Genomic DNA, 72,089 nt, shown 5'->3' on the forward strand with positions numbered 1-72,089 from the left:
GTCTGCCCTCAGGTCTCCCCAGGCTGAACAGCCCCATCTCTCTCAGCCTGTCCTTGTAAGGAAGGTGTTCCATCCCTTGGATCATTTTGTGGCCCTCATCTGGATGCACTCAAGTAGATCCATCTCTCTTCTGCTGAATATGATAACATCTCTTCCTCAGCCTGTAATTTCACCCCTTCTCTTCCTGCACTGACAGCTCCCTCTCCTGTGGTGGCAACACTTGTAAATCCATGTCCGGGTTAGGCAGCTGTGCCTGGGACTCTGAGAGAGGGGGCAGCTTGAACCAGGAGGAGGCTGGTGGGGAAGGTAACTGTGGAATACAAGGAATGCTGATTATGCACTGGTGGGCCAAAGAGGAAATGTCCATGAATTACGAGTACTGAGAACTATGATTTCATTGTTGTTTGTGCTAGCTGAAAAATGATGGGTGTTTCTCAGGCTTTTCATGGCAGTGTAAGAATGGAACTGACAGTGAGTACAGGAGGTCAATACAGGCAAGTGCCGGGAGATGTTGGAAGTGGCTACCTTGGGACAGGCCTACAGGAAAGAATTAAACGCCTCTGCAACTGTGCTTTCAACTGGCAAATTAATTTGTTCTCACTAATTGAGGAAACCAGTTCTTTAAATAAATGTTCAGCAGATGGTAGATGAAACAACTGCAAGACATTTCACGTAGGTTTCAGAACTCTCTGGTGATGGGCACTGTATAGGATATATAAATTAAATGAGGGAGAAAAACACCATAAGTTCTGCCTTTCATTTCACAGTGGAATCCACAACTGACACGTGTTATTATTACACTGCCAAACAACAATAGCAATTTAGCATCATTTTTGTTTCTTCCACTCTACTGCAGTATTTTATCCACCTGGAGAACTACTGCTTCCTGCATCCCTGCTTCCCTTCATTCAGACACCCCTTCTTAATACAATTTCCATTTTAACGCTTAAAGCTTCGTTTAATTACTGCAAAACGCAAGTGAATAGATGGCCGCTTCACCCAACACAATAAAAAAGGACTTTTGCTTTAATGCAATTACTAGAGTTTCCCTGATGTTGTTTCACAGCTGTACATCGCTGATTCTATATGCAGTAAAAAACAGAATTAACATTTTATTCACGCTGAGAAACAAGAATTCCGGGGAAAAGAATAAGAAAGTAACTCATTAGTTTATTATTTATTCCTCAAAATTAAATCTCGGTGTTCAAATATGTACAGCCAACCTAAATCTTATAAATCCAATCTAACTGCATGCGCGATCCAATACGTAACTGCCATATGCAATCTGCATTTCCAATTAAGGCAGCTGCATTACCCAGGGAATGCTACGTGGAAGAAATATGTCAAACAAAAACAAACAAAAATCAATTCTTTTCCTAGGGCTTGATTAATGAAAAAGCAGCAACGAGCCCCAAACCCCATACCCTCTTTCTGGAAATGGTTCGTTGGCATGGAAACGAGAGCATGCATCACCATTCGGGGTTGCTAACAGTATCCACATCCAACACGAGATTTCAACTTAGGAAGGAGAGGAGAAAAGAGCAACATTTTTATAATGCAGTTATCAAGCTGTTCCCAGTCTCCCTCTAATTAAAACAAACAAACGCCAAAACAAAACTAGGAAGAATCTACATGGAAGTGATAGATTAAGCTCTTAAATGGATCCAGCTCTGTGGTCTGTGCTTTTACACTCATAAGGATCTCATTTTGATCAAGCAAGACTCCTCCTTGTGAATTTAATTACTCTCTGAGAGAGCTTTACATCCAGCTGTGTTCTCACTGTTGGGGTCTCCAAGCACTGCAGTACAAAGAAAGTAACAATAGGATTTAATATTAAGTTTAGGAGAATTGGTAATAGATTGCTTTGTGAAAAGCAAAAATCACCCTCCCCAAAGAAAGAAAGAAAACTAGGATTCTTCCTGTCCTTTACCACCAGCAATTAAAAAAACCCAAAACATAGCAATAAACAAACAACGAAAACCAGAAAGCTGTAGCAATTGTGTGTTTCCAGAGAGCACTTCATGTAAGATTGCTGCTTCACCAGTTTCTGGCCAGTTCTTGCTCGTATTTTCAACAAGCAATAGTTTTCAATACAGAGAAAAGCTACTAAATTTCAAGCTGCTAAGACTTTCATATTGGCTTTTGTTTGACAGGTGTTCATAGCCTCAAACATCACTCTTGCAAACACTCTTCTCCTCCTATGGAAAGTTCATTTACTGCTCACTCAAAACACGTCTTGCATCTGTAATACCCATGGGGTCAACATTACACAAACAGAAACAGCTCAGATTTGAGCTTACACTACAGATTTCTCAGCAGAAGTCAGGGAAAGCAAGAGGGGAAAAAAAAACATGCATGTGACTGCATTTTCTTATAGCCTGTTGGTTTAGTGGTTGGCAACCCTGCCTGTGGCAGGGAGGTTGGAGCTGGGTGTTCTTTGAGGTCCCTTACAACCCAAGACATTCTATGACTTTGAAGCCAAGCATGCAAGAGCACAAGCACATCTGTCTGCTTAAACTCCTTTTGATATACAGAGACATACAACAGCAGCTCCAGTTCTGAGCTGCCAGACAGCTGGGGAACATGCTGACCCCTCTGCACTCTAAACATTTTCCTCAGAACATAAGAAGCAGCAGCAGCAGCAACTGTATAGTTAGATTTTCTTTTAAGCCCATAAGCCAGGACTGAGCTTTCTTCCTGACTCAAAATCAGATGAAGGACAAAGCATTAAAAAAACTGTGTTCCTATGGCTTACGTGCTCTAGAAGTTGTCCTTAATGATAATCTACCTCAAAAGCAGAACAACTCTCCTCACCTTGCTTGTATCAAAATATAATCTTACAAAATACAATCCATAGAAGGGTATTAGGATGACTTAAATGTAGATGCTGTACTTCTAATTACTACACAGACAAGAGCAGAAATACAACCTAATTCTTGCAGAGCACCTCACTATCTAATGAACTGAATTTTCTCATCAGACTAATCAGATAGCTTGGGACTTGTAGATGCAGTCTGCTATAGACTGAATGATGATCATCTTCATGGATGTAAGTAACGACGACATTTCTCCTCTCACCTTATATTATGCACTAGAGTAGGCTCTTTAAACACCAGAATAGGCTCCCCAGGGAGGTAGTTGAGTCACCACCCCCAGATGTGTTTAAAAACTGTCTGGATGTGGTGCTCAGGGACATGATTTATTGGAGGGTTGTTAGAGTTAGGGTACTATGGTTAGGTTGTGGTTGGATTTGATCATCTTTAAGGTCTTTTCCAACCTGAGCAATTCTGTCCTCCTGTGATTTGCAGTTACTTTCATGTTGGATTAATCTCCATACTTATATCTATTAATACATCTTCTGACAGCCAAAATCAGGGATTACCTACCACATGTTCACTTAGAAACTCACTTTTACTTGCAAGCAATATGACACTATCATTATTTCCTCTTCCTAAACATCACAAAATACCCAGAGACAAATGAGCTCAAGTCCTGGTTCTTGCATACTCTCAGAGTGCCTTTTCACAACTGCATTCTGATAAACAAACAAACATCTGTTCCACGTGGTTCAGATGTCAGGCAGGGCGATGAAAAAGCTGAACTTAAAGCTAATTTGCAGTTTTACTTTAAAACCAAATCTAAATCTTTCCTCTTGTTAGTCATCCTGTATAACTTCCACTTTTCACTTGAAGTGATTAAACACAAGAGCACACAGATGAACTTTAAGAGAGAATAAAGCTTCTCCCACCACCCCTTACTTTTCCAGCGCAAACCTGTCGCTTTCAGTTATGAAACGTAGCTGTAGAATGCAGATCTACAGTTGTTTCAATAAACAGTAACTAGAAGTTTTCAGTATGACTGACCAATACAAGTCCTACAATAAGCAGACCATTCTGTTTCACAGTGCGCCATTCCTGGTGTTCCCATTCTGAAATACACACATCACAGATACAAATTCATTGGAAAAACAAACAAACAAACAAACATCACGAGAGTAATGCGGTATTACAAATTTATTTCGTTTCTCGAAGTCATCTTTTTCAGCATTGAAAATCTCACACATACAAAACAACTTCTATGCATTAAATCCTAAGTACAGATTGTATTACCAAGTGCTGTGCTTTTCCATTTTTCTTTTCTTCAGACATCTCAGGAAGCAAATTTGTCAGTAATAAACTCGATAAAAATAGGTGATGCACCACCACTTTATTATTATTTAAAGAAGTGAAATTCATCTCTTTGGGAAATAATGTTTGGGTTTGCTTCTTTTTTTTCCCCCTCTTAAACATCGTATCATGAAAGATACAGACCTGAAAAGGGATAAACAATCGTACACAAGGCGTAAACTTTACACAGAGTAGTTCAGACATTTTTATAAAGAGATTTGGAAAAGTATCTAAAATAGCATTTAGTACAAAACGTCAATAATAAAATATTGCTCGTAATAAATAAGACATGAGTTTCATTAATACTGTTCTCCTGTTAAAGCTCTATTTGATGTAACGTGATCAAATCTGATCAAAACTCATTTTTTTTATTCCTCCTCTGTATGAAGTAGGCAGATTTACTTCTGTATGGAATAGGCAGGTTCAGGTCGTTCTTTGTTAGAAACAATTTCATTATCAACAGAACACAAAAATTTGGTTCAAGGTTCATGCATCATTATGGGCAACCCCAGTATGGGAATATAAACCCCATTACAAGAGGTTTAAATACCTACAGTATTTGCCTGTTTTCTTAAAACCAAAGTGGAATAAGACTTTATATGGATTAGGAATGCAAAGAGTAAGCTGCCTGAGTTTCCTCAAAAGCTTCTAAGTATCTGTGCAGCTGTATTTAATGGTTATCAAAGACACCAGGGAAAGTCAGCTCCATGGGGGATATGAGCTGTATCCCCATCATATGGGGACATTTGATTTCATTCCCGCACGTCCCATTTGTAGACATGGCAATTTAGAACAGTTCTTCAGCAGCTGCTCAATAGCAATATGACGGACATTCAGTTCTGAAGCCAGAGAATCCTTTTCTTGGACTTGCTGCGTCAGTTCCTCAAACACATCTGCAAGAGCATTGATTATTAGGTTAATGCATCTGGTCACCGTACTTTATAGATTTAAAAAGCAATGGTGAAAAAAAATGTCTCTGCCTTTTTAATAATCAAGCGGGCTCACACACGAGAACATTATTTAGCTCCAGCTCAGCCTGGTATATACACTGTATATTAAACAGAATCACCAGTTGTTACAGGGGACCTGAGCCAAGGTTTGTAACTTGCAATGAAGCTGAATCCAGTTAAAAAAATTCAATATGCACAGTATGTGCAGGTTTGTGTCACTCAAAAAGGTTACATAATAAAAGCACTCAAGTTCCTCGCATGCGCAACAAGGTGTAGAGAGATTTCAGCTCAGAACTTAGCCCTGACAGTAAAGCCATCACTTTTTTATTTCTAAATAGAAGATTCTTTATTACAAAGCAGTACAAAACCAAACCGAAGAGTACTGAAATTTTCTCACCCTGGATTTGCTTGAGCAGTTTTTCAGTAAGCTGCTTTAACTCTCCAGGAGTCATCGCATTCACTGCAACAATAAAAATCAGTTATCACTTCTACAAAAGTAATATGAACACTTCTAAACACAGATTGCCTTTTTGCCTCCTTTTAAATTTGCATCCTAACAATCAGTCATTGTATGACAACAGATCAGAGGCAGCACTGCTCATTAATAAGTGTTAGAAAACATGCAAAGTGTCTCTTAACACTGATGAAGATTTCCATTCCATAGGAAAGTCCTCACAAGAGAAATACCCAGAATCAGAATTGCTTGCAGACTGCTTACCCCCCTTTAACACTTCTGTGAAGACTTCTGACAGCATAATGTCTTTTCCACGCTCTGACCCCTGCAAGTGCATCTGTTCAGCTGATGGCAAACAGCCAACACTGAAGCAAGCCCTGCTACACTTTTAGGTCCATAGGAAATCACTCCAGGACGGAATTCTCAGTGCACAACTACATTTGTTGCCTAGAAAGTTCTTTTCTTCTGGCATACAGAAATAATGCCTCCGTAATATAGAAATCCGTAAATTAGAAATAATGTTTCCACAGAGTAACTCAATGACAACTGATGAAGGAAAACCTGAGTCTGATGCGAGAGGACCAACATTATAAAAGGCTTAGCTCTCATTTTCCTGCATTACATATGTAGTAAGAACTAAAAGACTTTCTACACCACTCATAAGCCCTCCTTACAATTCAGTTTACAAGCACGCTGCTCATCCTCAAAGAAAATGCGTATTAAACCTCAATGGAGAGAATTCTGGAAGTACTCTACACAGATCTGAATCAACAGTAGTGAGTAGGGAAGCACTGTCCTCAATCCAGATAAGGTGGGAAGCGGTTGGTGCCACTTCTGTTGGGTGATGACTTGGACAGAATGGCAGAAAACTGATGGTACTGATTACCGGGACACTGGTTACAGGATGCTGAAACAAACCTTAATACCTTGTATACCATCCAGCCTCCCACCCCAAACAGTACATCCTGGCAAAACTATCTCACGTAGAGACCAAGGAAAAAGAAACATGCTGCAGTCACACAACTTTTGCTCGGGGATTTCTGAATGCAAGAAGTTTTTATGTTGTTAAACTTCGTCCCGATGAGGCTAATTTTTACTTACCCCCAAGACTATTTTATTTCCCTAAGGTTTCTCTTCCAGCCTTTCTCACATCTTGCAGTTATGGGGCATTAACTTTATGTTGCTATTGCCAAATTAAAGAAGTCGGCAGCAGCTACAACAGCCAATCTGTTGTTACTCAAGACATAAGGCCACCTCACTGGGAAACAGATCCACTTGCCCCCTCTGACAGCCAACTACAAGCAGTAGTCCTTTCAGCTACCAGCAGAACTGAAAATTCTCACATCTTACTACCCTTTATAAGTTAAGGCTTATTAAACTCCATGAAAACCCTGATCAGATTGTAATCAATAACTCAATAAATCTTCCCCTCTTTCTACACACAGCCATAAGAAGTTACTTTCTACTTTATTGTTTTCATTAACATTTCATCAGCTGTAGCAGGTAGGTAGGCTCACACATCACCCTTGTGTGTACATCAGGATACATCGGCCCTGGTCACTGTGTTTATGAGGCCATATCAGTTAGGTTGCCTAATTTTGGTATAGAAAGCCTGACTTGATTTTTCCCTTCAGATAAGCACCAAGTCTTCAAATGAGCATCATTCAAGGCAGAAGAGCCTAATACTGCAAAAAGATAACTTATATTACGAAGCAAAAATGCCTTAAAAATGCATTATGCAGTCACAATAAATAGGGAAAAGAAAAATAAATGCTACCATGCTTAAAAGAGCTTTATATTCCCATCTTTAAATCAGAGATAAATTCCAAGTGACTAACTGCAGTTAGATAACTCCATAAACCAGGTCAAGCTTTCATAATTCCTCTGTTAACTTCTGCCCTGATGTATTTAATCCCAATTTATGACTCCAGAGGACAGGTGGACAAACAGCACAGTACATCTGTTTTGACTTACAGCTTTAAGACTACTAATTTATTACAAATGCAGTAAGAAACACCACACAGAACTTAAGATCCCCTTGTAAATATTGAAGAATAACCAAACTTCGCAAGGATGAGTTCTGCTAGTATATTAAAAGTAGGATTCTAAAGAAGCTGATCCCAATTTTTATTTATTTCTTTTATTTCCTTTTTCTCACTTTTCTGATATTCTGAATTCTACTGCTGCCTCCTTCTCCCGTTATCTATGTTTTCCAATGAACATTTCATGAGCTTCTTCCAACTTTCTCACGTCTTTTGCAATTCAGAAGCACTTCCCAATTACTTTCTAAAGACTTTCCTAGAGATCAAGTTCTAAAATAACGGGAATATTTATTTTCTGCTGCTTTCAACATCACCACAGTTATCACAAGAATCACCAGGTCTAGTCTACAGTGTTTGAGCTGACATGGTGGCACGAGGGCCTTCATACAAAGGCCCATACATACATATGTTGAGCCATATGCTCAACAAAGAGAAGAAAAAAAATCTAGTGAAGTGTGAACAGAGTCTGCTGCTACTGACAACAATTAACTCTGTATACTGCTTCACAGGTTTGCTTTGCTACTTTACCTTTAATTCTTTCTACTGTTTAATTCCTTCAACTGTTTAGAGTGGCTTTGTGCAAAAGGTAACCCAAGACGCCTGACACACTGGTTTCAGGCGTTCAGTAATTGATGACAGTTACTTTCAGGAGTTTAGTAATTGGCACAAGCAGAACTATTTGACTGACATAATAAAGATTCACTGCAATGAACTGTAACAGTAACTTTTTTTGCAAGAACTAAACATGCCCTGTATCACTTTGGAGCGTAACTAACAGAAAAGTTAAAAAACAAACAAAAATATCAAAACCAACAGACAGCTTTCCCCCCCCCTCTGCTTAGCTGTGCAGTCACCTTATTCACAGATTTTACAGAGACTCCAAACTGTTAAAAGCTGCATTTCAGGCTGTGAATTAATACCCTGTGGGAACACTAAGTGATCAACAGATATTTCAGAGGATGCCCCTTGCTTGATACGTTGCATTTAAATAGAAATACACTTACATTCTTCCCTGCTGTAATGAGGATGCCTTCTGTGAACACTGGTGAGTGAATCACTTTCAGCTTTTTCAGTTTTCTGGGCTTGGCTGCGATTAGACCACAAGACACTGCTGCAACAGAACGTAGCACCTGTTTCTTGTAACATACCAAGCCTGAAATCAGTGGGTTCGCTTTGTTCTAACAGACTTTGTGAGCAGTTTGAGATGTTTCCAGAATTTCCATCTACCCATTTTGCAGAGTATCTAGGTACCGGAGAGTCAAACTGTGGGAGCAATTTTCTATCAGTCTGATGTCTCAAGTTAAAAAGAGGGTGTGGGGATGCTTTCGAGCTTTCAGTATCAGAGTCTATATCCTTGTTTTGTGCATACTGTATGATCCAGTTAATTTTTTTGCTCAAGATACTTTTTACTTCTGCATACGGGCTTCTCGAGAGCTTTGAACGTGGGCAGTCCTGATTTGCAATTAAGTGGAATTTTTCAAAGCAGTCTCTGTGTCCCCTTAAAGATCTCGTATGTAGAAGATCCGACTTTGGTACTCCTGCAAAGATACAACAACAAAAAAGAAAAGCTCAATTACTGTATATTCAGAATTTTTTTTTTCCAAGTCTCCAATCATAATGAACCAAGAAAATAAACCATTAACTGATGCTGTCACGTTAATGGTCTAATCACTGAAGTAGAGCAGGTTACGTGATAGTCTGAAATGATCTCAAATTCCACTCATCTCAAATCCTTCACACATAAAGTATTTTGCACACAGCCACCCCTAGTGCAGGAATTACAGACTACTTTTACATGCCTCTCATGCAATAACCGAGGTGAAGCAAGCTACCAACTTTGTATACATATTACATGAAAGCTATACAGACATATCATCTGTCCTAAGTGATTCCAACTACACATCAGACATTTCTTTGCAACAATACTGAAGAACATTCTGATAACAGCCACTAGTGCCTCCATCTTCTACACATAATATTTTAAGACACATGCTTGGATATTGCAGCGTACAGGCCTGTATCATTCAAGGGGTCAAACATAATGCAGACTTCAGTCAGTTTGTTATTTCACATTACTACAAGCCTGTAGCTGAGTTAGAGAAATGAGTTCTAACACTGCCAACCCTCACCAACATTAAATCATCCTGAAATTAATTTTGTCTAAGACGGTTACTCATTCTCTGTGACTCAAATAGCCACAGCAGGTAACCTACTCAAACATCAAAGAAATTAATAGTGATTAACATGTTAAAAGGAACACAGTCTGTGAAGATTGACAGTAAGGTAAGACAGATGGCATGAGAAATAACTATTTCATTAAGTGAATAGCATTCCAGTACCAAATTACTTTTTGCAGCTTTAGCAGAGATCTTTTTAGTCAGACTCACACCTACGCAGTAGATTCAAAACCCAAGTCTAGAATTCGAGCAGTTATTTTATCTCCATCAAATACGCTACTTGGAAGATTCCCAACAGTAACAAAAAATATAGAATCTGTAACACAAGTCCCTGATTACAGACAATCAAAAGGTTGCCTGTGAACCACTGGCTGAAAATACTCACTGAAGTCAAAATATTTACAGTCAACATGAAAATATCATTTCATCTTCTAAACTAGGTGAGCTGCCACCATTTTACTCCTTAACACATCAAAAAAAAGACAGGCAGAAGTGATGCAGTTAGAGGGAAAACCATGAAATGCAACAAGATGTGATAAGTGACTTTAGGGAGAAGTTACTGAAAGGCTACCCAATACAACTCTCAATGGTATTCAACATCATCTCGAATTCTTGTGGTAAACTAAGCCCATCCCATCCCAAACAATTAAGAAATGATAACTCCTGTTAAGTTTGTATGAGCGCACATACAATTTATGGAGCAAAATGAGAAAACTGAAAAATGATGCTCCATCCTCAGCAGCAGAGCATAAAGGTGAAGTCATGAGAACAGACACTCCTGCCGTCCAGGAACTAAGTATTAAAACAAACCCTAACCAGAGGCAGCTTTCAAGAAAGAAGCTCCCCAGTCAAACACAAAAACAGATGTCCCCTTCACAGGAATTAAATCAAGATTCTTCTCCACCACGTCAAAATATCTTTCAATCTCTTCTGGCAAATAAAAGTCCACTTACTTACGGTCTACATAGTCTATCTGCTTGTAATGGCTATTTTCCCTTCTCTGTCTCTACAGAGACACTAAAAGCAAACAAAAATGAGCACAAGGCATTCATTTCTAGTGCAAACAAGGAAAGGCAAGACGCTTGTCTTCATGGCTTACTAACATAATTCAAACATAACAAATCTGCTTAACTCACCCAATGTAATGTAAACTCTGAAATCTTCAGTCCATGAAGGAACAACACTGTTAATTAAAGCTGTACCTTCACAACATTTCCCAGCCTATGAAAACTAAGACCAATCCTTTTCAATGCTATTTGTTTTACTGATTTTTTTCCCCTTGTAAATTTCTTCCTCTTTTTAAACCTAGAGAAAACTTCTATAGACTGGCAGGAAAAAAAAAAGTCTTGTGCAATTTTCCATACAATAGCTCTGAGTTCACCTAACAGTTTAATTTGAGTTGAATAAACGAAGTCAAGATCTTCTGATGACAGGACAAAGCAACTCTGTCTAAGGCAAATACTTAAGATTTGGGAAAAAGGAGGAGAGTGAACTCAGGAAAGCACAGTTAGCAAGGTTTGGGATAAAGTTTTGCACTGTCTTCTGGCTTTTCACAGGTACTGCCATATGCAATACTTCTGGGATACCAATCTTCCCCCCACTCAAAGCTAGCAATAAAGTACACAACTACCAACTTTATTTCTTTCCACTCTTCCCTACACCTTTGTCAGCCCTGCAAAACCAGGGTAAGAAGTGCCAGTTTCTATTAAACACAGAACCATGGAAATTTAATACACGATTTCCAAAGCTAGCTCAACAGAAACAGCCTCCTGCAGTCAGGTGTCCTTTCTAACATGTTTGAAGAAGCAGGTTAGACTACACTGCTTCATCTATACATTCTATCACTTCCAAGGCAATCACAACACAAACCACCTGCGCAAGTGACAAAATGCTGCAGCTTTACTAAAAAATAATGCCAATTAAAAACGCTCCTGTTTGCTAAAATTCAACTCAGCTGTTCTAGCTTTTGTCTGGTCTTTCAGGCCAGCAAACACAGAACCGTCAATGTTTTTGGGTGTTTTTTCCTTTTCCTTTTGCCACATTTGTAGGGATGTGTACATCTGTCCTCCTGTCTTGCTTTCCAAGAATAGGATTAGAAACTATGTTCAAGTATGTTCTCTCGTTCAGACTTGTTTTATCAGAGAATGAAAAAAATATACTCAAAAACCCAGCAATTCCAAAGCAGGGAAGTTCTACCTGAGGCCAGAGTGTGTGTGTTGGGGATGGGGGTTACATCTAGAAGATCACATGTACGTGATTCAAAACAGATGCCATCAGGAAACAAGATCATGCAATAGATGACTATTCTAGTGAACAAGCTTCAGAGGAAGATGCCAAACCTCAGGACAAATAATAAAAGAATGTGTTTACCATCAATTTTTGACTCCAATAACCTACGAAATATGAGTAGTATATATCCCCTTTTTCAGCAGTATTCTTTGTATGCTCAGCACCTCCAAGAACAGAAGTGACTATGTAAGAACTTAAGATATCAGCGCTTATGCCAAAGATTGAGTATTTTGCTTTGCAAGCTAAGCAAGAAAGGAGCTCTTCCCCCATGCCACTACAATTCTCAACACCGAGTTCTAATCCAATCCTGCAAAATAGTTTAGTAAATGAATTTGTAATCATACAATATGTGAAATAGCATACATTCTTTTAACCTCCAGTCATTCTTAATAGTAAACTACCAGAGAGGACGGAAAACATCTACTGTAAAACTAGGTGTGTAATTTAGAATTGATAGTTTGATTATTTGTACTAGATCAGTTTGCATCGAATTGAAGTATCTTTTTGAAGGGATGAAGTCTACAAACACTTAGTTCTGTCCTCGCAACCAGCGCATCTAGAACAACTATGTGACCAACTATGCATAACTCGTCTTCATAATAAGATACATGAAATTGAAATGTTTGCTCACACTTATAAATGAGGCTGGCTAGAACAATAGTTTTATTTGGAGATAACTATAATAAACAAGTTCAATTCAAGATGAATGCTCTTGAACAGCAAGACTACTTCACATTCCTTCACAAACGTTTCCATTAAAAAAGACCATTAGCCTGCTTGTTTATCTTCCTGTGTTTGTTGCTGTTGTTTGTAAATACTCCTTAGTCAGTCTTGCAGCTCCATATTAAAGAAAAGCCTGAATTCCATTCTTAGCAATTTATAATATGATGCTGGAAACAAATTGATTTTGCAGCAGTGAATAGCCTTAGCCCAAGCAGTTGAAGAGGAAAAACAAACAAAAAACCCCACAGAACTAAAGATGGAATTAATTAAAATAAACATGGATAGTTCTAGACAAAGTTAATTGTTTCAAGTTTGTTCTTGAACACTCCTTAATTAAAGTCACATTAAAATCTCTTTTAAGAATTTACAAATAAGTTTGGGTAAGATTTATACCTGACCATAGGGAAAGGAAAACTGCAAAATGCTACTGCCCGTCATACATATGAATTCCATAATTTCATGAAGTACATATGGTTATTAAGGGTAGCAAAATAAAAAGAAATGTACTTCACAATGCAGATTTGTACAGTCCTGGCAAAGTCAATGAAATGGATGACTGAATAATAACACCCTTAGTTTTTATTGATTGGAGACTGCCTTCACAGCCACTGAAAAAATGTATTCCAGGAACAATCCAGTTCATCCTAAGTAGTTACCTCTAGAAATATCTGTGCTGAGCACATACACCTCTTCCTGTAATCCTGTAAGTAAGAAAGAGCTTGAGGTGAGTGAATAAAGAAGAGAAAAGGCTGAGGGGTGACCTAACTGCAGCCTGTCAGTACCTAAAAGGAACCTATAAACAGGAGAGGAACCAACTCTTTAAAGGGTAAATAACAGCAGGACAAAGGAAAATGGTTTTAAGTTGAGGAAGGGAAGATTTAGCTTGGATGTCAGGGGGAAATTCTTTACTATGAGTGGTGAGGTGCTGGAACAGGCTGCCCAGAGAGGTTGTGGATGCCCCATCCTTGGAGGTGTTCAAGACCAGGTTGGGTGGGGCCCTGGGCAGCCTGGTCTAGTATTAAAAAGGGAGGTTGGTGGCCCTGCCTGTGGAGAGGAATTGAAGATTCATGATCCTTGAGGTCCCTTCCAACCCAGGCCATTCTGCAACTCTATAAAACAATAATGCTTCAGCAGCCTCTAAACAACTACATCTCCATTCCAAACACTAAGATCAGACAAGCTCAGTTTTGATTTGTTGTATGAGCAGGGCTAGGACCTGAAGCACAGAAGGAAATGCTTCTAGACATTACATGTCCATGTCTATCCACTAGTCAGATTATTCAGACTGCTAAAAGAAGAGGGTTCTTACCCCAAGACCTCTTCAAAATACATTAAATGAAACCAGCCCTTGACTACCTATGACAGCATGTCACCCTCACATCTGAATGACTAGGGGTGGAGGAAAAACTGTTATTCTTAGTTGCACAACTCCACCAACACTGAGAAATGTGATCATAAGAGACTTATCTCCAACGTATCTGTGTGACAAGATTTAAAGCCAAGTGCTGCTTTATAACTGTATTCATGCAATTTCACTGCAGACTTAAATTTTCTGCTTTACTAGATTAGCTGGAAGGAAAAATGCCAGTGCTATTTACTCATTAGCTTCTAAAATGAAACAAATGGTAGATATTATCTTGTTTGCAAATTAAAATTCTCTTTTCACTTTCATTTCATAAAGGCAGTGCATTCCATACATCAGGTGGAGACACAAAGCCCCCCACCAGATTTCTATCAGCTTGCTTATATTCTACCATATAGCAAACATCTCCCATATAAGATAGGACACAGATCCAATTGAGTCTTTCAACAAATCTCCAAAATGCATGTTCCCTAGGAAAGATTTTAGTACTGTATTCTGTTGTGTATCGTCTCACGTCTAGAAAGACTAAAGAAAGACTAAGTTAGACCACCTAGAAGAGAATAGAAGCCATGAAACAGCACTTCTATATTCTAGATAACACCAGGTAAGTAGCATTAATTGTCTGAGTTACTTGCTTACAAACTTCCCTAGCTTACTTGTACAAACTTCCCAAGCTTAAAAACTTCAAAAATACAGTTTGAGAACTAGCCACATAGCTCAACTTATTCAGCAATATCTATGTGGCACTTCATGGATTAAGAAATACCATCTCCAAATGTGTTTGGACTTGAATTCATAATTAAGAGGTTTACTGGAAGCTGCAGCTGGTTCTACAAGTCCATTCAAGTTTGCAGAAATGAGTCATGCCCCTGGACTGCAAGTACTACCTTAACACAAGATTTCATCTGTCTGCCCCAAAGGACAACGATGAAAGTTTGTAGCTTTTGTTGCCGTTTCAGTTCCTGTTATTTTATTATTATTGAGGGGGGAAGGGAAAGAAAAAAAGATGCGTAGTATTTTGGAACAGAATGAAAGTAGAACAGTTTCCAATCTTTTCAGCTACGCCTTACAATCTATTTCATTTCAGTGAGATACTCTTCTGAAAAGAGTAAAAGAAGTGAAACTTTTAAGAATGAATTCCCATTTTTCAAAGATGAATGCAGAGAACACAGAATAAGGATATTATACAAGATCTTATAGACCTTAGCAGGAAAACAAAAGATAAGATATTAGTTTATAGCATCTTTGTCTCAACCTTGAGTCTAGGATGCACTAAATCTAATGCTGAAATTGCCTGAAATACTGAGTCTATCTGTATTTTAAAGGACCACAGATATGTAAGTAGGCTTAAAATTAATCAATGTGGTTACTGGGTTATCTATCCCACACTCCCCTTCTCACATTAGAAGGCCTGCAGTACAGATTTAGGTTTCAACTCACAATTTACCATTCAGCCACTGTCCAATTCTAAACAGAAACAAGGTAGCAGTTAACAGCACCAGACAAGCAAATCTATAAGAAAAAAAGAATAAAATCAGAGCTTTCCACCAGCTACACACTCTTCAATTTCAGAAAACTAACACACTTTAAAACAATCCTACATTAAGATATGCCAGCATAAAAACCGTGGTAAGATAAACATGCCATCTATGACAATAAAAACTAAACTGTGATTATGAAAAGGTACCTGAGAAGAAACTAGTCTCCAACTAACACACACTGTCTTGTTCCCTGACTTACGCAATTGTTACATGTGAATTTAAAACACTTCCTGTTTCAATCACAGATTACTAACATTGCACCTACTCAAAACCAAAACAGTACACAACAATCTCTCATGTCCACTTTGCCTACAGGCCTACAAAAGGCCAACATCAAATCCCAGCAGAACCACAGCACCTATATACTCTAAATTCTACCTAGAACTTTAAAACTGCTCTAAAGGACCAGTTTAGTTTCCCAAAGCATGGTTACTGCAGCTTTGTATTTCATATTTAAGTACTTTAAAACTTAAGCATCACTAACACGTTAAATCACCTAATAATGATCCTTAAGGCAAAAGCTGGTTTGGGAATAAACAAAGTATTTACAGTTAGTTTAGTCTGCTCAGCTTCCCCAGAAGGAATACTCAAGCCAGCAAAGCAGACAGGGAAAGCATGACAGACAAGAATACTGTCTTTTTGTCCACCCACATTTAGACTGAAGATCAGCAAAAGCACAGGTAATCTCTCCCCTACATTAATTTCTCCTTGTTCAAGAAAAGTTGACAACATAATAGGAGAAAGTTTAAACCCGCATCTTGGCTTTTTTGTTTATTCTGTATACCCATTTGCCCTTTTCTCCTTGTTTTGTGACCAAAAAAATTCCCTTCCAGGAAACTATCAGAGAAATTGACCCTATTATCCATATACACCACTCCTGAACACATTCAGTGATAGGCACCAGAGCTAAACTCCAAGCTGCACTCAAACCAGTTGTTTCTGTGACTGAACAAACACACTGAGGAGAAGCCACTTTCCCTCCCCCTCAATTTAAGCATTAAAAACCTAGTATTCAATATGAAAGACAATATTTCTGATTAAAAACAAAGGTTTTATGACAGCATAAATAATGTTTTCCTTGTTCAGAAACTCAGCAATTACCTAGCTAAGGCAGATGAAGCTTTACATACAGATGAAGCTTTATGTACAAGAGTCTTCCAAATAAATGACTGAAAAAAGAACTTGAATATTTATTTCAGTCATGCATCATTCTTCCATCCAAACAAAGCTATATGAAGACAAACAAGCATCAGTGTGAGACCCATAACAATACTGAGGCAGGAAGATGTGTGTTGAGTCATTAAAGATTTGGGGCGTTCCCAGTTTTACTTGGTTCTAATTATTCATCCTCCTTATCTGTGACGATCAAGAACATTACCATCTACACAGACTTTACAGCTGCTGAATTCACAGATGTGAAGACGCACAGATTCACCAATACTCACCTATAATGTGCAGCTAGTTGTGACTTTCGTACAATAGTTTTCCTGCAATTTTCTATACAATACTATTTATTTGAGAAAGTCTGCTCTGGGCAGTTTAAATTTTAGGCTAGGTCATTTTCATGTGTCTGGATTTACAACTGACAGCTTTGAGGAAAGTGATGCTGGCAGGGATGAAATCAGTGAGACAATTATGTTTCCATTAAAGCATTAGAATACTATACCATTTTAAACAAGGAAATTGGGAAAACCACTTCCAGAATTTATACATGAAAGTTGCCATGGGCTGCTGCAAACAGTGGAATATGTAAGCATTCCTGCAAGATGCTTAGCTGTGACTGTCACTGAGGGAGAAGTTACATGTGCACATCAATGCTAAAATGGAACAACCCTTAAGCGCTGCCCTAGCTACTGCATGAACAGCCTATTTCACTTAAAATTATAACCATATGAGACTTCTCCGTGTGTTTTAACTGCTTTGATTTTTAAATATGATTTTAAATTAGAATTTTAAACTATCAGCAAAAACAATCTGTACTTGTACATGTGGGATAGTACTTCTACAGAGTTTACAGAACTTTGAATTGATTCTACGCAAGTAGCTATGTGAAGTCTGTTAAAAATTAAATGACAAGTAGATAAGAAAACAGCCAGTATAATATCCCTACCCAGAACTGTTAGAAAATTGCAGTTATATATATACATATATACACACACACACATATATATATAAAATACACAAACACACACACATATATATAATCATAGTCTTTGTCATAGGGAAATACAGGAGACAAAAGCAACAGATATGCCAGAGGTAGAAGGAATATGGTATAGAATATAGTAAAGAATCAGCTTATATATTGTGTCAGCTAAAAATTCTGATGAGACACTTTTGAAAGTTATTTACAGAGGCACTGCTCCACTCCTTACAGAAGTAACATGTTATGAACTAGGGCACAGAAGATAGAATTATCAGAAAATTAGGTACTTTTTATACTGCAGTGATCAAGACATTAACACTTTTATGTTGCTATGCAAAAGGAAAAAAAAAAAACAATTAGAAATATAATGGCTCTATGCTCCTGAGATTCAGAATAAGCAACAAGATCACTGGGCACAGTGCTCACAGATCACAGTATCAGAGTTGGGTGTAAAAAGTTTCAGTGTACTCACATATCTGACAAACTGAATCTTACTCTCAGCAAAAAAAAAGGAACATTCACACAACAGCTTTAAAGATTTCACAGTCAATTGCCCTCAGCAGTTCAGATTAGCCAAGGTGGTCACATGTTTGTGGCACTACTTTCTGTAAGTGGAATACCCCAAAAAATCAAGGAATAGTGCTTATGTTTAAGAAAACAAACAAACAAACAAACCATAGTTTACTTGATTTAAAAAAGGAAAAGCTCTAATCTACCAAAAATATCAAGATAAATTAATTCAATAAACACAGCTTCAAGTTTTAAAACTGGATAGAAAAACATTTTACTGAACCGATGTAGTTTTGGAGGACAGAAACAATGCTTACAAGGCCAGCCTTGTAAAAATGGCCAAAGGTTGAAACTTCAAAGGTGGTGTGTTGGTGAATCTGATTTTGTCACGTTTTAGACATCATCTTATGAAAGCACGCATCAAAACTCTGATAATTCCTGTCAAACACCGATCTGCCTCCAAGAAAATCATGCAATGAGACTCAGAGCTGAACTGAGTTCTGCCTGAAGTCCCTCTATCACTGACTGAAGCGCCGAGCGAAGGCCGAACACAAGCACCATGTGTTCCACCTGAACTGACGCCAGAGGTTTGCAGAAGCTGCTGAAACCTGATCACCTCTTCGCAAGTGTTATTTTAGAAAGCCTCAAAAACCGACTGTTACCAAAAAGGAACCTAATTTGGTCAGCAAGAAAACTTCTAGCACTCAACTTTCCCAAGCCCTCTGGGAGCTTTTCAACGAGCTGCTCCCAGCTCCACACAGGGAGTCCCGCCAGCGCAGCAGTGCAATAGGAGCCCCTTTAACACCATACCTTCGATGTTCAGCTCGAAGCAGATGTGGCAGAACGAGAGCGTCTCCTTCTCGGTGCCCAGCTTGCAGACGCTGCACACGTTGTCATCGTCCAGATCGATGTTGACGAACTGCTCCTCGTTCATCGTGCCCTGAAAAGAGGAGGAAACAAGGCACAAGACTGTTACTCCAAGCACACCGCAACATCCCCGGCCGCGTGTGGGGCAGGACCGTTCCATCCCGGCCAAGTTTCCTTCGGCGGCAGGGCGGACAGAACACAAGGTGCTCCTAGAACCCTGGCAGAACGAGCCCCCTCGCCGCCCTCCCGCACGCACCCCTCCCTCTTTCCCCATAGCCCCGTCCCGTCCCTTTGCTCCCAGCTCGGCCTCCTCGCACCCCCCGTGCCCAGCACATCACCACCGAGCCCCGAGCCGCCATCTCCGCCACGCCATCCCCCCCCGCGCACCCCTCGTCGCGCCGCCGACCGCCCCGCTCCGCGCTCCACTATTGTTCGCCAGAGAGCGCAGCCGGAGCTCGGCGCCAGCACCGCCCTCCGCTTCCGGCCGAGACCACGGCCCCGGCGGGACGGGGGAGGAGAGAAATGGGGCCTCGCCGGGCGAGGCAAACTGCTTCTCTCCGCTGCGTCCCGGTGCCAGCACCGCCTCAGGATTGAGCCGGAGGGGTGAAGGGGCGGGGCGAGACTGCGGCCGCTACGATCCGTGCGAGCAGCGGGCACCCCCTTTTCGGCGTCGCTTGGGCTCTTCCATAGCCCGGCTGCGGTGCCTCCCCCGCGGCGACTGAGGGCGGCTGAGGGGAAGCCTGGGCGGTGTCACGGCTGACCTGCCCCGCTCAATGCTTCCTCCTCTCCGTGGGGCGCTGCGCTGGGGTCTGCGGGCGTGCTTCACGCTCAGTGTCCTCCTAGCGCACCCCGAGTGCTGATGTGCTTGTAATGTGAGTCATTGGGTCTTGTGAGAAATGCAGAAGTCCTCCGTGTATAGGAATTGAAACTGGGGAGATTAGCGTAAGGCAGGGAGAAAACAAAGTCAGGATCGCCTCCTCCGCTCTGTGTTGGCGTGGCTTTGAGGATTGTGCGTAGCTTTGAGCTCCGAAGTACAAAGAAGACATAAAATGATTAGAGAGTGTCCAAAAGGGGGCTGTAAAGATAATGAAGAGTCTAGACAAAAAAGACACGTAAGGAACAGCTGAGATCCCTTGGTTGGTTCAACCCACAGAAGAGTTCCTGAGAAGGAGACACTCTAGTTCTGCCACATCTGCTTCAAGCTGAACGTCATTTATGACTTGACCTTAAAGAGTCCCTTCCAACTCAAGCGATTCTATGATCTGATACCACATGAATATACAAAGCCGGCAAATCTATGCTGAATTTTAGCAGTGTCCTTTCATTGGTTTGCGATGAGCTTGCTCTACTGTAAGCTTTCTAGGAAAGACATCAGTCCTTGGGGATTGTTGTTACCCTTGGGAGGAAGGAAGGAAAGTTGCTGTTGAACACAGTTTGAAGTTGTGTATGTAGGAGGGAAATGGAAGGCGAGAAAGGAATGTGTAAGAGAAATAGTGCTAAAGTTACATGCATACGTATTTGACATGATGGGAAATACCAAGTACCGACTGTAAGTGCTATCTGAATGGAAAGTAAAACTAACTCAGCTCCATGCTTGCCTTCTGAAGGTTAAGCCACAGCTTGTAGATCATGCCTTCCTGAGAATTTCCACAACTCGTGGAAATTACCTACAGTGCGTTCCTGTATATCGAAAGTGGGGTTACCTATGAAACTGCTACATCATCTTCCAAAATCTGCTCTTTCCAATTTCCATTTTCCTATGGTTTTTATGATCCCTTTCACTACATTTTTTGGGGGGCATTTATTTATTTATTTATTTATTTCAATTCTCTCGGTAAGAAAAAAGAAATGTCACTCTTTAGTCCACTCCTCTGTATCTTTTAAGTAGTGGGTGGACACTGGATTTGTTTCTGTTGGAGGACAGAAGAACAATTTAATCTCAGAGCTTCGTGAGATCTTCCTTGAATTGCTTTTCCCACTGGCTGACACTGAGCTTGGGAGGGCAGCTGCACCTCCTCTGTCCTCCCATAGTTTGCTTGTTTGATATGCATGAAAAGTGGCAAGCAAGCAGCAGCCTGACTTTGTTGCAAAAACAATATTAAGAGAGAAAAGAATGTGAGCCTGCGGTAGAGGATTTACAAACAGAAAGAAGAAGCTGGACAGATGATGGTAGGGAGGATTATAAAATGTATAAATAATGGAGTATTTTCCTCTCCAGAATCTGATGTTTCTATGCCTGGTTGCCACAGTGTATCAGCAACTGTGAAATCCAGTGGCAAACAAACAAACAAACAACCATAAATCTTGTTAACAGACGAAGTGGAGGAGGCAGTGGAGCTATTGGTAATTGAACTACATTTCTTGTTAAAAAAGTAGTTTAAAGCATAGAGATCATTGCATTAAAAATAGTGAAAGAAAATATTGCAGATGCAGCACTACGAACTGCTCAATCTTAGACAACACTGCTCAGTTTTAGTGCCCATGATGTGGTTGTACTTATACGTTCATATACATATTTTTTTTCTAAATCCCTTGTTTCATCAATATACATTATTCCAGCTAGAGTTTACTTTCACGGGAAAATTATTTTAGTAGCAAATAAATAAGCTTTTTTTCATTTCTTTCTTTTTTCTTCTTTTTCTTTTTTTTACCCCCCCTTTTTTTCCCCCCTCCTCTCTGTTGAGATTGTGTTTTCATTTTAGGAAGGCTTTGGTAGCAATTATATTTTAATAATTCCTACTGCTTCACCTTCCCCAGCTTGTTGGTTGTGTTCCCACGCTGTTTCCTCACCATGTTTCAGTCTTGACAAGATGACACAAGGGAATGGATAACTGATTTAACAGAAAGAAAATTAATTCTAACTCACATCAACTCATTACTTCATGTGCTTACAGCCCTGTAAGCACTGGTGGGAAGGCAGCTGAAAGAGTAATGCAGAACTGAAAGTGATACTCTGCCCCCCGTATCATGAAATCGTGTCTTTAACTTCACTAGTTAATTCACTCTAAATAGGTAACAATTAGAAACAAAATCTTGTGTCAGTCTCTTGAAGGCATGCTAATTCCAGTTTCCTAAGTGAAGACGTAGAAGTTCTAAAGCTAAAATGTATTCTTACTGAAATTGCTGTATTTGGTGTAAAGATTTTTCGAGTGGTGATGTGCTGTCTGCATCAAACTAAATGTAGAATCACCAGTCTTAGCCCTCAGTCCCAGACCTGCTCATTTATCCAGTCTTTTTGCTATATCTGTCCTTTGGGCTATGATTCCTTGATCCTCTTAGCAGCAGCGCCAGCTTAAGTGTTTCCAGCTTTTATCCATTTTATTTCTGTTATTTTAATTTGAGTTTTGTGCTGAAAAGTAACCATCACCAACCAGATTCCTGTCCAGTTCACTGCATGACTGCCCAGACATTCATTTTGGCATAGCAGCAGTTGTGTCAAGATAGCACGAAGAGTAGAATGCAGCAGTAGCGATTAATTAAAATAACTGCATGAATACATGGGTAGTGACAGCCCAAATCTTTCTTCTTTAGCCTCTTTCTGTTTTTCTATTTTCCTCCTTACTACCATTTTCCTTCAGTTCCTTTCCTAAATGTCTTTCCCATTCTGCCATACAACACTAGGAAATTTCTCCACTGACCACTCCATGGAGTGTCTGTGTCGTTTCACAACATGAAGCTGTTTCAGGGTAGTGTCACACCACCAGTCCTTATCTCTTACACAATCTTCTGCTCACTGACTTATGAGCCTTCATTAAACTGAGATCTTCCCCCTTCAAAATGTAATTTTGTTCACTAAGCAGTGACATCAGAAGATGTAGGCTTGTTCTGGACAGTAGGTAAACTCAATACTAAACTTGAAGAAACACCACTAAGGAAAGGTTTAGAAGGTAACTACAATACCGGTGATCCAATTCACAGCTGTCACCTCAGAAAAATAGCCAGGGAACAATTTGGTTGGTTTGTTTGTTTGTTTGTTTTTGCTTTTTCTTGACAATTGCTCCTGAAATTGAATATCCAACTGGTGTGAAAAATTAGTCATGAAAAATACTACGTTCTGAATTGTCTGAGGTTAGAAAAAGAAATCTACAGTTGTGTACATTAAATAATCCACACCACAGAGGAAGCTGAGCCAACATGAAATTATTATTCAGTCATAGCACACAAGGGTGGAGCAGCTATTGTAAGCAAAGGCTTCTTGCAGATTGCGATTGGAGTGGATCGAAGGCAATAAATCTGTACATGTCTGTTCAAACAAGCCATGAATGACAGGGGAGAGAAATGACTTCTTTACATTCATGTTCTGGAAAGATTTCCTAGTAACTCATTTATCCCCATTCTCTGTTTGGAAAGAACACATGTGATTTCCTAATCTTAATAAGATCTCAGTGATTAATTATTATGTTGACATAACACATTTCTAAGTGTTGTTTATGTGTTGCTTTTTCATCCATAGATTACTCTTTACAACTCTTGCCCGTTTAGTAATCGGCCAGAGCTTTCTACACTTTTCTTCAGCTTAACTGAATATGTCGTTTACTGCCTCAGCCCTGTTTCTGCTGTGGCCTTGGTCTTCTCTTTGATCATCCAGCAGTTCACAAATTTCTGGAATTCTCCCAGTCACTGGAAACGCACTCATAATCTAAGTACACCTTTTTCCTACCAAAATCTCAGCACTTCTTAATCTTCACTGACCTCTCGACGTCATCTGTCAGTTTCTAAGACAAAGTCTTCAGGTAGGCTTTATTGAAAATGAATGAAAATTTTGTCTGATTTTCCTTCTGATTCTTGTCTGTTTCTCTTAAAGCAGTTGATTCTCGTCAGTCAGCTTTTAATCACCATTTGTCATACATCCCCCGAAGTTATCACAGCTGTGAGCACTATCTCTAGTTCTCTTATCCATAAACTTGGCACAAACTGGTACCTTATTCTAGTGACTCATAGTTCTCCATTTCCATTGCTGACTTGTCTTTCCTCATCTGATCTAAATCCATACCTTTTTGGCACCTCCTTGAGGACAATTAATGGCTAACAAAAGCACAACACAATAAATTGAGATAATATTTTTTTTCCAATAATTTAGGCCTTTAATTTGAATAAAAGAGGATTGCCTCTGCATTATCTAACTTAGTTCTACATATCGACTGGAAGATTCAGCCTTGATGAGTATCTCAGCTGCCTGTCACTTCACACCTCAGCTATTAACAACTTCATTCTCTAATTCCTGTGCCTTTCACTGTGCTCTTCTAAAGTTCATTCAGAATTGCATTGTGAGGATTATCTTCTTTGCTGACATAATGTCTCTGTCTCTCTCTGGCTTTTCAGTTCATCAGCATCAAAGGCAAATTCTTTGTCCTCTTCAAAGTTTCTGATCAATTGACTCTATGCTGAATCAGCTTTATTGTCTCATTGAGCATTGAGCATTGAGCCTTCATGTACTGTCTGTCAGTAATACTAGTCTTCACTGTCTCATTAGAGTATTTCTCACACAATCACCTTTGGCCTTTTTTACAAAATGCCTCCTCCTCTGTTGGAAGTTCCTCATAAATGTTAAAGGCATGTTCATGCTGTTAATCAGCCAAGACTTAAGTCTGCATTGTTGAACAGTTAGTTGGTTCCCAGAGTTAAATCTGTAAAATACAGTGATTGTGCTTTGTACCTTCCATTCTTTTCACCAGTAATAGTTATCCAGTTGTTGCATTCCTTGTATATTTGAAAACCAATGAATTCTTCTTTTTATTATGAGTACTTAAGTTGTTACCAAAGCCTTGAGGTTGCCAAACTGTGGTCTGCTGAAAATCATCTGAAGTAGCTTGCAGTCGCATGTTGCTCAAGTGAAAGTTTCATTACAGTTTTGGCAAGCAGGTGCATAATATTACATGAGAAATTTGGGAAAGTGCCAGAGATCCACTGGCTCCACAAACGTGAGTAGCAAAACTGAGTAGTAAGAGATCTCTGATTTCACAGAAGAGATAACCTCCTACTCACAGCGCTATAGAATATTAATAGCATTTAATAGCTTTCCACATTTTGAAATACCAGCTTGAAAAGAATACAAGATAGCTACTTATTTTACCTATCTACTGGACAAGATTGAGGTACTACTTCTTAAGTATGTAGGTATTTTAATATCTTAGCCAATTTTTACTTGCTTAAAGAACGGATTTCATTAGCTTTGGTATCAGAATACAAAAATAGTCTATGTTGTCTTTATACTGTAATCTTCTGTAGCAGCAAACACAAGAAAAATGACATATCCATGTTACTGTCCTCCCATAGTTTTTTTGATGTTGAAACTGCTCCTTAACAGAACACTGGTAGGGGCTGATCTGGTAAGTGGCTCCTTCCCCCTTTTATTAATGAGAATTAAAGTTCTGTAGGCAAAAAACAAAAAAACAACAGCAATAAGAATAGGAAAAAATCAGCTGCCTGTACAATGTATGAAAAACAGCAAAAACTGTAGCATTCCTGTGGCCAGGTTTTTTGCTTAGCCCTGCCTTCTTCCTGCTATGCCTGTGCTTTTGTTCTAATTATACAATCAGAATATACTTTATATCTGCAGGAAGAAGCATTAGTTCTATAACACCATGTTAGGAATGACCAATGTTAATTCACTTCAGATGCCTAAACATAGGAGAAGATGGAAAGTAAACAGAAAAAGACCAAACAAACAAAAAAACAAAACAAAACAACAACAACAACAAAAAAAAACATCAAAAGGTATAGCCTGTTGGTTTGAGATACTTCATATAATACGTTCAGCAACACTTCTAATCACACATGCAATCAAAGATCAGCTGATATAGAAAGGCATCGCTGGAGGTTATCTGATCCAAGACCTAGAGCAGAGTAAGACAGAGCAAGTTGCCCGAGGCTGTATCCAGCCAAGTTTTGAACATCTCCAAGGATGGAGACTCCACAGTATAAGCAGCCAGCACTACCGTTCAACCACCCATACAGTAAAAAGTTTTACTGCCTACTTAAGTGAAACAAAGATGTTGTTTTGTGGCTACAAATATTAGGAAGGATCTAGAAGAAAAAAAGCATGATGGTGTATGAGATGTATGAGGAGCAGCTGAGGTCCCTTGGTTTGTTCAGCCCAAAGTAGAAGAAGCTGGAAGGAGGACTTCTGGTGGCCTAAAGGTTCTTGTGAGGAGAGGCAGTGCTGTGCTCTGCTTCCTGATGACGCTGACAGGACCTGAGAGAAAGCCCTGTCCTTCATATGTTTGGAAATGGCTTCCAGGATTATTTGTCCCATTACCTTTCCAGAAGCTGAGAGTAGGCTGACCAGCCCATAGTTCTCTGGATGTTCCTTCTAGCCCTTCTTGAAGATATGGATGATGCTTGCTTTCTTCCCGTCAGAGATTTCTCCTGTTTGCCACAACCTTTCAAAGATGATTGGCAGTGGCCTTGCAGTAATATTGGATAGATTTCCCTTCTGTCACAGGAGCATTACATCAGGTTGCCAAGACTGGGGTATGACCATATTGTTTACATGCTTCCTAATGTGCTTTTCCTTCACTGGGTTAAGTCCTTCTTGCTCTAGTCTTTCTGCCTAGACTCATGGAACTGCAGAATTTACTGGTGTTCAAAGGCACTATGTATTGTGGTCTTTTCTCTGTTCTTTGTCACCAGGTCTCTGTCACTCTGCCCTGTTAAGTGGAGGTCCCACAATTTCCCTGGTCTTCTTTTTGCTGCTGATGTACCTGTAAAAACCATTCTTGTTGCCTTTCACATTCATCACCAGATTCACCTCCTAGTTGTCATTGGCTTTCCTAAAACATTCCCTGAACATCCTGGATTTCTGAGTATCTAGTTGATTGAGTTTACCATCCTCTGTTAAATGCAGGTGGTGCTCTGTTCTGCTGCCAGATGCACACGTTGCCTCTATTAAACTCAACAAGAAGTAAAAATTGTGTTTACTCATGTCTTTTACTTAATTAAAATTAAAATGATGCATCACTGTATGTACAGGCTGAGCCTTAATCTCTAAAAAGCGTCAGATAGTATTAAGCTCATTGCTGACAGTGGCCTAGTTTCTACTGATAGATTCATTAAAAGTTTTAGTCAGCAAAGTCAGGAAAAAGTAGTGACTGATAGTCCTGAACTGAAATGATGGGGAAAAAAAAAAGACTAAACCCAACCTGTTTTGTTAATCCATCCATGTACATGAAAACAGCACAGCAGGATGGGGGAACTAATCCCATTTCGAATCAGATGCCTGCTGGTTCCATTTAATGAGCATTATGTCTGTTTCTTTTTTAACCCTAAAATATCTTAATGCTTAGAAAAGCCAGACTGATTTTTAAAAATATTTTTTAACTACAACTATAGAAACCTGGATTATTCTGAATAATTTTCTGGGGATGTATGTGTTTCTCTTGCTACTGAGATGTTAATGTTAGGTTCCTAACATAATGATACACACAAGGCAGGGCTTGATCATCACCTCCATTATACTAAATGAAGGGCTGTACTGTAAGAAGGGAATCTGTGGTATGGACAGGAAGCTTAGTGGTCACTCTTCCCCTTGAAGCTCCAAGAGCAATGTCTGACAGTCATGTGGGAAGAGACTTGCTGATCTGCTCGTCACTGAGACCAACATAGCCTCGGAGAAGAGACTGCTGACGCCAGCAACGTTGAGTTCCCAGCTCTCTGTGGTTTTGCTCTATAGAGCTCCTCAAAATGGAAGGGGCTGTGGTTGCTAAGTGTATTTCCTCAAACAGCTGTGTGGTTCACAAGTAGGATGACTGTGTTATGTAGTTTTGCCCTCAAATAAAATTAATATTTGATTCAGAAGCAGCAAGACACATTACTGTCCATGTCGTTTTGGGGGTAAAATCCCTATGCAACCTTTTGAGGTGAAGGCTGCTAAATTTGTCTTTCAACACTCATCCTAGGCTTTTGTTGAGTAAGGTTTTATTTGTTGAAAGTATTTGTTGAGTATCTGATTTACTTAAAATAGGTACATCTGAAGAAGTGCAAACCAAATAACAGAAGATAACAAGATCCTTCTGTTAGGAAGTCCTGAAACATCCAGTTTAACAGTTTAGACTGTAGTGATATTTGTACTTCCTGTGCAGCTCTGGCAACACTCGATAAGAAAAGCCTCAATACAGATAAAAATCTCTTCTTGTCTTCTCATATCACAGATTTGTGAAAATAAATTAATTTGCCTGATCTAGTGGGTAGCAACCTTGCCCACAGCAGGGCGCTGGAACTGGATTATCTGTAAGATCCCCTCCAACCAAACCCATTCTATGATTTCCTGCATTGCACACATTATTCAAGTGCTTTCTCCTATAACTGGCCCAAAGATGGATTGCTGCCTACCATCTTAACTGTCACACTGCATGCCAGACTTCATTCCAACTGAAATACCTAGAAAACAGTTATTATAGAGTTCTGTGACCATTTCTATTAATGAAATCTCCTTAAAACTTTTACCTACTGAATAAATTTTCTGGTGTGAAGGAAGGAATAAGTAATGTTGCAGATTGTATTAGGTCTGAGAAATTCAAAACACCCCTGTTCTCATGCATCTCTAGTACTTAATATTTAATAATCTCACATTCCAGTCTTCCTGCATAGAGGTCTTTCTATCAAAGGTTCCTGTCTTCATTACGTTTACAAAAAAAAAAATATATATATATATATATTGAGATTTCTGTTTGTCTGCCAAACATAAATGAAAATGGGGGAAAAATCTGAAAATTATTAATGGTAGTTATGGAATATGTATAGACAGGTGCATTCTTTGAACAGCCGTAGCTATTCAAAAATATTCAGTGAAGCATTCTGAGCCGTTGGTCCCTAGGAATTAATCAGGAAATCATTTGTGCTCTGGAAACCTCTCCTGAAGAGATCTGGCTCTCATGGTAATAGATGAAAAGGCTTTTACTTAACAGTCGTGTAACATAATGAAATTCAGCAGTTACAAGATGCAGATGTGACATGACAAATTCATGTTCTTTAGTACTATGAAATGTAAGCAAATTGATTACTATGTGAAATTAGCAAAATTGAAATGTGGAAGACAAAAAGTAAATCAAAAGTAAAGTATAGGCTGTAATATTCAGTAAAGTAGAAGCTTTACTTTTAGTAAAGCACTAGTAAGAAAGTTACCCACTGGGGACAGAAATCTGATCTGATTTATCTAAGATGAGAGATAACGCATCAGAAAAGACATGTATCAGCAGCTGAGAACTTCTGCATGCACTGTAGGTTTAACGACAGAGGAAAACTTCGTGTACTTGTCCTTATATTAACTTAATGATAAAATATATATTCACATAAGTTAATCAGACATACTTACACTAATTAAATCTTAATAAGGCAAATTGCCTCATGCTGGATTAGCTACAAGTTTATTTAGTACTTGGTTTTCTGTCTACTGCTTCTAATCTCGCACCTATGGGAAGCCCGAATTTACATGTGTATTGCAACTCTGACATTTCTGAATACTATAAATTTTGCTTATCTTAGCTGATGCTAAATTTTATTATTTACTCTTATATGCTATAGCAATACTCATATGCTATCACTGATGATTACCATATATCCTATTTTGTAAATTGGGTATATTGATCCTGTCTTACACCATTAACAAAATGTAGAGAAAAATAAACAGCAAGCAATCTACAAAAATGAGTATAAGCAATACCCATTTTTCATTGCTCTGTTCCAAATTCCATGTTGGCATAACAAGTGAGTGTCCAATGTGCCACTTAAATTTATATGTTTATTCAGTGTTGTGTGTTATATGATATGTAACATAAACGTATACATACAAATGGTGCTATATGTTTTATACATACAAATAGTGTTATATGTATATATTGGCAGTCATCAAAGATCAGTTTTGTATAGCTGTGCTATATCATCACATACATATCAGCTGAAGAAAGATATTTCAGAGAATTAGGAGCATGTGTTGTTAAGCAAAGGTAAAACATGTCCATGTTGAGAAAATCTTTGCTCCAGGTCCTCTTCTTACACTGATCAAACTACCATTGTGGCACAGGCTGGCTATTTCGTGTTTTCCAACTCACAGGCAACAAAGCTTCTCAAATAAAACTAGTGTGACTACTTGGATGCTAGGATGGGATTTTCTGCTTTAGGCTCCTTAGTCTGGGAGAAGCCAGCTGACAGAAGTGTTTTTCCAAATGCTGACACACTAATTGTTAGGGAAGGAGGAGTGTGAGTACCCAGATCCTTCCTGAATGTATCGGATCACACAGCTTTGTGTTTTTCCATATAACAGTCAGATTTAATTATTACTATTTTGGTTTAGAGCAACTGTCATCCTAATTCTTACTCTCTCAGCCATACTGTCATTAACTTTCTATTTTGGAATTCCTGTAAAAACAATCCTTATTCCCAAAATGCATTTATCTTAGCTGTAGTCTAGAAACATGTTGAAATCATATAGAGTGTGAAAATGGACAGAGAATTAATTAAAAAAATAAAAATAAAAATCTGCATATGTAGCTATGTAAGGAAATGCCTGTAGTGACAATTAGTTCAACATTCTCTTCAGTCTAGATTTAATCAGCATCCTGTATTGTTTCATTTGTTTAACTTGCAAGCAAAGGCAGCCTATTTGCATACATACATATGCAGCCAAAAAAGGTTGTTTAATAGCAGGATATTTGTTGTAACATATTTGCAAAACGCATGATGTCCTAACAACAGTCAGTGTCAAGTCTATAAAACTTTTGACTTCTCCATTAAAAATCTGTTACATAAGGCTACTGCATTCAGGCACTTCACCACATCATTAATAGGTTTCAAAAACAAAAGCAAAAATAAAATAAAATAAATAAATAAAAAATCTCAAAACACCCCCCAAAAACCCAGCAGTTCAATTTTGATATCTCATGCATTTTAGTCATTGCACATTGTTATCAGTGACTCATACACGTACCCAATCCAATGAAGATATTGTTTGAGTGATTCTTCCTTCTTCTGTGCAACAGCTTCAGAGGCAAAGCATTTCAGATGGAAGAATCAAAGGCGTAACAATTCTCCATGTTAATACGATAAATGTTATAACATTCGGAAAAGAGTTAAAGTCTGCAAATGCGTCGTTGTGCTTATCGAAAGCCTTAAATGTAAATGCAGCTTCAGGAGATGGTTACCTGTAGATACATATCAGCTGTAAAGTTATATTTCAGTGAACGAAGACTTATACTATGGCCTAGAGCAACTGAAAAAATAGACATGCTGCAGTTATAGCACCGTGGTGCTGACCTACTTGAGCAAGCTGTACACCAGATAGCATGCAGTGAGGTAATTATGCTTTTTTTTTTTTTTTTGGTAAAACAATACGCGGCCTCCCAAATCAGCATGCAATTGGAAACATGAAGTGACCAGACACATCTTTTTTTGCAACTCAGTTATTGAATTGTTATATTTGTCTGCATCTCACAAGGACGCCCCTCACATTAGAGTGATGCAACATCTTATAAATAAAAGTCAATTTTGTGCCATCCAAGGCCACCGTCTGCAAAAAAATATCTAGACAGAAATGTGTCTGGAGTGAGATGTTTTCAATATTTCTTCTTCTGGTGTCCTCACTGTAGCTGCTACTTGCTTTGTCTCTCTTTTTCCCACCTGCCCATACAACAAACAAACACCAACTTTAAATGCAAAGCCTTATTGAGAGCAAAGAAAGACATGTGGGAGAACATGTGCTGACCATATGGAGTGTCTTAGTGTGAGAAATAATTTGAAGTTCATTCCTTAGGATGTTCCTTGGCAAAGTAAAGTAGAAAACAGGTGTATCATATAGCACTTCTACTCTGTTTTTCAAGGGAAAAGTAACAACTGGCTTTCAATATGAAATATTGAGGACGGCGAACAAAATCTGAATGAAACTTCTGTTGGTTTTCAGTGCAGGTTTATGTAGATAATGTTTACATTCACACGACATGCAGGAGCCAGACACAACATTTCACACGTCTGCAAGATGCTTCTACAGACTTTAATATTTCTGGTTAGAACTTTTAAAGAAATCTAGTCTGTTCATTCACTGTCGTTCCTGATATAATTAACTAGGGCATGTTTTTGAACAAGCTATTAAAAAATAGCAGATAAAGATTGTTGACCTGGAGATTTTTTAGATCTTTAGTGTTTAGAAACCTGTTCCTTAGCTAGCAGCAAAATATTACCAAGAGTAGAGAGAACAAGATTCTGTGTTTTTCCTTTGAACTGCTATAGGTTTTTGAACACAGATCCAGAAGGCAGCTGTTCAAACTGGAAAAAATATGCAAGAGACATCAGTGCTAAGACTAGGGAAGAGTGCCTGGTTAAACAAAGATAGGAAGAGCCAAAAATAGGAAGAACGTAGCTAGCAGGACTAAGAAAGTACAACTGGAAGAAAGTGAAGATCACATTACATTATCAGGAAGCAACTTGTCCTATCAGTTTTCAGCAGTTTTCAAACTATTTGTTTATCTTTCTGTTGTCTATAGGCTCTTGTCATACGAATATATTGCAACTTCCCTCTTCTTGCTGCAAATCACCTGGCTTTTCAGCCACTGTGTTAATACAAGAAATTTGACCAAAGCTGGAAAATGAAAATGTTTTATTGTACAAAACAAAAGGAATAATGATATCCAGAACTGTTTTGCAACTGCAGCAGACACAGCCATGATTCAGATGCCATTTGGAGACTCCAGATATTCTGTGTGTCAATAGTGTGACTCTGGCTCAGCTTCACATTTCAGATGATGAGTGAGGGTTGTCACCATTTTATTTTTAGGCTATTTCTTTCCTAGTAGCTGCCTTTTTGTTTTATTTTTGGCTTGCTACAGAGCTTGCTCTCTGATTATCAAGTTCAGCAAATGTAGTGTTAACATCAAGAGGAGCCTGCCTGACTTGCATACTTGATGTTAATGAAGCTGTGAATTTTGTCATATTAGCCTCATTTGCTTCCCATATGCTTACTCTTTTTCCTCTCAGAAGCTGCAACTCTACTTTTCATCTTCATTTGTATGCCCAAAATGTAGCTAGCTTAATTACCAATTATAACCCTCCTCATTTAAAAGCTAAATCAACTGGAAACAGCACTAAAAAATGTCTCCCTTGAGAAGAGCAAAAGACTTTGTGTTAATTTTCTTCTCATATTTTGATTAGTATGGAGCACTGTGTAACTTACAAGTTAATCTCCCCAAATGATGTCAATTTTAGATCGAGATGACACATGCATACTCCTGGGAGGAACGTCAGAGGAACCTACATTCTCTATCTCCTTCAACTCTGACCTGCTGCACAAAAATACTTCTTTCTTGGAAACTGATAATGAAGCACTGCAGCAAAAGCCCTGACAACAGCTTTTTATTTATGTCCATCTTTTCTTGTTTTATGTCTTAGCTGCCTGACCTGTGGTGTTTCCTTGAGTTTGGAAGTCCCTTGTGCATTTCTTCCAAATGCAATTTCTTCTGCCTTGAGAAATTAGAACTCCACAAGCTTCAAGGTAGTTTTTGTGGGGCCCTGTCAAGCAGTGAAAGGCACAATAGCTGTCAGGTTTGATATATATGTGAATACTATTGACTACCACAAAACATTCTTCCAATCAATGCTGTAAAACTCCCAGACCCTCTTTAGTTCCTGAGTGAATTTACTGTTCCTGGTGACATTCTCCATTACTGCAAAAAAGACCTAAGTAACTATAGGAAAAACAGATTTGTGGCTGGTGGGACCCCTGGGGTACCAGAAGGTTGATGCTGTCTGTAGTATGGTGCAAAACAGCAGTAAGCACGCTGCAAGGCAAGGGTACAAGTAACAAATGTTCTGCAGGATCGTACCTGGACTCTATCTAGAGTGGGATGGGAGGACACACTGGAAGCAATCTGCTGAGGTGGGAGACAGGGAGCCCAAAGCAGCTGTGCTTGGAGGTGCTGGGGAAGAACAACATATCTTTGTGCTTCTTGCAGCTGGCCAGGCTGGGAACAGCCCTACATCCTGTCTTTTGTGCCAGTAGAGCTGCAGCTCCCTGGGTGGGCTCACAGTGGATTTCTCCTACATGGGAAATACCAACCCACACAGGTACTTAGACACCAATGCCTATGGTATACCTGGCTACAGTCATGCAAATGCAGACACATGCATCCCAAAATTAAAAGTGAGTGATGAGCAGGGAAATTCCATCCAAAACAGGCTTAGAGGGCAGCACTGCTCCAGCTCCCAGTGCTGTGAATTATGGGGCACCCTCAGTGCCCCTGTGCTTTTCTGTTTGCCTCCAGACCTGCAGCACACACAGCACAGGGCTCAGTTGTGACCCAGGAGCAGTTACCGTTCTATCCTGGGCAGGATGACCCTGTGTATGCCATCGTGCCCTCCACCAGGACATGCCAACAGCATTTTCCCTTTTTTCCCCCAGAACAGTAAATCTCCATCAAGTCACTAGAGATGCTCCTGTTTCAAGGTGTGCTGAAATCCCCACCTGCAGTGGTTTGAACAAGGACTGGTGACAAAAAGCCCAGGGTTGCAAAAAGCAGAGGGAAATTGGTCTGTGCTTTATGGGGCACATCCTGAAGCAACTCCAAGGTCCTATTTCAGCACCAGTGGAATCACACAGAGAAATCCCCAAGTCCAAATTTAAATGCTGGTTCTTCAATGACAAAAGTGAAGTGAGTATGTCCAGCAGGTCAAGGGATGTGATCCTTCCCATCTGCTCTGTCCTGACCAGGCCTCACCTGGAGTACTGTATCCATCTCTGGGCTACTCAGTACAAGAAAGACAAGGATCTCCTTGTATGGTGGAGGGCCATAGAGGAGATACAGGGCCTGAAGCATCTCCCCTGTGAGAAAAGGCTTGCTGACCTGGGTCTGTTCAGCCTTGAGAAAAGAAGAATGAGAGGGGATCTTACTAATGTTTATAAATGTCTTAAGTGTGGGAGACAAAGGGACACTGCCAACCTCTTTTCTGCCAACTCTCTTCTCTGTGGGGACAGGACAAGGGGAAATGGCCATAAACCGGGGCATAGGAAGTTCTGCACCCACATGCAAAGGAACTTCTTCATTGTAAGGGTGACAGAGCACTGGAACAGGCTGCCCAGGGAGGTTGTGGATTCTCCTTCAATGGAGATATTAAAAATCTGGCTGGATGCCTACCGGTGCAGCCTGCTGTAGGGACCCTGCTTTGCAGGGGGATTGGACTTGATGATCTCTGGAGTTCCCATCCAGCCCCTATAATTCTGTGATTCTGTGGTTCCTCAAATTTCGCATGGTAGATGGCTGCAGACATAGTGAACGTTCTTCTATGAACGTGGCATTCTCAGAGAATTAAAAAGTAATTGTTTAAATAATGCCCCATGTAATTAAATAACAAAACAAAAGAAACAACAACAACAACAAAACAAACAAAAAGAAAACCAATGAAACAAAACTCTTAGAAGCTTATTATAACTATCTTTAATCTTAATTCTTAGAACACCAGGAAATTCTGAGCTGAAATCTAATGTAACAATATGTTTTATTTATTAATTTTTAATTTCAAGTGATAAATTCATGTGAAATTGCCTATGAAATATACAAATTCATCAAGATAGATTTTCTACTTAATATTGTGAATAAAAGTAAGATCAGTGAAGAAGTGATAATTACATTGCGAAACTGATCATTAACTTACAATTAGCTATCAACCATTGCTAGTATAAGTTACAGGGGAAGGTATCATTGAATCATAGAATTTCTCAGGTTGGAAAAGACCTTAAAGATCATCAAGTCCAACCACAACCTAACCATACCACCCTAATAACCCTCTGCTAAATCATATCCCTGAGCACCACATCCAAATGCTTTTTAAACGCATCCAGTAATGGTGACTCAACCCTAGGAAGCCCATTCCAGTGCTTAACAACCCTTTCTGTAAATAATTGTTTCCTGATATCCAACCTAAACTTATCCTGGTGCAACTTGAGGCCATTTCCCCTCATCCTGTCACCTGTCACCAGTGAGAAAAGACCAACCCTGCTCTTGCTGTAAGCACCTTTCAGATACTGGAAGAGAGCAATAAGGTCTCCCTTTGGCCTCCTTTTCCCCAGACTAAACAGCCCCAGTTCCTTCAGTCTCTCCTCATAGGGCATATTCTCCAGGCCCTTCACAAGCCTTATTGCCCTTCTTTGGACCTGCTCCAGCACCACAATGTCCTTTCTGTACTGAGGTGTCCAAAACTGAACACAGTACTCAAGAGGGAGCTTCACAAGTGTCAAGAACAGAGGAAAAATTACTTCTCTAGTTGTGTTCTTCATACAGTTTCTGATATAAGCCATTGTATCAATGTAATCTTTTGTTTTTTCTGAAGTTGCTGAAGCACACAGTGTGGTTAATGGTTTAGAGGCAAAGAACGGGGAGCAAGAAAGAAGAAACTGCAAGTCTTATTTTAATTCATGTGTTGTATACAAGATGCCTTAACAACGATGTGTCTCCTGAATCCCATTTGTATATGAAGGCCTGTGGACCCCTGGAAGCAGGCATGGCCATCATGCACCACACTTGAGTGTCAGACATGGGTCTAGTCTGTCCCTCACAGATGGCTGAGGCAAAGCTAGTGAAGAACAGCAAGAAAAACTCAAAATAGGATTTTTTCTGTCTGCAGCCTACTTCTTTGCCCTTGAGAGAGCTTTGTAACACCTCAGTAGGGTGGAAAAAACCTTAGTAAAACTGAAAATCGAGTTTATTTTTTTCAAATCATGTTTGCTACTGAAGAAGAACAATATTATATCACTTTAGGTTAAGGTCATGTTCTGGAGGCTTTCTTCACATCAGGGGTTTAGAAACCTTATCTAATATTTTAGATTGAAGCCTAGATCTTGGAGCATAAATTTCTATCAGAGAATAAAGACTGCAGCTAATTTTGATGAAGCTGGAATAGAGAAAACACGGGGTCCTGTCCTTTAAAACAAAGGCTAACTCCATTTCTGCTGGAGTGATGACATAACATTTACATTTCAGCAGATAATGAGCTAGATCTTTCCAGCAGGCCAGCCCCAGAGGGGACTTGTTCCAAAAGCTTAAGTGTTATTATCCCTTCCATCTGCTCCCCATGGAGCTATTCTTAATGCCATATGAGTGTCACCATTTCTTGAAAGCAAGTACACTTTTCATTTTCTGCTTTACACAAGGAAGATCTTATTACTCCCTGTCTTATTTACTGCAGTCACCACTACTGCTTTCGATTGGTAATTCACCAGTTTTACTGATCTGTTTTTCAGAGTGCATAAAGTGATGGGGAGTTTGCTGTCATTGGAAATGGACCTTCTGCATGTAATGAAAACCTCAAAAATGTTATTCATATCTCACAAAAGACCATGAAAAGCAATCTCTGTTGATTTTCAGTAGTTTCACAGTCAACAGCTCCTTTCCATAACTATGTTTCTTTCCTATTTCTTAGCTATAAAGGATGTTCCAGGTAGAAAATAAAATAAATGCCAGGGATGCACAATAACTGTATGCCAGGGATCTTTCACCATAGCTCCTTCACCTTCACCTGCCTGCAGTGTCTCTACAGCTGCTTCAGACTCTGGGAAGGATTAGCACAAAAATCCGTATTAAGGACCAGCAGATCAGTCTTCCAATTATGGAAATGGGATCAGAAGGAAATTAATGGCATGCAACTTCAGCACCCTCCTGACCCAAAGTCTCCCCAAGGACTGAACCTCACAGGAGCACTTTGGCACAGTGGCTCTTTGATGGGGGCAGTCTCTTTTAATACGCTCCTGGCACTACTGCAGGCGCTGTACAGTGCAGGGAATCCCAACCAGCCAGACAGTGCAGTGAGTGACCAGCAGGAAGGCATGAAGCAGCCCAGGCAGTGTGCATCCCCAGTATCCAAGCTGTCTGAGGATGAAAACAAAGCCTGAGGCATTCAGTGTGAGTGAGAGACCAGAGAGTAGACTACTGGCTGTTTCAGTTGAGTGTGCTATAGTTAATGCTGCTGTGATGAGGCAAGTGCCCTGACTTCCAAGGTGAGAAAATTGTATCTAGGATATTATTGTGAATGGGGTGGGCCAAGAAGGTTGGCCCAGGGAAATGGTTTTGAACTAAAAGAGGAGTGATTTAGGTTAGATGTTAGGGAACATGGCTTTGCCCAGAGGGTGCTGAGACACTGATGAAGGCTGCTGAGACACTGATGCAGGCTGCCTGGAGAAGGTGTGACTACTACATCACTGGAAGCATTCAAGGCCAATTTGGATGGGAACCTGGGTAGCCTGAGCTGGTGGGTGGCAGCTTTGCCCTGGAATGGAATTGTTTGGAATTTTATCTGCCTTAATGTTCCTGCCAACCCAAGCTGTTCTGTGGTTCTATGATCTGTGGTTTCCAAGAGAAATCCATGATGGCATGTGAGACTGGGGTGCAACAAAGGACCGTCACCTTCAGGTGAAACCCAAGGAGCACAGCTGACATGGAATCACAGTGGACTTTTTTCACAGGGAAAAGTGAGAAAAGCTGCAGTAATGTTTCATGCTGTTTTACAGTCTTATTGCCATATCTTTGAGACCTCCATTAGTCATTCCTTTCTGATTTGTATTCAGGCTAGCTTCCTACCCATAGGAGCCTTTTAGATGCTTTCATTGTTTTTGTGTTTTATTCTGTTTTGATTTTCCACTGCAATAGTGTGCACATGAAAGATACACAGAACTATTATAAAGAAAACAGGCAATTCACTGTGTGTCTTTCTTGGTATTACATTTCTTTCTAAAGAAAAGTGGCCTCAGTGATTGTACTGCATCCTTGTACTTTGGTAGAAATGCTACAGCTGGTAACTGGCCCAAGGATTTGTACTGATTTTGCAGGGCCTCTGAGATGAAGCCTATCAGACGTATTTTGTTTCATCTTGTCCTGGCCTGCCTGGATTCTTGTTTTTACATCAGGATTTAGATGTAACAGCAATCTTCCAAATGACCAGGTGGCTACAATTATGTTCTTTTACGTTGGTTATCTTTGCATGGTGTGACTGTAATTTTATGTAGATAGCGGTAACAAGCAGCTATTCTGCACAGAGCAAGATATTTATGGCTAACACAAGGACACAGCCCTGGTACGACAGAACAGGCCTTGAGAAGTGAAGCACAGGACACAATGTGTACGTTAGCAAACATAAAAATTGACCTTAAGTTTTAACTAAGAGGTGAAGAAGGCAATGTCTACACCAAACTCCTGCTGGCAAAGGAGTCAGGTTGCTGATGACTTGTCCTCCACCCATGCTGAAACTGTTGATCTTGAGTTTCAGAGGGGCACTGACAGGGTAGTGCAACCACTAGAGAAAGGGGCAAGTAATTGAAAACATGCATGTAACATTTAAAACTCTATTGTATCATCATCATTGTTATCAGGGGACTTCTGAAACTATTAACCTACTCTGAACTGAAAAAAAAGTCTCAGATATACCATGCCACTCCTAGTTTGGTGAAAATTCTCCCACTGAGGACAGCATAAAATAACAGCATTGTTATCTGTCCCACTTGGCAGCAATTGGTGTCCTTCTGCTGCCAAGTGATCCCCTGCCCTGTGGATCAGTGCAGGGAACTGGGGAACAGTGGGGAAGCACTAAGATAACAATGAGATTATTTAAAAGAAAAAGACATATTTCTGGAAAAAAGGGGGCTTGGTAGAAGCATTACTCCCATAAAACCTGTGGACATTAAATGACTGCATTAAATCATAAAAAAATAAGATTTTAGTGAAATTTCTGTTTGGGCCCTGGGTACTCAGGAAACTCGAAGATGCTTTCATTAACATCAGCGACATGGACTTTATTTTCTGTAACCCCTTTCCAATTTTTTAAAATCAAGAAGTATGAATTCAACAGTCATTCATAGTATCATTTGATTTCATTGATTTCATGGTCAACCCATAATAATTTCTAGAAGATTCATTTTTTATTTTTTTTTTTAAAGACTGATGATGTAGGTGGGAGGGCACATTGTTAGGAAATCTAAAACTACATTTTGACAAGAATGTTAAGGAGAGAATATCCTTTGAAGTGCAACTGAATGCCTCAGTTACTATAATTTTTGTAATTGCTTTTTTCTCTTCTGAATTTGAAGCAGATAAATTGCTATTTCCTCCCACTGAAACAGTGAGAAGAGAAAAAAAAAATGGATCGAGGATAAACTTTCTTCACACAATTGCAGCATGATCACATAGCCCACAGATCTGAGTGCAGGATTTTGCTCCAACATTGGGAAAAGCGTTATAAGTGTTTGTAATGTTAGGCCTGTGCAGAAACAAAATTTATCATAGCATTTAGGTTTTTGTGCTGATGATAAGCCTTCTGTGGGACCATAGACGTAGTCCATAATCTGCTACAAGGACAGGACAGTGGGCCCTATCTGCCCAACGAGCTCAGCAGCAGCAGGCCTAAGCCCAAAGTCCCTTGTCAGAGAGAGGTATTTAATTAATTTCTATACTTGTATAAAACAGCCTCATTTGATTCCTGTGGGGATAATTTGTCATTCAAGCAAGGATCTTGTCTTGAATACAAATGTTCCTTCAGAATCATTCAAAGCATGAAAACACAATGATACATTCATAGATCTTGTTAATTTGCTTGTTACTAGTCATCTAACAGAGGACTCTGGATCATCTGCTTTCACTTTTCTGGTGTAAGTATGTCTTCACACTCGCTCCCTTCCCCCCAAAATGATGCAAATACAATTGGAGTTTGATCCAGCTATCTGTAGAGTTATTTTATACTGTGTAGAATATGCAGAACATAACTGCTGTTACAGTTGAACATTGTTCACTTGCTGTTGACATAACTAAATTATATTTAAGTCATCCAAGTACATTATTTCTGCACTGTGAGTTTACATCCAGTAATATACACAAGCACTAATGGCAATTAGTCTAGAGACAAATGTAATATTTCTGTAAAAAGGACTAACTGCTGTATACCTATAAACCATGACAACCTGGGAGCAACAATGTAGTGTTTTGTTTTGAATATCAGATCTTGTAAGAAGAGATATGTCACAGCATCCAGGAAAGACCAAGAGCTGTGGTAATCCTAGGTGTAGGTGCCAAGAGATAACTTTTCTGTGCCAGATGTTCTTAAAAGAGATTCTCTCTCTCCCCCCCTCTCTCTTTCTCTCCTTTTTAAAAATCTATTTCAAATCTTCTGATGAGACTGCACCATTGGAAAGAACATAGTTGGCAAGGTTTGTAAGGACAAGGAATATATTAGAAAGCTAAAGCTTATGTGCCTGGGAATGTGGGCACTTTTTTCTACAATATTGATTGCTCTAATAAAACCTGACTTCTTTGTATTATTATCTTCCTCATCATTATCATTATCACTGGCATTATCATTATTATTATACTGCAAACAAGTTAAATGCTAGGAATAAAATAGAGCATCTGCCTGTACAACACTTGGTAGTACTATGTGTGGCCTTGAGTCAGTCCTGAGTTGGGAGCATCCCTCTATGATATGTGAGAAGTAGACACTCAAGATGTTATTGATGAATGAGCAGGAAATGACTAAAAACAAATGAGTATGCTCTTACCTTGAACTTAAAGCAATTTATTCTAGGTATCACAAGTCTCATTCTTCTTTAAGCTATCTCCATGACTCTGATGAAAAAGAGACTGTTAATAAAGAGCATGTAAAGTGAGAGATACGGTGTTTTTTGTTTTTTTTTTTTAACCCAGTAGCTCAGTATTTAAAATTCTCACCACTGTAACAAAAGCTAGGATTATGTTCCTCCTCCTACTGAGAGGCTGTAAGTCTGTGTCTCTCCCAGTGAAGTGAGTTTGGTATCAAAACACTTCCCTGCAAAGGAAAAAGGTCAGATTTTCTGTCCTTCTATATTCTCTGTTGCATCAGTGTAATAATACTGTAGTTGTACTGTGAGATCATCATCTTTTGGCTCTGAAGTTGACAGGAGTGAAAATCCAGGCCTGTGGTTCATTTAGTCTGGGATGCTTATATGCATAATGCTGACACACCTTAGGCAACTCCGGGCACGTGTGCCAATGGTACCAGGTATCCCAGTGCTTCAAAAAGCTACTGAGCAGTGAGTGTAAATTTTATTTGCATTAAAGAACAGTTCAGGGAGAATACCCAAGCAGGGTAGAATCTTAGATTCTCATGGAATCATAGAATGGCTTGGGTTGGAAGGGACTTTAAAGATCATCTAGTTCCAACCCTCCTGCCTTTGGCAGAGTTGCCAACCACTAGATCAGACTGCTCAGGAACCCATCAAGCCTGGGCTTGAATGCCTCTGGGGACTTGGGTAACCCACAAGTTCTCTGGGCAGACAGAGTTCTAGTACCTCACCATGCTGTGAGTGAAGAATTTCTAACCCAGAACAGGTTGCCCAGGACCATGCCCAGGCAGCTTTTGTTTGTCTCCAAGGAGAAAGACAAGACAGCCTCTCTGGGCAACCTGAGCCAGTGCTTTATTGTCCACACAGTATAGAAGTACTTCCTGTGTTTAAAGGAAACCTCCTGTGTTTCACTTTGTTCCCACTGCTTCTTGTCTTCATACTGGGAACCACTGAAAAGTCTGTCTCAGTCCTCTTCGCATACTCCCTTCAGGTATTCACATAGACTGCTAAGGCTTTCTTCATAATTGAGGTGCTCCAGTTGCTTCATCATCCTAGTGGCCCTACATTGGATGCTGGAAAGCCCAGCACTGAAACCAGAGTGTGGCCAGAGGAGAAAGCAAGCTTACCTCATTCAAACTGCAGACAATGCCTTGCCTAATGCAGCACAGGATATCATTAGTGTGTTCTTGTGGTACACTAAGTGGCAGGGACACGCTTTTGGCTCATGTGCAACTTGACATCCACCAGGATCACCAGGTTCATTTCTATAGAACTGCTTTTCAGCTGGATTGCACACAGCATATATTAGTACATGGAGTCATCCTTTCCCCAGTGCAGGAATTTGCATTTCTCCATGGTGACCTTCATGAGATTCCTGTCAACATGTTTGTCCAACATGCTGAGGTCTGGATGGCAACACACACCACTGATGTATCAGCCGCTCCTCCCCATTTTGTGTCATCTGCAAATCTGCTGATGTTGCACTGTGCTACAACATCCAGGTCATAAATGACAATGTGAAACAGAACTGGATTTCAATATATGCAGTCTTTAACTCAGGTTCTAAGAAGTTGTGTGGATTAATTCCTCCTGAACCTAGAATATCTTAATGAATGATCTCTTGAAGCACAGTTGATGTTCCAGTTTCTGTGCTTGTAAAAACATAGATAATATACTTTCTTTGTTACTTATGGGAATCAACGACTTCTGCACCTGAACTGTGAAATCCAGTCTTTCCTGAACTGCAAAATTCCATTATTTTCAACTGGGCTGAGGAATGGAGAGCAACAAAAAATTACCATCGTGTTGAGAAAAAAACAGTAAGTATGTAAGTGAAAAAAGTTATGCAGCTTTCGTTCAGATGAGCTTACACATAAAATTAATCTCCATCAATAAGTTAGCTCTTTGTGTAGCTCCACGGACTTCATCATTTCTGCTTATGACATCATGAGTCACATTGTCAAAAGAGTAAAAAAAAACCACCACCACCTCCAAAACAAAACAGAAATCAAAGCCCACAGTCAGTATCTTCAGACTAAAACAATACTGACAAATATAGCGGATGCTATAACACACAATTTTTACAGTGTGAGAGAGAATGAATATGTCAGAATACATTAGACTACACAGGAAGCAGGTATTAGAAATCTTAAAAGAGACATACTGTACAATAAAGATGGGAGATTTAAAGTATAGAGATATAGACCACTCCTAAAATAAAGTGTGATAGCTCAGAAATGGCAAACAGACAGACACAAGTGGTATGGAACTTGTCAACAAATTTAATAATACCCAGGCTCTTACACAAGTTGCTTAAAAACAGGAGAAAAAACGTATTTTTATCATAAGAATAACGAAGACATTCACAAGTTACATTAGAGGAGAGTAGAAGCAGAAGCAAGACCCAAACTCCTTCTTTATGTTAGACATGCAAAGTCATACATTACTGTAGAAATCATCATATACATGAATTTGAGAAGAAACTCTTGCTGGAAAATTTAGAGTCATAGAATCATTTAAGTTATTTGTAACATCCACTGCAGAGACATGTTGCAAGTCCTCTAGTGCCAGGTCCTGCCAGCGACATGCTGTTGGGCCAGACAGACCACTTGTGTAATCTGATGTGGCAGCTCCTGCATACTTGCAGCTAAGCACTGACATTGTGATAGTAAAGCCCTATGGGGACTTCAGATGGCTTCTTTGATGAAAGTACCTGCTTTTAGATATGTCAGAGTGTGCACTTGTGTGCTGGATAAACTATGTTTGACATCCTTGCGGACTCATTAACAGGGATCAGTACTTTTGGACTTAAGCTTATTGTACTTTCCACTGACAATGCAACTTCAAATGCTGCTGCCTAAACTGAGAAACGTCAGGCCAAGCCCAGTAAATAAGTGCTCCCTCCTGGCTTGGCAGTGATGTTGGGGCACAGGCTCAGTCATTACCAGACAGAAAACGCATTTTAAAACGTTTATTGCTAAATTTCTTCTAGTGCAGGGGCAAACTTAAAGATGCTTGCTTATAGGATAATGGTAAAATAAATCAAGTACTACAAAGTGACTGAATCCATTGATGAATAAGTCAGATGCTTAGATGTAAAGTGCCAGCAATGATTGCAAAGTGGAATTTCAGTGTCAGCATCTACAAAATGAATTATGAGTTATGGACATGTTCCTAAGAAATAAATTCTGTTCCTTCAGTGCCTCTGCATCAGCTTAACTGAAGAAACAGGAAATTTAGATGCTGCTGCTACACATCACAGTGTTTTTATTTCTTTATTTCTTTTTTTCCTGACAGGTTTTTGAAGCCAAGACCTTTAGTGAGATTATTTAGCAAAACTGATCCCAAATATCAGAAGGACAAGGAAGTATTTTGCAAAAGTGTGTAATGAGCCAGAGCAAGGGACTGGCATTAAATGAAAACAAAACATGCAGTCACTGCATTGTCCTGTAGGGTGGCTCTGGCCACTGCACATTAAGCGGTTCCCATATTGAGAGAACTGATATGTCAAAGTCTCTGCTGTGCTGACCACAATTAATATAGAACCAGTGTGGGCTTTAAGACATGATATGTGAAAGACAAAGCTGCAAGAAACAAGTCTCTCCTGTTCAGGCAGAGGAATCAGTACTGCTTGTGCCTTTACTGAAACTCTGCAATCAAGGAGAAGCTCAGACTATAGCTGCAGTGCTGTGTGACAAATACAGCTCAATTTCCATAGCTCTTCTTTGTGCAGAGATCTTATTTTCATGGCAATGCACACAGATGCTAAGTTGGATAATGTGGAAAAATATTCAAGCAGTAGCCCTCTCTCACTTGTACATTTGCTGACTGAATAAGTGATTTGATAGCATTCAGAAATATTCAGAATGTGGATTTTGGTTCTGAAAAGTCACTGGGACCCATTTAAATGTTCCATAAATTACTTTGCCTGAACTTGCTGAGAGAAATGAGAGGTGTGGTTGGCAAGAATCTGAGCTGGACTGAACTTGGGCTTCATCAGAACAAGTAAAACCAAAATTCTTTCATTAAAAATACCGTATAAAGCCAAAGTAACTAGATGCAAATAAAAAGTGTGGTGGAAACCATTTGAACAATCCCCTGCCTAATTGTCTTCAAAAAGCATATTTATCTAACCGAGGACATTAATAATCCTCAGTGGATTAAACATTTTATCTCTGCATGCCATAATGTCTCCATTTCTTCCTTGATGTTAGAACAACAGTATGAATTGGGATTATGAAGGCACATTTATTAAAATAAACCTAAGCATTAGTGGTCAAAGGATCATTCAGCCTCTGCAAAGTACAGTTAACTGAATAATGTTGAAAAATGCCTTCTATAATGAATGTTCTCAAAAATTTCACAATACTTTTCAGTCATTGAGGCTTTTCCCAGGGGACATTTTAATTTTTCTCCCAATTTCAAATTATGTCTCTAGAAAATATCTGATGCTGGAGTGGAACAGACTAGGCTAAAGCATTTAGGATTCCTGGGCAGTTTCCAAGGATCCATTTTATCTGACTTGATGCCTTGCAAAAGGCAGGCCTGTATTCCTGGGCTTCTGTTAGCCTTTTGGTCTGAATGTGGTTTAGTCTTGATTGTGTTGGTTGCATCTCTTCTGTTGTTAAAACAACATGGAAGGAAAAACAAGAATATCTATTCCATATGGAAGACTGAGACGCCATGACTTCAGGCTGTGGCATGCCCAAGAGTATAAACTGTCAAGTAAGGAAAAAGTAAAACATCTCAACTTTTTAAAATCAATTTTCTTATAAATCTAAATTTCAGGGGAAAAAAAACCAACATTTGAACTCCTCATGTAGGTTTACGCCAAAAATAAGATTTTTAGATGGACTGTTTTTTGCAATGTAAGTTAGAAATTTGAATAGCTCACCGAAACAGCATGACTGTATATCATGCGGGATTTTCAGCTTCTTGCTGCCCTCCTGTGGGTAAAATTAATAATTACTTGGTCAATAAAATCAGGGGAAAAAGTGGTATTGGAATACTGCCTTAGTAGAAAGTAAATTCCAGATTAATGATCAGTTGTTCTGGGAATGAATGCTGATTCTTCTTCTCAAGAAAATGGCTGAACAGGCAAGTCAGGTTTAATCTCTGTCACACGTCTCTGTATAATGTAGGCAACAGATGGACCATAGAATGGGTGGTTGTGTAGATAGTAAAGTGTACTGAAATCTCTAGCAGAAAGCACGATAGAAATTATGGAATGTACTGCTGATATACAAAGCTGCAAGTCTATTAGATACTAGTTTGGTTGGCCAACCAACGTGTTCCAGGATGACAGAGAACATGGAAGTTAATCTAGTGAGACCCTGTAATACAGGATTGGATTACCATACAGAATGCCAAATAATTTTCGGTTCTTCTTCTCTGTCACCATTGCAGAGGATGGATACATGGGTTAAAGATTTGTCTTCAACCCTAGATCCAAGGAATTCCTGGATTCGTATCTCATGTCAAATAGCTTTGAATATATATATAATTGCTTTGTGTATATATATATATATATATATATATATATACACATACATACATACACAACAAGTTGTGCATGAAATTAATGAAAGAGAATAAAAAACAGAAACAAAAGCAAAGCAGAAGGTTGTTGGTGGGCCACTAATCTGGTTGTGAAATACAGCACCTGCTTTCTCACTTTATTCATTAACAACTTAAGCCCACTTCCTAAAACAATCTCAGTTCTGCGTTTGTTCTTTCCAGCCCCCAAAAATCTGAGAGGCAACATCACTTGCAACACAGTTGGTATTACATAGAAAGACAGGGTTTTCACCCTGGCATGATCTGTCAGGATTTTTCACATCATATTTCTAAATTGCACTACATAACAGAGCAAAGCTCTTCATGTAATATATATATTTATAGTCTGAAAATACATAGTAGTATTTAAATCACATTGTGGAGTTTAGAACCCAAATCCTGACTGGAAAACTGTAGGTTTTGTGTTCCAAACCTGACAAAAGCAAAACCCGAAAAGAACAAACACTTTTGAATGTTGATGGCTCAAAGCTTATCAATATTTTACAAGTATCTTAAAAATCACTCAAGGTTTATTTTTACTTTTATTTTTTAAAGTGCACAACTAGTAAATTCTGTTTAAATGTTCTGTAAATACTATAAATCAGCACAACCATAAATGAGTTCAAAATGAACAGTTAAAAAAAAAAAGAGATGATCAAAATTAACTCTGTGGTTTAAAACAGTCAATTAAAACAAATTCATTCAGTGATTAGTATTTAATCTGATCTATAGTTCTTCAGCCAAATCACTGGTGCTATCAATAGAAACAGTTTAATCCTTGATTTCTGTCATTTTAAGCATGCATACAGGATGTGTTGGATAATAGTAAGAAAGTAGAGGAAGAAAAAATGTGACTTCTAAAAATATAACTTAAAATCCACAGTGATGACTTCCAAAGCCTGTGATATCCAAGCAATGCTGTTGACTTTATTAATCCTCTTCTGTGCTTTGCAATTTGTGCTCTGCCCTCTAGTGATTGTATGGATAACAAAGCTGGTTACTCATTTCACTCCTGTGAGAAAATAGATTTTATTGAAGTAGTTCTTTGGCACCACAGCAATTCATTTCTGCTAACACACTTAAATTAATGTAATGGGATTCAATCTATTCAGTTAACAGAATAACCTGAGAAATCTCTTAACATTATATATTAATGGCCAATGAATATTAATTGTACCTGTTATTTCTTCCTCTGCAATGCTCAGGAATATGTGCTAAGCAGTGCAGAGTCACATTTCAGACTTCAACATTTCCCACAGAAGAACAGCATTTTCTGTGAATTCACACCATTGGTATCTATGTCAGTGACCTTAAATATTGTCACATTCACAGTTTTAATGTCCTTTTCACTGAGCTTGTGAAGCACTGGCCCAGCTGCCCAGAGAATCTGTGGTTCTCCATCTCCAGAGGAGTTCAAGGCCAGGTTTGATTGGGCTCTGGGCACCCTCAGCTGGTGGGGGCAGCCCTGCCCATGGCAGGGGTTGGGGTGGATGGGCTTTGAATTCCCTTCCAACCCAAACCATTCTGTGATTCTACAATACTGCAACTACCCCGTGAATGGAGAGGTGAGGAAAGCTTATGGTTTCACACAGAAATGGAGATAGGGAAGAGCTGGATCAATTTTGTCAAACATTTATATTGACAGTAAGGCTGTAGGATAACCCACTTAACACTGCACTGCATTACTTGTAGTCCAGTATGGACTATGTGAATTACTCTGTTTGCAGAGCTGGGATCTTAAAACAGCAGTGACTCCTTGAAGAGTAGGGAAGAAAAAGATCAGGTATCCATTTCTAGCTTTTTAATAAACAATGATAAAGAAAGCACCAGCAAACTCTGACCCTTGGGCTTTTATCAGTTAGTTTAGTTCCTCAGGACATCCCAGCTGTAAAATCCCAAAGGTGAGTCTAAAAACCATGTGGATCTCCTGCATCTAGTACTACAGTGGTTTATTTGCATGGAATTTAATACCAAGGTAAGGTTGCAACTAACTGGTTACAACCCAGACACTTCTGGCCTAGAAACAGCTCAAGAGGAAGATTTTCTTGCTTTGTTTCCAGTGACCAGCCCAGGAAAAGGTTCACACACTACTTCAGAACCGGTATTCCTCCTCCAGAAGCAGGAGCTACAAACACAGAGGAGGGGAAGGGAAGGGGAAAGAGGAAGGGAAAAAGAAGTTTCCTGAAGCCACAAGTGTTGTGGTTCTCACAAGTGTTGTTGATTCTCACATTAGAAGTAATATGAACATTCGAGTTACAAAAGTGTAGGTGTTCCTGGAATTAAAACATTTGGGGAGATGTTAGCACTCTGAATCAGTCTCTGACACCTTTATAGGTCAGTTACCTACAGAAAAGATGGACCTCGTTGTTCCTCTAAACAAAACTCGCAGAAATAGGCAACATCATTTGGAAGGATACTGTGAAGTGAGTTAGTTGTTACTGAGGCTGTCCAACAAATCTGAATGTTTCAAAGACAGAAATGCTGTTAAAACATATATCTAATAATGAACCAACATGTCGTGTAGGTGCATTGCAGCATTACGTTGTTACGGACAGAGCAGCCACAGTAAAGCAGAGAGCACTTAATGGATTGGATTTGTTCTGCGAGAAAAACTTAGGAATGAAATGCTGCTTCCGCATGTTCTCCTAGCAGCCCCCCGCCCAGCAGCCGGGGAGCGCAGCATCGCCGTGCGCCCGCAGGAGGGCAGCAGCACCGCGCGGCTCCTGGGCTGCTGAGCCGGAGGCCGCCTCCCGAGGTGGAGAGAAGGCTCGTTTCTGCTCCCAGGGGTGGGAAATTTTGCTCAGGACGCAATGCGGTATTATATGGTAAACCAGATTTGATACACCTGGTAAGTGATGCGGCCGGTGTGGCTGATTTAGGTTGAATCGCGTTCATAAATCAAGCATGCTCAGATATGATTTTTTTTATTTTTATTTCTCACCAGACTAAGCTGATGTATTTCTGCAAACTCTGCTATCTACGTGGTTTTAAAAGCACACGTTTGGGGAAAACTCCTCCTGCAATGTCTCCAATATTGTTACACGTTAAGAATACAAACAAACAACAACAACAACAACAAAAATCCAAAAGCACAGTAAACCTTCTTCTATGGGGAGGTGTACTACTACTCTTTAACATCTTTATCAGTGAGGGATGATGTGCACGCTCAGGAAGTTTGCTGACAGCATCAAGCTGTGTGGTGCAGTTGGTACAATAGGAAGGAGAGATGCCACCCAGAGGGACCAGAACAGGCTTGAAAAGTGGCCCTATGTGGACTGAATTAGGTTCAACAAGGCCACGTGCAAGGTGCTCACTTGGGCTAGTGCAATCCCAGATATGTGTTGTCAGGTACAGACTGGGAGAGGAACTCACTGAGAGCAACCTTGCCAAGAAAGATTTGGAGATCCTGCTGTTTTCCAAAAAGCTGGACGTAAACCAGCAGTACGTGCTTGAAGCCCAGAAGGCCAAATGTATTCTGGGCTGCATCAGAAGAAGGGTGGCCAGTAGCAAGGAGGGGATAGTTCCCCTCTGCTCTGTAAGAGGTACTCTTGTAAGGCTTCACCTTGAGAACTGTGTCCAGACTTGGGTCCCCCAGCACAAGAAGGATGTGGAGATGTTGGAGCAGGTCCAAAGGAGGCCACCAAGATGATCAGCAGGCTGGAGTGCCTCTCCAGTGGAGACATCAGCCAATGGAGTTGGGCTTGCTTTGCTTTAAGAAGGCTCCAGGGAGACATCAGTGCAGCATTTCAGTACTGAAAGAGAGTTTATAAACAGGAGGGAAATCAGCTTTCTACACAGGTAGACAGTGATAGGACAAAGGGGAATGATTTTAAACTAAAACCAGAGAGTTTTAAATTAGATGTCAGAAAGAAGTTTTTCACTGTGTGGGTAGTGAGGTACTGGCACAGGCTGTCCAGAGAAGATGTGGATGCCCAATTCCTGGGAGTATTCAAGGCCCTGCTGGTTGGGGCTTTGAGCAACCTGATCTAGTGCCTGATTTAGTGGTTGGCAACCCTGCAGCATGGAGGTTGGAACTAGAATATCTGTAAGGTCCATTCCAACCTGAGCTGTTCTGTGATTCTATAATTCTATGGTTCTATGGTATACATATGAAAATGCCATGCACTGACCTTCCTCGGCAATCTCACTTTCCTCCAATGTACCTGGTACTGATGGCTACTAGGAATAGGATTGTTGATCAGGCATATGTCAGAGCTGATCCACTGGGGCACATTCAGCTTCCGTACTCCCAGACCTATTTTACAGACTAATTTACATTGTTGCTGTACTATACAGATTAGGTAAAATGGTTTGCCCCTGTCAGCCTGAGACAAGCTGGAGTTTCTAGACAAAGTTTCTCCTTTGCCAGTTAGAGGAAGGACATCTCTGGAACAGGGATCATGTTCCAGTGTTTTGAGATTCTTTCTTCCTGGAGTGAAAAAAATCAAGAGCAGATGTGAGGTTTCTCCCTCCTTTGTGCACCTTTGCTTCCTTCCCTTGAACTGCCATCACCCTTGCAAGAGTGTTAGTCATTTCCAGCAGTAAAGTTCTGGGCTTTGGGATAAACACATACTGAAAAGCAACCCACAGGCCTCACTCCCCCTCTACTTTTACATTTCTTTATTATTTTTTATTTTAAGTGATTATATACTGGACAATATCTCATATTATTGCTACATTTAATACGTTTACCAGGAAAAAAGTCCTGAGCTTTTCCAGCAAGTGCATTTCACAGACTTCTGTTTATCAGTGTTCCTGTCTGCTTCCACCTCCCTCAGTCTCTGATGCAGCCCTTTAGTTGAACTTCTTAGTAGTATCTACCTATCTAACTCAGAACTTTTTAGATGCCTAACTTGTACAGCTCTCCCAGGTGAGAATTAAGTACACAAATGCCTTTGTGAATTTGGCTTTTAAAGTATATCTACACAGAATTTAGGAGCCTCAGTAGGGTCTTAAACTCAAACAGGGACGATCCTATGCAAGCAGATCTGATTTTGAAGCTACCCAGCTCTAAGAGGAGTCTTGACTCAAATACATCCAAAGATGTCATTTATCCTACATCTTGCTGAAATTTCCAGTATCTTAACCAGCTTATCTCATTAATGGAGCAAGAATTCAATGCAAAATCTCCATCTTTCCCCCCAAAAGAACACTTCTTTAACTGTATTGAATTGGTTCAAGGTATGGTCTGCTGCGTACTAGAGACAGGGTAAGTGAAGTGAAGGGGCTGGAGAAGGGAAATGGAAAGGAATAAAATCAAAAAGAGCAAAAGTGCAGCAGGAAGAAGGAGACAGCAGGTTGTCCATGACAGATGCAGGAGGACAAACTACACCTGGTTTAGTGTAAATTTATAGTACAGTGCACAGGCAACACCTGACCTCACAGAAGTCCTTGTGGTATACTAAACTTACACAAATATGTGAACAAACACAAGTCACGACAATGATTTTATACTGGATTGGAGATTTTTTTCTATTACTGAGGTGTTTTTAATCCAGAATAAAGAAGTTTCAAATGGGAATTACTGTACTGTTGAATTACAGAATATGTTACCTTCTTCCTGCTGCTGCTTTAGTGACTGCACACCCAGGTAAAGCAGATTATCACAACCCCAAAGACTTGGTTGATATCATATCATACATCTTTGAGAATTATGTCCCTAACAAAGGTAGAAATGGCTAAAATTTTCTTCTTGTACTCAAAACTTACATTTTAGCGTTTCCACAAAGACACTGTATGTATTTGGTTAGGTGGACAGTCACCCTGATCTCCCCACTTAGTTCTCCCAGCAACATATTTTTATGCTTCTCCAGTATTGATAAGTTCATCCTCATTTATCTTTAACTAGGTAGAAATGAAAATATGTGGAAATGTATGTAAAGGTAAGATGTTTCACGGATGGTGCTGGGATAAAGCTACCTTTACAATGAATTGTTTAGGAGTCTTGTTATTTGAAGTAATATTTAATAAAGTTGACCATAGAAAGTAAATGTTATTGAATTCTCATGAAGCTGCAGCTTCTTTCACCCTTGCTGTGTGATGTTTTTTTTTCCCCACCAAATCTTGGTTTTCTGTACCTATTGCTAAACACTTATTCCAATATAATCAGAAAAGCAATATTTTAAAAGCAAATTCATACCTGAGTTAACACAGGCTTTAAAAAAAGCTGGCAGAGCTATATAAAATTGCTTGTCTTTAGCTGTCAATTAACATTTTAAGGGATTTAGTGGAAGGAAACAACACAAAAATATTCTCATATTCTATATCAGCTTCTGAGGTACAGTTCAGCAGCAATGCAGAAAGAACTGCAAATGAAATGTGAAGCATCTCCCCGCTCACATGCCTGCCAGGTGCTGCTGAGGTGCTAATTGAAGGTGTCACCTTCTTGGTATGCATGATACCAGAAATGGAGTATGATGCAGGTGGGATTCGGTAAACATGTATTTTGGGTTTCATTCTTACTATTGTATGAAGTAAGAGAGAGCATCGTCATTTATATTCCGAGGCAAAAATCCTCTCACATCTGCTAGGCATTTGTCATAGGAATGAGAAAAGACAAAGCTTTTCCTAGCAATAACATGAAATTGTTTCTCCAGATTCCCTCTAGATATAAAAATAGCTTTGTGCTACAAATACCACCACATCAGCAAAATTATTTAAGAAAGGAAGGGAGATTTGTCCAAAAAAGGGTCACTATTACCCCAAGGCACATTTTTTTTTCCAGATACTTTCTACTTTTATTTAGTAGAAAATAAGGAGAGGGCAATCTTATGTGAATTAAAGATAAATAAAGAGACCTCAGTTTACTCAGAGTTTCTGAAAGGAAGATTAGGCTATTTTCACATGGAAAATCCTCTTGATATTTAATGTTCATTGAATTCATCAGATAAACACTACGTGAGACCTTTAAATATGCACACATTATTCACTGCCAGGTTATAGTAAATGCTTGAGCTTCAGAATAATGTAAAGAAGTCTCAGAAGATTCAGTTGTCAGTTATTTAAACAATTCTCCAAAAACACACATCCAGGAAAAAAAGACAGAACAAAACAAAAAAAATACAAAAACAAACAAACAAAAAACCAAAAAACCACTGTTCTCTGCTGGAAAGTCTAGTAAGGATCTGTTCAGTGTTGCCCAAATTCCTAATGACATTTCTGAAAATATTTTTTTTCCCTCTGCCACCACCTGTTCTCCATCAGCATTTCTTCCTTTCCCTTAATTCTGTGATGGTGTGGTTAGATAAACAGAGCTGAGCTGGTCTGACTCTGAAACTGGTCTTGGCAGCAAGCTGTGAGGTTGGCTCAGTTCTCCATTTGAACTATCCACTGGCCATGACTCCTCTTCTGTATAATTTCCATTTTATTTTTGCCCTTCTCCCAAATAGTTGTGTTTGCCTTCTCTCTGGATTCACATCAGTTGCTGTGGACTCAGTTCAAACATTACCCAAATCTTTGCTTAGCAGTTGGATGCCTAAAATAGCTACTATTTAAATACTTTTATTGAAACTAAGAGCTAACACAGCTATGAAAGCAGAAATGACTGCCAGAGTAATTGCCATGTGACGGGTAATGTGATGTATGCTAATTTTTGTCAGTGTACCTATATGTATATGATCAGTGTACCTATATGTAATTCACATTTCTCACCACACATTTACCATTTCTTTAACCAATATTGTTGAATGTTATGTTTTTATAACAGCAGTTCTGTTTTCATCATTACTTTCTAGCATGACTTTTTTCAGTGTAGTTCAGATATTTGACTTCTTAGAAGATGTGTTGAAATACTGAGTTAGATTCAAATTACAGGATAATGTAGAGTCCAACCATACTGGTTTTCAAAAACAGAGTACCAGACTCACAATGATTTATTTTTTTCCATCACTTTCATGTTTATAGCAGAGTCGCATTGATAAATAGAAGCATTCAGTCAATTTTGGCAGCAAATATTAATTACATTTAAGATTAAGGATCGTGAAGCATTCCTTTATTTTTATTAGAATTATAATGAAAAAACTTCACTGATAATTTCATTACTTTAATTATTTACTTTAAGTCACTCACTTTGATATACATTACAGCCATCTGTTTCACTTATTAATTTCCCCACACACCCTTCTACTACGATCTTATTTTTTTAACAATATATGATTATCAATTTTACTCATTCATTGTTAACATAATCAAAGATAGTGAGTCCCACAAAAAGGCTTTGGGGTTGTGATATTCTTTACAGTATCTCATATTGATGTCCTCAAGAAAACTAACATGGATTAAAGTACCCAAGTAAGCGGGCCTTCTTTTCCATCAAATTTGGAATGAAAAAGCATGTGTGCTTTCAGTTGCAGTCCTTGACTTGGGCAGGTCTCTTCCCTACCAATCAAGTACAGCAAAAAGGTACTTGCTTTTACTTATAACTTTTACTTATTACCATCAACCTCTTATATGGTATCCTCCTATACACTGCACAAACATAAGCTCAATTCATTTTTCATCATCATTCCACTTCTCTAGGCCCCTGTCTATCTGCAGTCTAATGGTTTAGTTTGGACTTTCTCTGTCCCTTGGAGATCAGCTCAATGCTGTACATTTTGATGGCCTCATTGCCTCTGAAAGTCTCGACTGAGAATTGGGTTTGAATGTAGATCATGACTGATATATTTTGGTAAACCTCAGCTGATAAGCAAGAAAAGCCGAAAACTGCTCTGTATCACCGGTGTAGCAAAAGAAAATGAAGCTGCAAGCTTTGGAATTTGCTTGATGTTACTTAACTACCGCAAAGACTACAATACAAATTTATTTAGCACAGAACTGGCCTCATAATATCTTGGACTGCAACTGCTCATTCTCAAGGGAGAAACCCCCTGGAATGTACTCTTAAGAAATTTGTAGTTGTTTGATGTCAGCCTTTCTTTGAGGAAGACCAGAATTTTGGAGATCTACCATTCTTTCTTTAGATTTTTAACTCTTCTTCGGATATGATTTAAACACAAACAAAAACCTGAGGAGTAGAAAAGGCAGAACTCAGATAATTAAGCCAGACTTTTGTCAAATCTTTGTAACTGCCTATACAATCAATTCTCAATTGCAGGCAAATTGACTGCAGCAGGTTTCCATGGGAGAGGTTTTCCAGTTGTAAATTATCTGACTCTTGAGGAGTATAGTCCACAATGCTCTCAGTATTGTACATGAATGATGCTTATATTTTATTTACAATTACAATTACAATTGATAATTATCACCCTACTTTAAAAACTAATTCAATAATGATTTACACATAGTTTTTAAGCCTAGAAGTGTTTCAGAGTGTCTGTCAGAAAATGAGGTGTTTTCTCAGGTGGAGTTTAGTATTATCTCACAGTTGCATTTCAGCACATGTGTCTGGAGAGATACACATTATTTTAATACTCTTTTAAATTATATTGAAAAGGTAAAAATTATAACCAGGCGGGAATTGCTCTCCTGCTCCCATCTGGAAAGCATAAGAGGTGATTTGATTAAAGAAACCTACTGATATTATTTTTATTCTTTCCTTCCTGCCTGCCACTCTGGTTATGCTGACTGTTACAGTATAACATTTTACTGAATCTGGATTCGAAATTATTCATAGCTTTCCCATTCCCTAAGAGAAAAAATAAAGATCTGAGATAATGTTTAGGAAGCTATTACAATTCTGTCATTTATAACGGCACAAAATGAACAGCAGTGTCTGGTTTCCAGGTTTAATATTTCATGCAAGCGCAGTGATGGGTAATGTTATGTTTTTGGGTGTTCATCTGAAGCATGTACAGAATAAAACCATTTTGGTGCCTTTACAGCCTTATCTGACCAATGAAAGGAATGGACCCTAGAAAGATATATAAAGGCCATTTCCTTGTAATTCAGATGGTGAACACATGGCATTAAAAGTGTTGGCAACTGCTACATCCTTTTCTGTAAGAAGATTCTCACAGTGATGGTGTAAATATTTTGGCAAGTACCACAGCCCTCAAATTTTTTTTGAATCTCACATTCTTCAATGAAGTTAACAAGAGGACATAGTGTCATAAATATTTAAGATGGGAATATCAGCATGGGATGGTGTAATAGTATTAAAGATGGAAGCATCTATATAAATACTGAAATTTACATTGATTTATAATGAAACTATGAGGTCTCAGTTCAGACATGTCATGATGAAGTCACTGAATAACTTGTCAGTGAATGGACTTGAGAAGATAAGGACTGTACTAAAACATAACTACATCCAAATATTTCTGCAGAAATAAAGAATGGCAATATTAATTCAATATACTGATCATATATTGTAATTCCTTCTTGCTGCTAGGAATTTGCATGCATAATAGGTACTCAAAGGTAGGTGTTGCAACAGCATGATTTGCAATAATGGAATTTTTGCTTTGTAACCACATCATGCTTTCCTCAGCTACAAGTTTGGGGCTGGGATTTTCAAACAACACAGGAAAAAATCTTGGTCCGCTAACTGAAAAGTCACTACACACAACTGATTGAAATATGCAGTAAACTGCTCATACTCTTGCACTGAAAAAAGCCAGAGACCATTATCCATCTCTTAATCCAGTGTCAGGACATGGCTGCATTCATGCTGTTGAGACATCTTTAGCTCTATGTGGTGCTCTCTGGCCCTAAGACAAATGAATAATAATGTTCTTCAGTTTGAAGTATCTGAAATAATATGAAGGCTGAGTTGCGCATAACACTGCAGAGTGTTGTTTGCCCTGGGGTACAATGTGAGAGTACAATGTGAGTTAAAGGATTAATAGTGCAAATTGCAGTGGTGTAATGTGGGAGGACAGTAGACAAACTAATTCAGGTAGACACTCTCCTATACCATATATTTGAAATAGCCCCTTTTGTGTGTATTTCTGCAAGCATGCCCGTGATTCTCTGTAAAAGTGTTAGGTGATGAAGACAGAAAATCTGCTGAGGAGCACATAACTGTGAGCATTTTGGATAACTGCAGGCCAGAGCTTCAGCCTGAGCCTGTGCCTTTATTTACTGGTACAGGCATAGCCTAAGGGCTTGATTATCTCAAAATAAGATTCTCTGGTGTGTCTCATTTGCTAAGTGAAGGAGAGCAGATGACTACAAGAAACACTACTTATGAAATATAAGTGATACCATGCGTGTGTTCAGATCTCCTTCTGTGTACACAGTTGTTCATAAATATTGATGTTTTCTTCCATTTATATTTATCTTCTGTTTATGTTTTGTTTCATTTCAGTTTACACCATTAAGGATGTTGTAAAAAATCATTTGAGGACTGGTGCTCTCTCTTATAGCCTGAATATCTGCTGAATTGTCGCCTGTAAGTACGGGGTGTGTTGGCAATGCAAATAGCTTTCCAGTCCTGAGTCTCTAGGTCTGTACAACTTCTGTTTCAGAGTGGGTTCATGAACCCACATCCTAACTTACTTTTCTAGCCATTTGCACGTGCATATGCATATGACAGGAACTGTCACTTTTATGTTTGGTCATATCTGTGCAAATTTATTAGAAATCTGACAACTCTGGTGCTGCTTTCCTTGGATGATGAGGTGAGGGAGTTATTTGAGAAAGCGTTGTGAAAGAGATATGTTCAAGACAAAATAGTTCTGGGTAAAAATGGGTTGGAGAGAATGATTTGAATGATTTGCTGGCTGATTATATGAAACTACCCTGCACTGTCTCAGCCATCTCACTTCAATTTTAGGTGAATAGAAGTGACAATAAAAAATGTGCAGATTGCAAGTACCAATTTTTCTGAATACTTTTAAGAGTGAACAGAAATGTCTGCAGTAATTCTCATTGCAGAGAAGAAGAGAAAAGAAACCTAAAAAGGATCTTTGTAAGGAGTGGAAGAAATAGTCTGCATTAGTGGTTAATGTACCAAGCTGTCATCACAAAACAATTTTCACTGCCTTGAATGTAATTAGCCTGTTAACACATTGTGGCTAGAGAATAAAGAGATTTTAAATATGTTGCATTCCTAGATTTTTAATTTTTATTTATTTATTTATTTTGTATCCTCTCCTTTTGGTTTTATCTGCAAGGTAGTTAAAGCTTATCTGCAAAGCATTTAAGAGCTTCTATTCTGAAGGCTTAAGTAGCCTTTCACTGGCTCTTAGAGTGAATTAATTTGCTACTGGTGCAAGGCCCGGATATGTACAGAACTCCTTCATACTGAAGAACCTTATTGCCCTCAAGATAAAACAAACAAACCCAAGCACTTTCTCCCCTGATTTGCATAGTAAGGAAGACTCTTAACTATGAGAACACGTTAGTATTTTGCTGTTAAGAGCACCGTTCTTTTAGTGAGTCTGCCTCTGTGATGATTTGTGGCAACTACCTACAGAATTTACAAGCTCTGTGCAGAAGTATGAACTCTGTATTTAGCATGACCAAACTGCCAACTGCATTTTGGATACACAGCCTGTCATCTTTTCTGTTGTCTTATCGTTTCATATCGACTGCAGTTCCAGAAGTGTATGTAATAGAGAAACTTGGCAATTCAAATGCAAGTGTCCTGAAGAACAAAATAGCTCTTCTGGGAAAGAGCCTGAAAGACAAACTTGCCGCTGACAGAGTCCAGTGGCTCCCTAGGGAGGCATGTGAGGCTGCCTACCTGAGGGACTGAAGGCTGTTATGGGTGAATCGCTGTCATTTCTCAGCTATGTCCTGGTTAAAGGCTGTGCCACGAAATCCAAAAAGTAGGATGGTCTTGGACAGCCTAAATTTTCTGAGGATGTTCTTGTATTTCTGTGTGTTTTAGCAAAGCTTATGATATACAGAAATATTTTAAACTGGTAGAAGTTGGACCTGGAAGCACCTACCTCATATCCACAGCTCTGCAAGTGACAGACAGATGGAAGCAACCTTTCAATGAGAACAGCACTGCATGTATATTTTCTAACAGTAAAGCTGGAAAGGAAATTTCCTATTTGCTTTGACTTCTCATTGTAGCCGTTGTCTTTGACTCTGCCCCTACTTGTACCTCTGTTAAACTGTCCATTTCAGTGGGAAAATTAAAAATTATGTAATTGACAATTGTATCAATTATACACCAGAAGGTCTTGTTCTTCACTGGTTCATAAAATATCTCTCCAAACAGCCGTTGCAACTATTACTGTGCTTGGATTCTGGTTTTGTTCCAGACAGTATTTCTCTGTTACACTGAAGACATTTTATTTCTATTATACTGCTCGGAGAGACTGACAGTTGCAGTTCTGAAGCAAGACCAACTAGCCTGGATCTCTGAAAGTTTCTAACTTTGTAAAGATTTAGACAACCTACTTAATTAAGCCTACTGGAAAATCTGCAGAACACTTCTATCTTTGAACATGTGAATAACTTCAAAAGCCTACCTTATGTGAACATCTTTACAAGACTAAATTAAGCACCAATGTAATTTAGATTTCTCAGAAATTAATTAGTATTTTCTGTGTAAAAAGGCAAAAGATTCAGGACCTGTCCTAACAGTCTGTTTCATTCACAAAACTTCTTATGACCAATACTTTAAAAATCAGTATCAACTAACTGTGGTTTAGACTGAGTTGAAACTGGTTCAGAGTTTCTATTCTTCACTGCTTATAAAACTTTATCCTTTAGTTTGAACATGCAATGTTATAAGTCTGTGTTCACTGCATGTTTTTAAGTGCAAACACCAGGCTATTGTGTGGGTTTTTACATTTAAGTATATATATATATACATTTACATACACACACACATATATATATATATATATAGGCAGACAAATGAGCTAGCCATTCATTCGCTGAGGAGGAATGGTGCTTTCATGAAGCCAAAGATGCAGTTCTCTTACACTGTGGATTCCTGCTGTATCCTTTTGTTCTGTCATGCATGATTTGACTCTTAGTGTATTAGCTAAGCATAAAACCACTAAAAGCAAAAGTAGTATTAAATAAAATGAAATTCAGGCTCACTGGAAACATGTTCTTGTGCCATTCAAATAGTGTGAATTTTCCACTTAGTTCAATGAGAAGTTTGGCAGGAACCCTTTACGGTGGTTACATTGCTGCATTTCATTTGTGTTATATGAAAACGAAATAATACCTGTATTTGTGGTAGCATGCTTTATGAATTAAATGTGAAGTCCAGAGTCTCATGTTCAATTCTCAAGTTCCTTTATCAACAGATCATTTCAATAGGAGTCCTTGTTTTTGTGTATCCCTTAAGTGCTCATTTGTTCTGCCTCCATTTGTGCTTTGTTTTACCTCCATCCACATTAAGACCAAGAAGAAAAGGAATTGCTGCTACACAGCTTACTTAAATTCTACTGTTTGCAAATTCTGATTCTTGTTTTTTGGGCACAATGAAAATATACATACATTTTTACTGATGTTTGCTATTATTATGGCTACCAAAAATTCTATGTTTATGCATAAAAAAATTCTTTGGTCTGATGTTATAAAGGAGTGGAGCTGCCATCAAAGGCATAAAATATGGGAAAATAAAATAAACCAATTGTAAGCTAATTTGATTGTCTTTACAAATTTCAGCTATATTCATGGCATAAAACATTTCAGTGAATGACATTACAAGCATCTAAGCCAGCTATAAGGTTCTGTCTCAGATTGTTTTCAGCATAAATGCATGATATATATACCCTCTGAGCCACTGAATTATCTTCCTCATAACCTGTACCATTCACATAAGCAGGCAAGTATATTATATATATATATATATATATTGCATAAAATGAAACCACCAGGGACAATGGCTGAACTCAGCCTTACTAAGTAAGATTTCTTTCTCCTATGACTTAAAATGTAGCAAAATAAACAGCAAAGCTTTGTGCTTTCAGATGGGATTCATCAGACTTATTTGAGCTTGTCCAAAAATGAAACATCTGGTGGAAGATATTTTTTCAGCTTATGCAGGGCTGAAATGAATCATTGTCAAGAGGTACATGCACCTCCAGCAGGTGATTCATCCCTTGCCAGTGTAAGTACACAATACAGATGTGTAGAAGTGCTGCTGAGATGTTCCTAACTTTCCAGAGGCTCTCAAGGGAAACTAGATAACTAGTGTTCTTTCATATGTAGTGTACTTCTAGACGTCTAAAGTTAGTGAAATGAATCTGCCAAAGTGACCCAAGAAAAGCATGGTAATGATATTAGACTACAGAGCCTATCTCCTTGCTTATGAAACACAGAAGTAATGAAAGGATTTGAAGTTAGCCTAGGTTTATCTTTTGCAAGGGCTCTGGGCTCTGCAGGAGGCATTTAAGCACCTCCAGTCTCAGGATTTTCAGGGTAAAAATGTAATGAGTCAGAAAAGTACACAGACTAATAATCAAAACTAGTCATTTATTCAAAGTTGTTATGAAAGATTTCTGTTCACTGAAATCTGAAGAAAAATGTCTGCTTATTCCAGCACTATTTATTCACCATTCCCAATCCTCTAAAACACCATTGTTCTACTATTCCATGCTCAGCTGCCAAATTGAATGTGAGGGTATATTCCTGTGCACCAAAATATACTGGAGTTAAGGGATAACTGGCTGCAGTTCATTGGATTAAGGAAATGTGGAATTATTCTGAAACCACATGCTTGACTCACTACTTTATGCCCAGGTGCTGAGTCTCTCTTAAGGATAGTGTGCTCATTGACTGCAAAGGCAGGTACAATGAATCATAGAATCATAGAATCACCAAGGTTGGAAAAGACCTAAAAGATCATCCAGTCCAACTGTTCACCTATTACTAATAGTTCACAAGAAGACAATGAAGACAAGATAAGAGAGAGAAAAAGCAAATCTGAACAAACAGTGCACCTACGGGGTCTTTGCTGACTTTCAGCTATCTGTTTCTTGTGCCAAATTGCTACAATTACTGTAGCATGCTACAGGTTCAGGTGTATTTCCTTTAAATAAATAAATGAACATATCCCTCTATTTTCTGGAGAATTCCCAAGCTCAGAATGGAAGTCCAGGCAATTTTAAATAAATATTATTTAGGCAACAAATGAACAAATTTCTACCAATTGGGAAAGTCCCACTATGTTTTCCTGTGGTCTTGCTTCATATATACAGGGAAAGTCAGATTTGTATGGCATTCTGCTGTCAAACATCTTCCAGCAAATGATTTCTGAAGGTGGTGCTCCTGTCACTCGGGTGGGATCAAAAACTCTTTCTTCACAGCTACAGAGAGGACTGTGATTGAATTTCTGAGAAGTACATCGGTTGCTCACTTATGACATTTGGTTGAAACAGTGTTATTTGAAATAGTATTTTCATTGTGGAAAATGGTACTTTATCAAGATTAACAGATAGGTCTACAAAATGTGTTTTTTGAAGGACACTCACCCCGTCAACTCATTGTGTTTATTCTGAGTATTTTCATTTATTTTTAATTTTTTATTTTTTAATTAACTTTCAATAGTTTATTTATTTCTTCAATTGTAATAGGTTGGATGGCTGCTGACACATATATTTTCCTTTTTCTTCACTGCATGGTGGTCATTCTTGTCACTCCAGCTACTCATGACATTTCATTGCATGAATTTTTACAGATTTCCTTGTGTCTACACTGTTTTGGACAAAGAGACTTATTATTCTGTTGAGTGAACCTTCTGAGCAGTTGAATCCAGTTTACATTCTTCCTTCTGCTGCAAGAAGACATAATGAACATCCTTGCTATTGTCATTCTTGTGTATGTTTTTAAACCAGAGACTGGGGGGAGAAAATACTCTTTGCAGCAAAATGTCATGTCCTGAATGCTTTCATAGATAGGTAAAACACTAGTTCATCAATGAGGTTTAGGAACCAAGCGGTTATCTGTTTATTCAAACAGATCCTCTGTGTTTATCCTTGAAAGTTTTTCATAGTTTATTTCCATTCTAATCTTAAGATTTGAGTCATAAAGATTGTGCAAAATGTAGACATGACAAAGCTGATTAGTGTCAAAGTACACTTATAAAAGGATGAACTTCCATCAGAGGAACAGGACACCCATTATTTTTTAGATTTCTCCAGTTTATTTGATTTGGATATCTGATAGCAATAAATTCATTTTTGTTATATATATATATATATATATATAAATTTCTGCAAGCAAATCAGAAATGCTACAATAACCTTTTCTCTAGCATACCAAGGCTTCTGATTGTAAGAAGTTCCAAAAACAGGATTTCAGAGGCTTTAGAAAATGCAAACTACAAGACAAATGTTCATTGATTTTTTTTTTCTGAGTCAAATTACAGTCATGTTTCTTCTTAAAGAATAATTTCTGAAGTCATGTGACCAGATAAGTTTTTCATTTTCTATCTCTTTTTTTTAATGTAAACTTCTAGCCTTAGTGGCTGTTGTGGAAGGTATGACTGAAATGCACATCAAAAATATAAATAGAAGTAGAGAAATAGAAATATCTCACAATGAACCTCCTAAGATCTGTGATTTTTTTTGTTTGTTTTTTTCTTCTTTTTTTTTTTTTTTTTTGTTTTTTTGTTTTTTAACCAATCATGTATTTTGATTTCTAAGGATGGGCAAGATGGAAAACAACTGAAGGCCAACTATAACATCATCTAATCATAACTAATCTTCTAGACCTGGCACAGTCTGGATTTGGGCCAGGACAGAGCAACAAAAATGCATTACTGGCAGTGATATATGACCTCAGCTGCCAGTGGACAGAGGGTAGACATTTCCTCTCATCATTCTCGATTTCTTGAAACATTTCTTTCTGATGGCCATTAGATAATGTCATTTCACTTCAAAGGAGAGTCAGGCCCTTGGATACAGAATATAATGGATAAAAACCTACTAAGAATGCAACATGCAAGAAGTAGTGAAGGGAAACTAAGACCATACTATGGATCTTCTACTGGCTGACTCCCAAAAAGAGTTTTTTCCCCAGAATAATTGCATATTTGGATAAGAACAGTCCATGGATGAACTTGGGTCTCTGCATGACTAAGGTGATGCTGGCTGGGTCAAGAGAAGGACTCAGAGGCTTAAATAATGTTGAAATTACCTTTGCTGAAAGCCACTCAGTTTTCACAGTTGGTACTGTGTAACTATAACCTTACACAGCGCTAAGATTAACATTTTCTGTAGTCTTCAGTGGTCTTAGAAATTCAACTTGATTTTGAAAGACTGTCTAGCATCATACATTTTTTGTGTAGTTTAGAACTGCAACACATGCATGTATGAGAAGACTCTGATATTGAAAACATGACCAATTTGTATTTTTTCTCAACACCATGTGTTGCCTCCTACAAAATTCAACTTGTAAAATTCACGATTCAAGGATCAGTTTGCCATTTTGATACAAGTTATAGTGATGTTAAACTTGATAAGTCCCTTGATACATAACCCCATAGTTCGTTTAGATAGTGGGAAGGGTCTGTTTTTGTATCAGGTAAATAATAGATATACTCCTCATGTCAAGCAGATAAGGGAGGTATCAAGTAGATAAGGGATGCTTTGCTTTGGATCTGTTAGTTGTGAAAGCAATTATTAAATACGTATGTACCTCCAGGAAAACCTCTGAATGTATAGACCTTTTGTGCAAGTTATGGATGATAGGAGTAGCATATCACTCACACAATCAGCCCTGGTACTTAGGAATGCCTTCTTTCTAACACTTCAACTTGAGTCTTAGTCCTAATTGACCGCTTTATGGCATCCAAATCCCTCTCTCAAGAGTATGTCCTACAAAAAGAATAAGAGTCCAGCTTTTCAAAAACTTTTAGAGGGAGAGCTCACATTTGTGGCCTGAATTTCTTCAGAACCATATGTATCTTTACGATCTACAAGCACAATTTACAAGCACAGAAATACACAGTTCTTTGATTTTATTTTTTACAGTTTTCTTCCATTGGAGAATAAAAGAAAGAGAATGAAGAATGGGACATGAAATAATTCCATCACTGAATGCTCTACTGAAAATGCATAAAAGCATAACTAAGGATGTTGCAGTTTTGGTATTTAATGAGATTTGAACTTCCTCATGGATATTTAACTAAAATGGTAGGTATAAATTTACTTCTTATGTCTCAGTTCTTTCTTGTAGAATCAGTACAAGCAAGATGAGAATGAGCTTTTTTTTTTTTTTTTTTTTTTTTTTTTTTTTTTTTCCCAAATGAAAGTTAAAATAACTACAGATTATTTAAAATAAAGCACAAAATCCTGGGTGAACTAGAAAAGCTATTACTTTATTTGGCATGTTGACAAAATCAATCCTTGATGAAGCCCTATGAACTGACAGTATTTTTCCCATTTCTTTTTAGGAAAGCTTTTGTGTGCAAAATAATGGGTGCCTTCAAATCTGAGGAAGAGTTAATAGCAGATACTTAAGGTCTTGGCAGTGGGCTGGTATTGTTTTCATGCTAAGAGGTTTTAAAAAATGGTTGAACTCATTCAGGAGAGCATTTCCCAGCTCTGAGCAACTGCAGTCCATTGACCTACACACAGAATAAAAATACTCATTATTAAGGATGTGTTAAATTGCAAGACCAGTTAAAAGCACTTGTATAGGTGCAACTACAGCTTTAACCAGAACAGATAATCTGGGTACTGAAGTTGGAGATTTATAGATTTAAACTGGGATGTTTTTAATATCTAATTGTATAAATGCAGCCTCAAAGCTTTGCTAAAAAAAAGAAAAAAAAAGAAAAAAAAAAGAAAAAAAATAAAATAAAGAAAAAGAAGAAAAAAAAAAGGAAAAAAAGAAAAAAAAAAAGAAAAGATAAAGAAAGGATGTTTGTTTTTAATGGTTAAGCAACTATTGAAATACGTAGGTCACCTAAAAGTAATGCCTGCTATTTATTTCCATGGAAATATGCAAAGAGCACAATAGCACTATCCAATAAAGCAAATTCTCAGCTACAAATCTATTTTTCAGCATAGGCACTATCATTAACCAATTCACATGAATGAGCAGATTGAGACACTTCATTCTGTGGTGACAGTTGTACATGGCTGTCTGGAATGTGGCTTGCCTTTCATGTCACTGTTACCACTGCTAAAACACACTGCCTACTGCCTCAGTGTCCTCACATCCACTGTTTGGTCTCCAACAGTGTTCAACAAGCATTAATGAATGTCAATGGGTACCATTTTTCTGCATGGGGGAATTCAGTGATGCACCTTTGCTTCATACACAATTCCATGCCAGACACCATTTTGTTAGACTGTCCTTCTGCTAACATCAGTCACAAAATGTAATGGAATATTGTTGGGAAGGTTCAGTCTCTGCTATAGTACCACTAACATCCACCTTTGATGTTATGGTTTGACACAGAAAAAAATAGAAGGCATTACTTTTGCAGCAGCCCTCAAAATGCCATATTCAGTAATTGCTGAATCATAGTCGGATGAGGAAAAGAGACCAAAAATGGGTGCAAGAGTACTTTTTTTTTTTTTTTTTTTTTTTTTTTTTTTTTCTTTTCCAATTAGGCCTCATTGCCAAGGTTTGCTGTCAAAGAATATTTGCCTTATATTCGACTTTTTAACTGCTGGTGAACTGTATTAGCTCTTTGCAATATCCTACTCAGTGACAATGTGGATTCTGGGGAGTAGTTACCAAACAGATAATTCTTAAATTCCAAACAAAACTTTCATTTAGAAGAAAATCAATTTGACTGCAAACAGGTACTGGTATTTCTTACAGTGCTGTTTTTACTTTATTTTAATTTAACTTCATTGCATCAGTGCAGTCTGAGAACTGGACTTGTTAGCTTCTTGAAGGTGTTTTAATGTCAATATCGCAAAGTTGAGTTTAGAGTGGTGTGAAATATTAGTTGTTTCAATACTGTTAACAAAATGTCATTAACAGAAAGCCATGAATTTGATATGATAGCCATGTTCATCATTCATTACAGTTTTTAACTTCTAACTTCTATTAAATTTTTATTTGATCATTCTTAGTTTCATACTATTATTTCTACCATCATTTCAGAGCAATAGGTTGTTTCTGGACACATCAAGTTCTTTTACGTTAATTCCTTAATAACTTGTAAATTTCTTATAAGTTTCGAGTTCCAGAAATGTTTCTAAGAAGTGACTGAAATATCCGACTGGTTTTATAATTCTGAAGCAGAACTGAAATGGCAGCGCAAGACAGCAGCAGTAGAATCAGCTGTTATTTTAAAAATAGTAAGGCCTATAGTAAAGACATATTCACTCTTGCTGAGAGATAATTTAATGATGTAGAACTGGTTGAGCGATTTTCTTTACTATTTGTAGTTTCATATAATGCACTTGCGAAAGGATTCCCCTTTCAAAAGGATTCTTGATCATCCCTAATAGATTTTCTAGTTCTTTCTACATTTAGTGAAAGGAAATAATATTTAATGGGAAAAAACATATGATGTAACAAATCCTTGAAAATTGAAATGTGAAGCAGTGAAGGTTTTTTTTATCAGACCTATAACAAAAAGTAGGGGTACACTGTAGTCAGTAAAAAGGATAATAGAAGATTTGTATTAAGGACTGAAGTCTATTTAATCTCTGTTGCTGATCACTGCATAGCTTTAGCCTGCTTTCATCAAAATAATTGATGGCAAATGGAGCAGCTGCATGATGAGATTATATCCCCACTTTATAGCACAGTTATAAGAAAATATACCCCTTTTTTCATTACAAGTATTGGAAATTTGGAAAATGCACTGGATTGGAATTGAAGCAATCTCTCTTTCTTGTCTAATGAGCTGCAGATTTTTCTTATTATTATTCTATACTTTCATCTGAATCAGTTTCAGGAAAAAAAATATTTTATGTTTGCTGTATGTTATAATTAAATCCTTGGCATTGACACTTTTATATTTAATTCTAGGCTGTGATTATACCTTCAGTATATCTGAGGTAGTGAAACTGAAACAGGAACGGTGGTGTAGATGAGTTGTGAGATGAAGCAAGTAGAAATGTTATTACATTCCTTATATTTAATCTTTCATTATAATGCTGATTTTTACATATTCTTGTTTTGATGTACGAAATATCCTTTCAATTTTTTGAGCTGAGAAGAAACAGAAGCATTTATAGGGAGCCCATGATAATCAGCTCCAAACAAAACATTTATGGAGAGCAAAATTTTGCTTCTTTAACAGTCAGGAGTGGATTTGTGAGAAACTCTTGGCTGAAGTAGTTATTGTGTGGCATCCTGGAGGAGACAATGAGTATTATAACAGGAGGGGCAGGCTAAAAGCTTACTTTTGAAGGATCTAGGCTACTTATCAAGAAGTACCTGAGCAAGAATAAATGAAACAGGTCACGTAAAAGAAGCTCCCTTCAAGAATGACTTGACCTTGAGAAGGAGACATCACCATGGATTGTTGGGAGTTTGGATATAGGAAGAGAATCCAGGAAAGACACTGCATGAGCAGCTAAGATCAAATGTGAGGTTGGGATAGAGATCAGTCAAGTGAGCAGTAGCCTGAGAAAGCTCAGACAGGGCCATGAGCTGAACCAGCTGTGCTGAACCTGCTTGAGATGAGGGTTTGGATTGTGAAAGTGACATTAAAGTGAGCAAGATGAATATCATGGATGGGAAAGAGATGCCAAACACAGATTTAGGTGAGGGACTGAGTCAGCTCAGTGGCCAGCTGGAAGTAAAAATTAATAAGACATCAGGTTCAGGTAGGGTAGGGTCATGGAAAACGGAGTGTGTTCACTATAGGCCAAGGTTTACTAGAAAACTAAGTGTATACTCCCCTTTCATCTGATGGTAGCATGGCTGTGCATATATCCTCTACTTTCTAAAGCTTGAAATCCAGCTAATTGTCTGCAGCCAACAGACAGTGGGCAGAAATATTTAATAGCCATATTTCAGCAGCTTTCTAATATTAGGAAGTATCAGTAAAACCCACTGCTGAAGTGGGTGTTTATTCTTAAGACAGACTGTCTGTTACTGCTCCTGCCTCTCGCTCTGCTATTGGAGTGGAATAAATCTGTGTATGTAAAGATTCTAGTGCTTCTTGATTGCTTGGCTGTTAAAGTAATGCCCAACAGACAGATTTGTTCTTTATTTGCCATTAAGAACAGACTATCATTCAGACACAGAGTCTTCACACTGTTGGTAAGTTATAATCTTGCAAATTCAGCTTTGAAAATGTTAGTAAACTTCAGTTCTGAGATTGACCGTGGCACTCTAAGCGACACGATCTGGTCTTTCACTACAGCACAAGTTGTTATACTTTTCACAGTACTCTTGCTTCGTTTTCTTTAATGAGAATTGTGCTGCACAATGAGGAAGTTAATCATTAAAACAGACTTCTTTTTTTTCATGTCTCCTGAAGTGTGCAGGGACAAACTGGAACTAAACTGAATCAGTTTGCTCTATGTTAATTTTCCAGCATACAGAAAAACCATTAGGAGATGACTATACTGAAGCAAAATTGTTTGGCTAATCTATATTCGGTATTATCACTAAATGGCCAGAAGTATTCATTAAAAGACTCTTCCATGACTTACTGATTGAGGTGTATTAATAGGAACTTTCCTGAAAGACAGAGATAGCCCAGATTGAAAATGTAGGATATTACAGTTTTAATAAGGTTACATTCCCCAGTGATTTCACATTTTTCTTCTTCTTTATGGAACCTGTCAGCTTCTGCTCTCAAAGCCTTTATCCCTTCACACATTGTTATCTTTATAAAGGGAATAAGACAATGTACAAAATTCACTTAAGTAAAGGTCTCCCTTCATCCAGCATTACTGCTGAGATCCTTGTACTGGCAGCAGTTTACCAAAGCACAGGGAAAAATCAATTTTAATTAGTATTTTTTGGCTTTAATGGAAAGTGATTACAGAACTGGCATTTTAGTTAATACTGTTGAGATTTATGGTGGGGTGATGCTAATTAATTTTCTCTTGAATTGCTGTGGGCAATGAATAACTGCAATAACATGGCAGATTTGCTGATACCAGAACTGTATCAGCACTTCAGAGCTTCTTAACAAAAGAGAGCTTAATGGGTTGCAGGTATAATTTATGTTACTTCTCATAAACTGCACATTGTTGCTTCTTCGTTAAAAGTCTTATGAAAAGCCAACTTTCTGTATTTTATGGGAGTGATGACTTTTCCCACAATTTGGTGTCAGCATATACAAGCTTTCTTTAGAATGTGACAATATTTTAAGAACCTCTAGAAAGGGAAGATTTTGCTGGGTCACAAAATTAAACATAGCTTTAATCTGTTTCTGCAGATGTTATTGTTAGCCCCATCATTGATTCTACTGCTTTTCTTAGAAAAAATACAACTGAATATGGCACTTGCATTGAGACATCAAGCTGTATGTGCTGAGAGGACTATACTACATTGTGTGCTTGAACATGCCTAGTGCTATAGCAGCATGACTGCAGTCCAGGCCTCCAGGTGTTATCATGGTGCCTGGCTTTGGGAACACGGGGCTGCACTTAATTTCCTTTAAACCACAGAGGACCGGGCATAGCCTCACTGGCTTCAGAGCAGTTATTATTTCTGAAACATAGTATCAATCTCACATCAATCAGAAGAAAGAACTTCGTACACCACACATCAACGTTCATATGCCCAGTGCTGTAAATTTCTTGAGCTGATTTGAAACATAGAAATTATGTTTCTCTCTCTCTTTTTTTTCCCTCTAGAGCTACAACATGATAGACAATGCTACAGTTATTAGCAAGCATTTACCTAGAACATTTGCCATCCAGGGGAAGATGACAAATGGCTCCTAGGTACATGGGCTGACATTGTAAGCAGCGGAGAGTGTAACTCACCATAAATACAGGGCAGTGTAATTGG

The 72,089-nt window shown here is 38.6% G+C and overlaps 1 protein-coding gene and 1 long non-coding RNA gene across 2 annotated transcripts in view; one reads left to right on the plus strand and one right to left on the minus strand.

The window, feature by feature from the left end:
• Nucleotides 1–3,996: 3,996 nt before the first annotated feature.
• C1H21orf91 (chromosome 1 C21orf91 homolog) lies at nt 3,997–19,867 on the minus strand. Its single transcript, XM_072345546.1, has 5 exons — nt 19,616–19,867; nt 19,172–19,301; nt 8,617–9,150; nt 5,514–5,576; nt 3,997–5,059 (listed from the first exon to the last, which is right to left on the minus strand). Exons 2-5 carry the CDS (start codon nt 19,293–19,295, stop codon nt 4,899–4,901), a joined length of 882 nt encoding a protein of 293 aa, XP_072201647.1. The 5' UTR covers nt 19,296–19,301; nt 19,616–19,867; the 3' UTR covers nt 3,997–4,898.
• A 38,719-nt stretch (nt 19,868–58,586) lies between these two features.
• Nucleotides 58,587–72,089, plus strand: part of LOC140248611 (uncharacterized) — a 13,629-nt gene continuing 126 nt past the window's right edge. The window contains exons 1-3 of the long non-coding RNA XR_011902858.1: nt 58,587–58,671; nt 66,173–66,334; nt 71,933–72,089. The exon at nt 71,933–72,089 is cut by the window's right edge and continues 126 nt beyond it. This is a non-coding gene — a long non-coding RNA (uncharacterized lncRNA). The remainder of the gene's footprint in view (nt 58,672–66,172; nt 66,335–71,932) is intronic.

The sequence above is a fragment of the Excalfactoria chinensis genome, chromosome 1, assembly GCF_039878825.1.
Source record: "Excalfactoria chinensis isolate bCotChi1 chromosome 1, bCotChi1.hap2, whole genome shotgun sequence".
In the NCBI taxonomy this organism is placed as follows: Eukaryota; Metazoa; Chordata; class Aves; order Galliformes; family Phasianidae; genus Excalfactoria; species Excalfactoria chinensis.

Bases quoted from the DNA above. Each gene is read 5' to 3' on its own strand.
- C1H21orf91 (XM_072345546.1), bottom strand. From the start codon at position 19,295: ATGAACGAGGAGCAGTTCGTCAACATCGATCTGGACGATGACAACGTG. The intron at 5,577-8,616 runs GTAAGTGTATTT...TTATTGTTGCAG, and splicing joins TCATTACAGCAGGGAAGAAT to TGAATGCGATGACTCCTGGA. The intron at 5,060-5,513 runs GTGAGAAAATTT...ATGCTCTTGCAG, and splicing joins ACTGCTCAAGCAAATCCAGG to ATGTGTTTGAGGAACTGACG.